Genomic DNA, 72089 nt, shown 5'->3' with positions numbered 1-72089 from the left:
ACGTGGCCTAAGTGGGTGGACTGTCCTTTTGTTCAGCCCTTTGATTCACAGAAGTTGCAATAGGACGAGGAGGTGATTTATCAGCAATTCTGGGACTCTTTGCGAGGCGGGGGAAGAGGGGACTTAATAATATCTTTCATGGCATTTTACTCCCTCAGTGCAGGGGAGGTCAGTAGTCATAACTGCCCTGTCTCGTTTGCTTCCTCCAGCCTGCTGCATCTCCATCTTTTCTTCTCCCCACATCACCAGCGCCTTTGAAGCTGCTATTCCAGTGTCTTCTCTCTTTGTTCATAGTATGCTTCTTGTTTTGAATATGACTGATGCCTGTAAATTCCTAGCAAGCACATGTTTCCACTTGCTTTTCCATGTGCCGGGGCTTCTGCTCACCTCTCCTCATTAATGAAATCAGTTTTCACCACCTGGTTTTAGTTATTGGTCTATTTAAGCTGTTTATTTCATCTTGGTTAAATTTTCTTGGGTCATGAGAATTTTGAAATTCATCCATTTCTTTAATTTTTTTTTTCAGTTTGATGGAAGGTGAAATTTTAAGATGTGTCCTACTGCTTTTTAAGCATTTCATTGGTGTCTGGTAATACCTCCTTTTACATCTCCAGTTTTATTAATTCGTACCTTTTCTTTGGCCAGTTTATCTAAGAGAGAGACCAGATCAAATGAATGAAGTTAGAGATGAAAAGAGGACATAACAATAGACACTGACAAAATTCAGAGAATCATGAGGACACTCTAAAAGTCTATACTCATGAAACTGGAAAGCCTGGAAGAAATGGGATTTATAACCTAGCAAAGTTAAATCAAGATCAAATAAGCAAATTAAATAGACCCATAACCTCTACTGAGATAGAATCAGTTAATTAAAAGTCTCCCAACCAGAAAAGCCCAGGGCTAGATGGAGTCAGCATAGAATTACACCAGAGCCTCAGAGAATTAATTCCACTACTCCTCAAATTATTCTACAAAATGGAAACTGAAAGAACATTTTGTAATTTTTTTAATGAGACCATAGTTACCCTGATAGCTAAACCCACACAGACTTACAAAAAAAAAAAAAAAAAAAAAAAGAATTATAGTCAGTATCTCTATAAATATAGATCCAAAAGTTCTTAATAAAATATTTGCAAACTGAATCCAAGAGTACATAAAAAAGACAATTCACCATGATCAAGTAGACTTTGTCCCAGAGATGCAGGGACAGGTCAGCATACATAAATCAATAAATGTGACCAATAACATAAACAAACTAAAAGACAAAAAAATTTATAAGATTGTCTCATCAGATGCAGAGAAGGACTTTGACAAAATGCAACATTCCTTTATGATAAAAGTCCTGGAAAGATTAGGGATACAAGGAACATGCCTAAATATTATAAAGGAAACATACAGCAAACCTACAGCTAACATCAAACTAAACAGAAACTCCAAGCGTTTCTCCAAGGATATTCAACATAGTATTTAAAGTCTTAGCTATGGCATTAAGACAAGTGGAAGATGACAAGAAAATACAAATAGGAAAAAAAGAAATAAAAGCATCTTTATTTGCAGGTGATATGATTTTATACATAAAAGATTCTAAAAACTCTACAAAGAAATTTTTGCAGCTGATACAAACTTTCAGCAAAGTAGCAGGGCACAAAATCAACACACAAAATCTGCAGCCCTCTTCTATACAAATGAGAGACAGACCAAGAGAGAAGCTGTGAAGCATATTGGTCAAGGACAGACATACATCCACATACCTATTTACAGGTGCTTTTTGACAAAGTAGCCAAAATACACACTGGAGAAAGACAGTGTATTTATTTATTTATTCATTCATTTACTTGTTTATTTTGGTGTGTGGATCTATTAGCCCTCTATTGGATGTGTAGTAGGTAAGTCCCCCCCCCCTTTTCTGTAGGCTGCAGCTTTGAATGATGGTGTCCTTTGCTGTACAGAAGTTTTTTGGCCTTATGAAATTCCATTTATTAATTGGTGTTATTAGTGCCTCTGCTACTAGTGCTCAACTCAGAAAACTTTTCCTATGCCAATGATTTCTAGACTTTTATATACTTTTTTTTTAAAAAAAATATTAGATTCAATTTATCTGGCCTCATGATGAGGTCTTTGATCCATTTGGAGTTGAATTTTATGCAGGGTGATAAGTAGGTATCTATTTGGATTTGGATGCAGCCATTTAGATTGACCAGTACCATTTGTAGAAGATGCTTTATTATTTTCAGTGTGTATTTGTGGATTCTTTTTCAAAAATCAGATATCTGTAGATATGTGGATTTATGTCTGGATCTTCATCTGATTCCATTGATCAGCCTGTCTGTTTTTAATATCAATACCATGCTGTTTTTATTATTATAGCTCTGTATAACAATTTGAAGTAGAGAACAGTGAAGTCTCCAGCAGTTCTTTTAGTATTCAGGATTACCTATCTTGGTTTTGTTGTTGTTGTTGTTGGTGGTGGTGGTGTGTGTATGTGTGTGGCAATGTATGGGTGTATTTCTATAGAAAGCTGAAATTTGTCTTTCAAGATCTATAAAGAATTGCATTGGAATTTTGATGGGGATTATGTTGAATTTGTAGGTTTTGGTAGGATGGCCACTTTTACTGTATTAAGCCTACTAATCCATGAGCATGGGAGATCTTTCCATCTTCTGATCTATTCTTCAATTTTTTTCTTCAGTGTCTTGAATTTCATTATAAAAGTCTTTCACTTGCTTGTTTAGAGATACCCCAAGATATTTATATTATTTGAGGCTATTGTAAAAGCTGTTAGTTCCCTGATTTCTTTCTCAGTCCATTTGTATATGCTGGAGGGCTACTGATTTTTCTGAGTTAATTTTGTATCCAGTTACTTTGCTTTAAATGTTTATCAGCTGTAGGAGTTTTCTGGTGGAAATTTTTAAGTCACTTATGTGTAATATCATTTCACCTACAATTCAAGAGACTTTAACTCCTTAACTTCCAATTTCTGTCCACAATGATCTCATTCAGTTGCCTATTGATCTAGCTAAAACTCCAAGGACTATATTGAATAGATAAGGAGAGAGTAAACAGCGTTGTCTCATTCCTGAGTTTAGTGGAATTTATTTGTCTCTTCATTTAATGTGATTTTGATGAGGCACCAATAGAATAGTAGACATTAAATAAAAGACAGTATCTTTGATAAATGGTGTTGCTCAGACTGGAAGGCTTCATGCGGGAGGACACATTTCAATCTTCATCTCTTACCTCACACGAAAGTCAACTCACCTTGATCAAGGACCTCACCTAAGGCCCAATACCTGATCCTGCAAGGTGGGGATTACACTTGAACTCATTAGCCTAGAAAAGGACTTTTTGAACAGAGCCCCAATTGCAGGAGAATTGAAGCTAATGATTAATAAATGGGACCCCATGAAAACAGAAATGTCTACAGTGAAGGATACTATTACTCAAGTGAAGAAGCAGCCTATAGAATTGGGAATAATTAGCAACAGCACATCTGGTAGATGGTCAGTGTCTAGAATTCAAAAAGTTAAACAAGAAGAAAATAAACAACCCAGTCCAAAAAAAAAAAAAAATGGGGCATAGAACTAAACAGAATTCTCAAAAGATGAAATACAAATATGGCTGAGAGAGTTTTTTTTTTTTTTACAAATGCTCAACCTTTTTCTGACTGTGGGAGATGTGGTCCTGCCCCTCATCTGCTATATGGTGGTGTGAACAAGAGGGATATGCCCCCCTCTCCCCGACCCCTCACCACCTGTGGTTGGTGGGAGAGCTGGCCCTGAGGTCAAGAGAACCAGTGAGCTGGCCCCACAGCTCAGTAACTCAGGCCCTGCACCTCACCTGGGCAGCTCAGTAGAACCCCAAGGGCATAAGTGTGGCAGGGCTAGCCCCTTCTCTTCTGTCGTGCAGTGTGGGCAAGAGAGAGATGCCCCCTCATCCCTTGCTGCATACAGCACTCAGGAGAGCAGACCCTCACCTGGGCACCATAGCAGTGCTGACCCTGCTGGTGAGAGCAAGGTGAGCCTGCCCTGAGGTCATGAGAATGGGAAAGTTGGCCCTGCACTCCTTGTCTGCCATGTGGTGGTGAGCAAGAGGGGAAGATGACCACCTCCTTGCCCCTTGTCATCTGTGGCAGAAGAGAGAGCTAATCCTGCCCCTGACCAGATACAGAACTAGGGAGAGTGGGCCCTTTGTCTGGGCAACACAGTAGCTGACCCCATTGAAGGAGGTGTGGGAGGAGCTGGCCCCCAGAACATTGAGTGTGAGAGACCAGGCCCTGCCTCTTACCTACCATATGGTGGTATAGACAAGAGAGGGAAGGCCCCCATGCCCCTTGAGATCTACTGTAGGTTCCCTGAGATCACCAGAGTGAGAGAGCTGGCCCTGCCTCTTACCAGCTGCAGCACTAGGCAGAGCGGCCCCTACACCTCAACTAGGCAACACAGTAGATCTGGCCCTGGTGGTGTAGGTGTGGGTGAGTTAACCCTGAGGATATGAGAGCAGAAGGATCCACCTCACCCCTTGCTGCTTACTGCATAGGTTGAGCTAGCCAAGGCAGTACTGGAGAGCTCACCCTGGCATTGAGGATGAAGGAGAGCTAGCAGGATGACCAACCCAGCAACCACCCAGATGCCAAACCAGAGCTATGAGTTGGCCCATCCCATCATCCACCCCATCTATGATCTCCTGGAGAATGTGAAAGGGCTGGTCCTACAGATCCAAAGTTACAGGGTCTCCATGACACAGGACAACAACATGCTATCCAAGATGAACCCCCGGTGAAGGCCCAGTATTGATAATGTAGCAAAACCCAAAAACCTCAAATCAGACCAAAAGCTCAATGCAATGAACACTTATAAGTGACAATATATGAACTACAGAACTACATGACTCACTGTGTCATAAATACTATAGTTTCTGCAAAGGAACTTTTCTTTTAAATGTTATCTTGTTTTATCCTGGGGTGGGGATGGGTTGCAAGGGTAGAGGGTGGAGAGGATGGGACAGGGAGATGAGAGTGGGATCTAGATACATGATGTGAAATCCACAAAAAAATCAATAAAAAGTTAATTTTGAAAAGAAAAATGTTCAACATTTTTTAGCCATCAGGGAAATGCAGATGAAAGCTTCTTTGAGATTTTATTTCACTGTCATCAAAATGACTAAAGTTAAAAAAATTATGTGTTGGAGGCCATGGTAGTATACAGCAGGTGACAACTAGTATTTAGTATTTAACAGGTTGACCTACCAGATGAATAACTATCTGGTGGGCAACCCCACTTGGCAAAGACTATGGTGTCACTGACTATAAATGACTGGTTTCTTATGTCTGTAATTTTTCTCATGTGCATACATACCTTCCCTAATAACAGCTATGAGTATTTTTCCCATTGTTTACATATTGTGAAAATATTTCATCTACTGGGCACACATATAGCTGTGAATGGTCAGGAAGATGATTTCTGCTTAACTGTATAATTCTGATGAATATAAATAACATTGATATTTTTTCCTTACTCAGACTGATATAGGAAAGGAATAGCATTCTCAGTCACAAAGACAGCTAATTTTAGACTTCAGAACAAATTCAAAGCAAACTGGTTGCCCCTGGAGATGAATACAAAAGGTCAAGTTCCGGGGTGTTTATTGCTGAATCAAAGTCAGGCACGGAGCAATTTTAGTAGACATAACTTTCCCAGCAATGGCCTTTCTGCACATACTCCTAACTTCAAGGTTTGGCCAACTAACTGTTTACTGTTTCAGTTCTTAATTTCAATGTCACTGTCTGTCTAGGAACCCTGACCTCTAAGAGCTATATGCATGGTCAAACTTTACTCACAGGCTGGTTAGCACCACCTCCCTAGCCTGAGAGAAACTGTGTGACTTATCATGTGTTATGAGACTGGTCAGACCCCGAAAATGTAACATATAATTGTCTAGAGTTTGGCTGGAGAAGAGTGTGTGTGTGTGTTAAAATGGAGATGTAGCTGAATGTGTGAGAGATGTAAGAAGAATGATAGAGAGGAAAATGGGAGATATAGGAGATTAGTGAGTGAGTGAGTGAACTTATGAATGAATGAATGAATGAATGAGAGAATGTGTGTGAATGTAAGAGTGAGTGTGTGATCTAGAAGAGAGATGTGTGTAGAGAGATGTGGAGCTATGTAGAAAAGAGATGTAACTATGTATAGAGATGTGTGGCTGTGTAGAAGGCAGACGTAGTTGGGGAGAGAGATGTAACTGTGTGAACAGAGATGTAACTGAGTGTAGAGATATATGACTATGTAGGAGAGATATGCATGTAAAGAGAGATATGTAACTGTATGTAAAGAGTTGTAACTGTGTAGAGAGATTGTCAAGAAAGAGAGATTATTCAAGATGAAGTAAAAGAGAAAGTTACCATCAGAAAGCATGTGTGTTTCCTTATTTACCCTCAGAGAGAAAGGTCTAGCCCTCAGATAGAGAAGAATTTTTTTTCTAGGTCCCACTGCTCTGAAGGCATTCTTTCTGCTATCCTGGTGCAGTTCTGAGAGCTGGCCTCCCAGGCTGTAGTAATTATGAAAAATGCTGGCCTGGATGTGAAGAAAGAGGAACACTTATTCACGGCTGGTGGAAGTACAGACTGGTGTGGCCCCAGTGAAAATGTGGAATTTCCTCAAACAGCCAAAAATAAGTCTACTACATGATCCAGCTATACACTCTTGGGTAGCTACTCAAAGAATTCCATACACTATTCCAGACATACCCACTCTTCTATGTTTGTTACTCTTCTATTTGCCATAGCCAAGAAATGGAAGCAGCCTAGATATCCATCAACTGATGGATAGATAATGATTTGGCATGTTTACACAATGGAATACTATTCAGTTATTAAGAAAAATAAAATCATGTGACTTGCAGACAAATGGGTGGAGCTAGAAACAAACATTCTGAGTGAAAAAACCCTAATTCAGAAGACAAGCATCATATTTTCTCTCATCTGTGAATCCTAGCATTGATCTTCAGATATATGTGTTTCATTTTGAACATTCACAGATGGCAGGACATTATTAAGGGGCCATTTGGTAGGGGAGATAGAGCATGCTGGTATAAAGGGTTAAAAGGGAATAATGAAATAGGAAGGGTTAAATTTGACTGGAAGAATGGAGGTTTTCCCCGGTAAGGTAAAACCATTTGTAAATACTTAGATTAACAGAAATGGGTTAATACTTAAGACAGAGCTAGCCGATAAGAAACAACTGGCCAACAACTGGCCAACAGCATTATATCAAATACAGAGTCTCAATGTGTTATTTGGGGCTGGAGCGATGGCGGGACAAGACCAGCAGTGGGCAGAAAACCTTACTCCTTACAAGAGTGTCCCTCTATGTGGAAGGCGCTCCTAAAGTCCATTTGTATACTAAGGATAAATACTGATCCACTACCAGAGGCCCCATAGACTGCCCAGTCCTCCTAACTAACACCACATTCAGGGAATCTGGATCTGTCCTATGCTGGTTTCCCAGCTATCAGACTGGGGTTCATAACCTTCTCCTTGTTCAGGTCAGCTGATTCTGTGGGTTTCTCCAGCTTGGTCTTGACCCCATTGTTCATCACTCCTCCCTCTCTGTAACTGGATTCCAGGAGTTTGGCTAGTGTTTAGCTGTGGGTGTCTGCTTCTGTTTCCCTTAGCTACTGGATGAAGGCTCTAGGATGGCATAGAAGATAATCATCAATCTCACTATCAGAGAAGGACATCTAAGGTAGCCTCCCCACTATTGCTTAGATGGCTACTTGGGTTCATCCTTATAGATCTCTGGGCATTGCCCTAGTGCCAGATTTCACCTTAAATCTATAATGGCTACCTCTAATATGGTATCTCTTTTCTTGTTCTCCTCTTCACACCACCAGAAAATCTAGGAAACAAGGAGGACCCTAAGAGAGACATCCATGGTTCCCTGGAGATGGAGAAAGGGACAAGATCTCCAGAGCAAATTGGGAGCATGGAGGGAGGGGAGATGGAGTTAGGAGAAAGAGAAGGGGAGAAGAGGAGGAGAGAGGTAGGCATGGGGGAGCAGGGAGATTGAGACAGGGAAAGAATAGAACACCTTTTATTTTTAATGATTCTCACTATTGCACCTTTGCCTTTGGGAAACTTTGTACATGCTGTAAAGGATGAAAATGTGTAAAACTACAGCATCTTCAAACAAAATAATTCTTAGAAAAAAGTCCCCACCGCCATGAAACTACATAGTATGACAACTCTGCACACAGGAATCCCCAGTGTGCCCTCCTGATTACACCAAGAACAGGAAAACTGGAGATTTACTAACTGGACACACCTAACCCCAAGGATGAAACACCTATAATCCAGACCCAGAGCCTGAGGTCATTAAGGGCAAGAGTTTAATTAATAAACACAGAGAAATAGGACTGGTACAGCCCAGTGGGAAAAGAGTAAGGCATCAGAACTTTTCATTTTGGGAGCATATGTGGGAAACGGACCCATTCAGTAAGACTAAGACACAAAAGAACACAAGTACAGAACAGATCACTGCAAACTCTGCACCATGCCCCTTGAGGAATGAAAACTGCTCTTAATCATAGGGGAGGGTCTAGTCTCCAGAAGAAGTCATTTCCCCAAGGTCAGGAATTTGGATAAGGGCCTCCATTCCCACAAGGGCTTGAGGAAAGTTCTTGCTTGGTAAGCAGTCTTTCTCCTCAGCTCTGACAGGAGGAACATGTGGCCCTTACAGTGGGAGAGCTCCTGGTGGAATGGAGTCACTGAACCTTTGAGAACAATAGGCATTTAGATTCTTGCTGAACTTACTGCTCTTGTCTCAGGAAAAATGTTCCAATGAACCTAATGGCTCTTTTCCATCCTTGAATCGTTGACTCTGCTTTCATTTTAGCCTGTGGCTACATTATTGAGTTACAAAAGGTACATTCTTTTTTCAACAAATATGCTAACAGACATCTCAATTCATCCTCAGATCATGTCCATCACCCCACCCCAATGATTCCACATGTCTTCTTTGGGATCTAAACCCCACTGAAGCAGGTCTCTGGCAATCAATCATACCCTACAAACTACAATCCCGACTGGTCTGACAAGACATGCCCACTGGTACAATGTTGTCACAAAAAATCATGTGAGTAACCAACTAGTTTCTGATTGAATTTTAAGTCCTGTTCCACAATATGATATTTACACCTGGCACCAAGAACTTAGGGCTAGACAGGTTATAGGTCCTAGGGGAGAACCTCCTACTGTTGCTCTGCTATTTGGACATGGTATTCAATCAAGTCATAATTATGTATATCAATTATAATCTGAGAAGCTTCTACCTGCAGTAGATATAATGCAATCCATCAACTGTAGTGAATAATAGACTGGGAAGTGCTCATCCTTACACCTTCATCTCCTAAGACGTAGGAATCACTGTGAATGAGGGGGTGAATGAGTCAGAAATGAATGACTACAAGGAAACACAGGTCTTCTGGATGCAGGACAGCTGCACATACAATTCACAGCAGTTGCAATAGCATGCACAAGACCTGTGAAAGCCCAAACCATACCACAACACATCATGGAGATGGAAGTTAGGCACAAGATCCCACCTGTAACCATGGAGCAATTGTTTATTTCTGGGAGAGGAAGATAGAGAATTCTCTAAGACTGTAGCCCCTGGTAAGTTGCTTACACTACATTAGAAAACCATACATTCATTAATATTTGGGCAACACAGGTTCATTTTCATTTTTTTTTAATGACACAAATTAGAGAGGGTAGAGAAGGGAGGATGGTAGATCTTGGAAGACCTCGGGGGTAAATATGATCTAAATGCATTACATGAAACTCTAAAGAACTAATAATTTAAAAAATAGATAATCTATTATTGGAGGATGGTCTGTGTGAGAACTTGGAAAATATACATATTTCCCCATTGCAGTTCTAGACAGCTACTCTCCTGTAGCTATGTGAAGATTTGAGCCAAGGACATGTCCATTCCTCCAAATTCCAGTGGACACATGCAAAATGTTCTGAGGGATATCTGAGATGTTTGTTTATTAGGAGAAAGGTAAAAACAAGTACACGGGAAACTCTACTTAAAGCTGTTCCTTGATTCCATTCCTTGTCATTTGATAAAGTCTTGGCTTTTCTTATAAAACCCAGATGTGCAAGATGGCTTAACACTGATGACATTAACCTGTTTCACAACTTCATAAATGCCTGTGGTGACACTGTTTAACTTTAATCCCAGGACTCAGGATTAAGAGGTAGATGGATCTCTATTAGTTCAAGACCACCATGGCCTACACAAGAGTGAAGAGAAACAGAGCTCATGCCTTTGATAATAGCACCTGGGATCGCATGCCTTTGATCCCAGCATTATGAAGGTATATAAGACAGGAGCAAGGTCTCAGAGCTCTCAGAGCTGGCATTCAGTCTCAGGATTCTCCAGCCATGTTGAAGAGAGCAGATCAGTTTGTGGTTACAGTTTGAGGTTTGGTAGAGCCAGTCTGAGGTAGAAGTAAGAGCTAGTGGTTGGATGCTTTGCTTTTCTGATCTTCAGCTTGGAGCTTGAACCCCAATATCAATCTCTGGATCGTTTATTTTTCTGTGCTACATATGCCCCCAGGCAAATATTACCTTTCCAGGCTTTGGTGTTTCTTCTCAAACTAAGATTATTTGGAAAACAGTAGTTTTAAGTAAGTAGCTGTTATCAAGGATTTTGTAGTGGTGAGTTGAGAAAGATGAGAGATGTCAAGAGTTTATATTAGCCTCTCTCAATAACATAAACCAAATTAAATCCTATAAAACTTTATCTTCAAAATATCTCTTCTCAACCTCGAAGATGTTGAGTGTTGATTTGCTCTTTAGGATATAAGGCTTCAGTATCTATGCCACCATAGTCTATACAGAAGTGCATTGACATTCTTATTATGCTATTATTGCATGCTGCAAAGGCATGCTTCCAGTGTGGAAGGCAGCTGCTGGGATTTCCAGGTTCTTGTGCCTCTCTGCAGTAAGTTTTCACATGGATAGTTACAGGAAAGTAAGGTAAAGCTATGGGGAGCTTAGAGGTGTGGGTTGCCTTCAGGAGGACAAAATGGGGCTGAGGAGCAGATCTTTTATTAGTCATTATTAGTCATTGGAGAGCACCCACCTCTCCAAATTCTTATGGCTCAAGTGCATGCTGTATTGAGTGAATGAGTTCCGGAGGATAAGGGTTTCCAGGCAATTCACTGCTGCCACCTTTCATATGTTAGTACCTGGACCCTTCTGTTGTACCAGTCCCTATTCGCCTGCCTCAATTCTTTCATTTATAGTCGGATGGAAGTAGCATTACCAAACTTGTTTTATAACACTGTTTACAACTTACTTATATTGGTCAAATGACAAAGATTTTTATTAAAATATTAATATAAAAATTAACCAGTTATAATATTTATTAGTATACAGTTAAATTATTATATTGACCAAATGTTAAGGCTGAATACTATATGAATGAACAAAAGGATACAAAAACAGGATTACAAATAAGAGTGTACCTTAAAATTCTTATGTTTAGATATACATGATGGTGCATGCCTGTAATCCCAGAACTTGGAAAGGTGAGGCAGGAGGATTGCCACATATTTGAAGGTAATTTTCCAGGTAATCCTAGGCCACATAGTGAGTCTCTGTCTCAATACAACAACCAAAGAATCCTTGTTTATATGCTGGCGTTAAGCCTTTTATTATGATATGTCTTGAAAAAATGTTATTAGAATTCAGATAGAAAGATAGTGGACATTAGGGTAGCATAGGAAGGGAAAGAAGGCCTTGCTCAGACTCTGGCTGAACCCTCCTGACGCTGACAGTTGAGAATTTCAGCACAATTAACATCTGCTGTGAAGGACAACTACATGGAAATACTATTTCCCTTTATGGTGATGTTTCAGGTAAAATGATCAAATAACAATGAACCATGATTAAACTCTGAGTATTAATTACCTTTGAGTATGGCCTTTCTCCTATCCAGGTCAAATCTTCAAATTTCTAGATATATCACCAGAAACCTCATTTATAGTAAAATAAATAAACTAAACAAAAATTAAACAGGTTTTAACTGCCTTGTGCAACTCCTGTGCCCTGTTGCAATCCTATCCAAATACCTCCAGAAGGTAGCCACCCTGGAATTTCTTTTATTTACAAAACAGGCAGGAAAAAGAGTCTCTTGACAAACTTTTGAGATATAACTTAAGAGCAACCAAAATTGTTCAATGGCTACAGCTAAAATATTTAAACATGGCTTCCTAAAGACCCCGCAGCAAAACTCTTGGTTGCGTCTTATTCCCCCCCCCCCCATAATTCCCTCTCTTCCCGCTAGCTCAATGCATAAATCTATATTAAAATTATTCTTAATAAGCTCCAACTCCTCCTCACAATTGTTTATCCCAAAATATTTTCTGTGGTAACGCCAAGAATCCCATCTTGATCCCCGAGTAGAATTCCTTGAAAAGAATTCCTCAGGCTGCATTGAGATGGACTCGCTGATTTTAATAAACCCACCTGTAACTGTCCTTTTTCTACAGGGGCGAGTCAGTAAGAGCTCCCCAGCAGGGGGTGATGATGAGACATAGTATTTCAGGAAAGTGAGAGCCACAGTAAGAATGAATGCTTTTCTACACACTAGTGCCACCTCTGCATCTCCACCCTTTTGCCGAGCGAAGGCAGCATGTTCCAGTTAAAGCTCTGACGGAAAGGACAGTCTCCTTCCGCTTAGACCATGTGCAGCAGGGATGCTGAAGATGCCAAGAAGAGGTGTGGGGCTTAGGGAAAACAGGCAGCCTTCTTGCTCACAGGGGTCAAAGCTAACCACCCCTCTTTAGTGAGGAAGACTGAGATTTCCCAGTGAGCCATTCCAAGGCAGGTAAGAAACGCTCAAGACGAAACTGCACATGTGACTCCAGAGGAACCCTCATTTCCCCATCAGGACATTGTCCTCCACGGATGGCAGCGCAGGCCAATGAGGGCCAGCCACGGTGGGGATGCTTCCCAATGCAGCAGGACACGCCATCCCCCATAGTGCCTCTCTCCTCTTTTCTCATGGACTTATGCTGAGTCGTTTAGTTTAGTCAGCAATCTTCAGGTGAGGGGCTTTTCTCACGAGAGTCAGTCAGTGTCCATCACAAGGCCTAGGTTTGGATCAGCGGTGTCCAGGGAAGCAGCTTTGGGACACAGAGGACTGACTGGCACTGGGAAGGGGCTGGCCTTCCCTCTTGTTGCTTCTCTGAGGAACCATAGGAACTATTTGTCACTGTTGAAATCCCACTGAAAAGAGGAACAGGAATATGGGTTAATCAAGATAAAATTATATAAATTCTCATTACCTAATGAATGGAGAAATAAAAACTGATCATGCCAGCAAAAAGCAGGGAAAATACGAGCCAACAAAACCACTCCCAAGGGGCTATAGTATCTCTTGCTCACGAGGCTGAGATGTGGCTAAAGGGAAGTGGACTGGGGTCTCCTGGTCAGCAAAGGCAGGCTCTTAGCCTCTCAGCTACAATGCTTCATTTTAGGGAAAGTTCCCAGTGAGTCCAGAAAAGCTGAGGCAGAGCCCAGTGGGGACATAAAAACACTGGGGACAGTTTTGGGGTCAGGAGGGCACAGTCAGTCAGTAGATGCAGCCTAGGCAGCCAGGCTAGCAGGCTTCCTTCTGTGGACTCTACTCGGGCCACCATCTCATGTCTGCCTTGAGCCTGGACCCCTCTCTCATGTGCCTGCAGAAAGGAGACTGCTGTGGCTTTGATGTGAGTCCAGTGGAGGCCACAGCCTCCATGTCCTGTGTATTGCTCAGCTGCCACCGTGGCCCAGACTGACAGGGCCACTGCTGGGGTTTAAAGCCCTTGAGTCTCTTTCCTGTGAGTGATTAGAAAATTTTCAACCAATGTACAAACTGATGCATTTCTGGTCTCAATTCCTTAAATATTTTAACAGGTTCCCTCCATTTAACCCTTTCTCACAGATATCCAGAATTTGCATAAATTTGCCTCTATTTCTAGTTTTTAAAGTCTTGTTTATTATGCATACAGTGTTCTGCCTGCATGTATGACAACTTGCCAGAAAAGGAACCAGATCTCAGTACAGATGCTTGCATGCTACCATTTGGTTGCTGGGAACTGAACTCAGGGTCTTCAGAAGGGCACCCTGTGCTCTTAACCTCTGAGCCATTTCTAGTTTTTATCAGCCCATTTCCTGGTTTTCTATAAATCCGGGTCAATTGTGAGCAACCTAAGTAGCTGTATCAACTCAGTCTTACATTATTGGACATTCAGTTATGTCGTGTTGTTTTCATTTTTATAGCATTTTATTCATCAATTTTGTCCTTTGACAGTTTAATAGGCATATGCAATGCATTCTGGTTTCTCTCCCCACAGCTTCTCTTATTTCTTTCCTTCCCTGGCCAGTCTGCCTTCTTTTTTACATACACTTTTCACATATTCATTACCATTTCCTTTGCCCTGCTTCTCAGTGAATTTAACCAGGGCTATCTGTGTGACCTTGGGCCTACAACTGTCTGCAAGTTTTGCCAGCTGTCTGATGTCAAACTCTCAGAGCAAGTTTCTGAGTGGTTTCCTCATCCCCCCTTCATTTGTATGAGCCCCTTCTCTCAGGCCCCCTCCCATCTCTCTCCCTGTTTGAGCCTTTCTATCTCTAATATCACCCCTCTCTACTCTCGTTCTACCTATGAACCGTCATACCTCCTCCTAAGGCCGCCTTGCTCCATTCACACCCCTGCCTTTCAATGTCCCCTCTCAAGTTTCCTGGCTTCTGGAGGTACTTCAAGTTAGACACATGAAATTAAAGACATGAGGCCAGGATCTAAAGAGAGAAAATATGCACATTTGTCTTTCTGTGACTGCGTTACCTTGATCAGCATAATCTTTCAATTCCATCCATTTTCCTGAGAATTTCATAGTTTCGAGTTTCTTTATAGCTTAATAAAATTCCATTGTGTTTATGTACTACATAATATCAGTAACAGCAATATCCACTCTTCAGTTGGTGGACGCCTAGGCTGATTCCATTCCCTAACTGACATGAAGAGAGCTACAATGAACATGGAAGTACATGTATCACTATAGTAGGATTTAGGTCCTCTGTCGGTGCTGTTTTGTCAAGGTGACACAAGCTATAGTCATTTGGGAAGAGGGGACTTCAACTGAGAAAATGTCACCACCAGACTGTCCTGTGGTCAAACCTATGGGGCATGATACATTTTCTAGGTTAATGATTGATGTGGGAGGGCCCAGCTCACTGTGGGTGGTGTGATCGATCCTGGGGTGGGTTGTCCTAGACAGTATAAGAAAGCAGTCTGAACAAGTGATGAGGAACAGTCAGGAAGCAGAACCCCTCCAGCTCCCTGCTTTGAGTTCCTGCCTGAATGCCCTGGATGATGAACTTCAAGCTGTAAGATGAAATAAGTCCCCTCCTCCCTAATTTGCTTTTGGTCATGGTGTTTATCGCAGCAATAGAAACCCTATGAAGAGATGGCTCAGTGGTTAAGAGCAATGACTGCTTTTCCAGAGGACCTGGATTCAACTCCCAACACCCTTTTGGCAGCTCACAACTGCCTGTAATTCCAGTTTCAGGGTGTCTAACACCCTCTTACAGACATACATACATACAAAACAAATAAACTTAAAAAAAATAGACTAAGACAGATCTTTAGGGAGTGCTATGGCTAGTTCATATTGTAGATCTACTCCTAGTGATTTAAGGAACCTCCAGACTGATTTCCAAAGTACCAGAATGTGAACTGGTACAGTTCTGAGTATCAGTGCAAAGGGTGTCCTTTCCCAACATCCATGCCAGAAGATCTTTTATTTGTATTTTTGATGATGACAATTTTAAGTGGGCTGAGGGGAGAACCTTACAGTAATTAATTTCTTTTTTCTTATTTTTTGATTTTAACTAAAATATAATTATATTATTCCCCCCTTCCCTTTCCTCCCTAAAACCATCTCATATTCTCCCCTTCTCCATTCAACCCTTCTATCCTCCCAACTACTCCCTCTCAAATTCATGGTTTCTTTTTCTTTTATTATCATTACATATACATATTAAAATAACTTAGTTTTGCTTGTAACTACATGAGGCAATGAGAATTATCTAGATGAACTCCAGAACTTAAAAAACAATCATAAATTTCATCGAAGAAGTCAAGGAGTTTAAAGAAGACACAAAGAACAGCTCAAGGAACTTAAAGAGAATTCACATCTGCGTGATGCCTAAGAGTGATGGAAATAACTGAAACACTAAGCATACAGAACAAAGGAAGTATATTGAAAACTGTAAGAGAAAAAATGTAAACCACACAAAAAAGAAAATCTGACAGAATAACGGCCGATTTCTCAATGAAAACTGAAATCCAGGGAGCTGGAGCAACAATTTTACATCCTAAAAGACCACTACTGCCAACCTAGACTAATGTACCCAGCAAAACTCTCAAAACCGAAGGAGAAAGACAAACTTCCCATTGTATAAACACCATAGATAGATTTATACTCAACAGACAAAGCCAAAAGAAAATACATAAAGCAATATTGCAGGTTGAAGAAAGAAATGAACACAGCCAATGGACTGTAGAAAGATAGGCACTGTCTTAGAGTAAAAGGGAAGGACAAGGCACATAAACAAATGGAACTTGGGTAGTGAGTAGACATCAATATCCTAACACCTGACAAAAAAGACTTCACACTAAAATTAATCAGAAGAGACAAAGAAGGATACTTAATTCCAATAGATGGAACAGTTAACCAAGAAGATATTATTATCCTAGTCATATGTGTACTAAACTCTGATGTACCCAATTTCATAAAAAAAAATGTACTACTGGAATTAGAGACACAGATTAACATCAAACATCCATAGTAGATTATTTCAATATTCCACTTTCTATAATAGGTCACTGGGACAAAGAATAAGCACAGGAACATCAAAATTAAATGACATTATACATTAAATGAGACTTAAGAGATAAGAATATTCCACCCAAATGCCAAAGAATATGTATTCTACTTAGCAGCACAGGGAAGCTTCTCTAAAATAGAAAACACCTTAGAACAAAAACAAAACAAAATTCAGAAAGACTGAAATAACTCTATATCTGATCTGACCATAATGCCATATGCAATAAAACAACAGCAAACAAATCTCTAGAAAATACACAAATCATGGAGATTAAGCAGCACACTATTAAGTGATGAAACATTAAAAAAGAAATCAAGAATTAAATGGAACCCAGGTATCAGTTGTGTTTGCTAGTTTTACAACAACTTGACATAAGTTAGAGTCACTGGAAAGGAGGGTGTCTCAACTGAGAAAATGAGTCAATAAGACGAGACTATAAGCATGTGTAGGACATTTTCTTAATTAGTGATTGGTGCGGTAGAGCCAATCCCATTTTGGGTGTGACCATTTCACTGCATGTGGTCCTGGGTTCTATAAGAAAACAGGCTGAGCAAACCATGGAGAACAATCTGGTAAGCAATACCCACCCATGACTTCTATATCAGCTCCTGCCTACAGGTTCCTGCCCTGTTTGAGTTTCTGTCCTAACTTCCTTCAATGACAAAAGGTGTGATAGAAAGTTTCATATCTACTTGACATAAGCTAAAGTCATCTGAGAGGAGGTAATGTCAATCAAGAAAATACTTCTATAAGATCAGGCTGTGGGCAAGCCTATAAAGCGTTTCCTTAATTACTGATTGATAGAGGAGGGCCCAGCCATTGTAGGTGGTGTCATCTCTGGGCTGGTGGTCCTGGGTTCTAAGAAGCAGACTGAGAAATCCATGTGAAGCAAAATAGTAAGCAGCACCTTACACGGCCTCTACATCAACTCCTGCCTCCAGGTTCCTGCCCTGAGTTCCTGTCCTGATTTCCTTCAGTGACGGGTTACAGTGTGGAAGTGTGAGCCAAATAGACCCTTTCCTCCCCAAGTTGCTTTTGTCATGGTGTTTCATTGCAGCAATAGTAACCCAAAACAGAAACTATAGTCATTCATAAGATCTCACCAGCATGACTACCCGAAGTGAGCTGAACTAGGACAATTGTCAGCTCAGCCCCATGCAAACAATTATGGGCAAATAAGGAATGCTGAGAGTGGGTGATATAATCATAGCCAAGAAAAAGCACACAGTTGGCTACCCAATACTAATGGCCAGCCATATATATATATATATATATATATATATATGTGTGTGTGTGTGTGTGTGTGTGTGTGTGTGTGTGTGTGTGTGTGTGTGTACATATACATGTATGCATGCAGCAACAATTAATGGGGATAAAAAGGGGTAGCCATGACTTCGACAGAGAGCAGGGAGGGACTTATGGGAAAGTTTTGGAGGGAGGAAAAAGAGGGAGTAAATGCTATGATTATACTATAATCTCAAAAATAAGAGAAATAACTTAAAAAATTAACACTGAAAAAAATTTGGAAGGAAGCCCATTCAATCACTTAATGGCAGTTAGTCTTCTGAGGAACAGATGATAAACCCAGTAACAGACACTCAATGTCCAATAAAGAAGGGTGGGGAGTTTTGAGAAACAGTACAAGGGCCCATGTTTCTGAGCCTTTCCTTCTCCCCTGCATCAGTTAGCCAATTATGTCAGGTCGAAAGGTTGAGCTCCCACTACTAGGATGAGATGTAGTCACCACATCTGTCAGGGATAAAAGCTAGAGGCCGTTTTGGCAGAGTTTTCTCAGTAGCATGGTTTGGGTTCTAGCACACCTATTTTTCAAAACGAAGGTGCCTTGCTGAGGACAGTTTTGCTTTGTTTGTGTGTTGCTTGTATGACAGCAAGATTATTCTTTCCCAGCAATATACATACACCATTTAGGACCAAAAACTCAACAGGCACTCATTCTCTGCACCAACGACCACCCACTGGGGAAAAACAGCTTCTCTGATCAAAGCTGGAAGCAGCACTAATTTATGCTGCAAACATAAACAAGACAAACTGACAAAATTGCAATAGCCACTCCCCATGGGCATGTGCCGGTCCTAGCCCTGGGCCTTTGACCAGACTCACAGTGTCAGGCATGACTTGGCTTCTGTGGAGTGATCCTCAGGTCCAGTAAGTTGTTGGTTGCCCCTATAATGTTAATGTCACTATTCCGTCACTGATTACATCACTGGGCATAAATTGCCTGGCAGGAGGGAATTGCAGGATCTACAGCCAGGTAAGACATCTTTTAGGTGAAAACAAAAAGAAGAGTCTAAGCTGTCATTACTCCAGATCTCAATAATTAGCAATTAAGCAAATTCCTATTATCTAAAATATATCCAAACATTAAAATTATTTTTAATGGTAAAAAATCTTTGGTTAGGGGAAATAGAAATAAGAAAGGAGTAAGAAGTAAGAAAAATGTGTGTCATTAATATTTTTACCTGTCTAGAAATGATTTTTATATTCTTAATGTTTTGAATAACTGCAATATATTTAAGAATATGTGGCATATTGGAATATTTAACACATTGGTTAAGAAATTCTGGTTCTGTGTAGTAAGTGGGTGATTAAGAACTGTGAGAGGTTTTTAAGTGAAATATTTGAGGTTTGAGAGTTAGTATTTGATTTCTCATGTACATTTTGTACATGAGTCTCTAAAAAATTCCCAATTATGATGATGCTTCCACTATATTCTAAGGAAACACCCCATATTAGTATATTTCTTGAAGGTAGTGGCTTTTTATTTAACATCTTGTAGTTTCAGTCTGTTGATCTCATGCCAATAATTGGTAACAAATGTTGTTTTTCTCTTTAATTGTGGTTCTCAGTTTTCCCTTAATGATTTATCTAAGTGTTACAGCACAAGTAACCAACCCCAATAATAACATAAACCTCATCTCTCTTTATAAAAGTATTGACAATATGCGCGGCAACCAGCTGCTCTAAAAGCCAAAAGCCCAGGCACACTGAGGAATACCCTGCACACAGAGCCAGAACTGCCTAGCTCTGGCAGGAAACCGAGTAATCACAGGGGCTGGTCTAGCGAATGGCAGCAGTACAGTCCTCTCCAAACTCACATTGATGCTGCTCGGGATAGGTTCCTCACCATTAAGTTGGAGGAATCTAAATCACGGATTTAAATAGAAAAGCCATCAATTCCTTTAGTTAGGTAAACAAAACCACTAAGCAGTTAAGGTGATGTGTGTCCAAAAGCTGTGATTTTAGATGAAATGGAGTATCTTACTGTCTGAAAACATAAAGTTTATAACTTTCATTAAGAAACACTTAAGTCACTGCATACATAAATGGAATTAATTTGCTTTGTAGTTAAGTAGAAAGATGTTAGACAATTGGCCAAAAGACTCAAATATGATGTGTTACCTTTACTAAAAGGCATTTGAAAATATCTAGGGTATTTAGTTAACTAAACAATAAAAGTACCACTGTTTAAAAATACTTCCTGGGGCTGGAGAGAGAATTCAGTGGTTGAGAGTGCTTGCTGCTCTTGCAGAGGACCTGAGTTTAGATCTCACAGACACCTGAGGGTCTGATACCCACTTCTGTTCTTCAAGGGCTCCTGCACTCGAATGTGCATGCCAACACCACACACACACACACACACACACACACACACACACACATTTTAGTTGTGGGCCTAACCTTTAATGGCTGGGCCATCTCTCCAGCCCATAAACATGTTTTTTAATCTTAAAAAACCTTACAATTCTAAATTCTGTTTTTTATGTTCTGTTGTTATACAGGGCATTGGAAATATTGAAATTAAGAGCATCTGAGAAGTTCTGTAGTGTTCCCTAGCCCAAGTCATGCTCAGATATGCTACATAAGTCTCACTGGCACTATCCTTAGGTAATTTTAATTTCTTAATTAGTCAGTTTAATGAATGCATCTAATGATAGGGGTTACAGTATGATTTTTGTCCCCATTGACTATTCACACACTAAAACTAATGAAAAATTTCAAAGGTTTTCAAAATCTAATTGAGGCAAAAGTCTATATTAATGTACTTTTAAAGTCTTTATTTCCTCCAAAACTGATACAAACTGAGCGTGTCCAGAGGCATTCTTGTCTCTTATCTTTATGATGACAATCTGAGCATGCCCAAAATCATCCTTTTCTGCCATTTTAACCTTTTGAACATTTGTTACATTAACCTTGAGCTGAACATGTCTAGCAATATGTCCTTCTTTATTGAACTGTTCTTAAATGAGGAACACTTGACAATCTAGTCCTTAACCAATAGTAATGAGCAGTGTGCCTGCTTCTAAAGTAGTTTCCTATATGAGCAGGCATAAGTTCTCCAAATAAACCCCTGCACTTGTTCTTGAAGAGGGTGCTTTAGAAACAATCACCATGCTCTCCTTAACTGGTCTATCTTTTTCCATTCTTGTTTCTGTTTCCCTTGTTTGGGCTTCACACACACTCACAGGTTTGTCTCAATACTGACTACTGTTGGCTGTATTGCACTTTTCAAGATGGCATTGCTATAGACCACCAGGTGTCACTATTCTGTTATCTAATTGGGACTAATGCTAGGATATTTCTTGTAAATTCCCAATTTATTACCAAACTTGGAACACCCTGATGGACACTGTAGGTGTACGGTTAGTGACATAAAGCCTCAGGTGGCTCTGAACAGCAACTTGACCTCACTGATAATCCCTGCGGGCTGTTAGACTCTGGGACATTTCTGATAAGAAGACCAATATACCTCTTTGAGTTATATCTACCACTTAAAGTCTGCTGGGGAACTGATTTGCACTTAGACTCTTCCATGGCAACCTTTTTCTGTCCAATGAATCCCCAACACACACGCGCACACACTGACACAAGCACAGTCTCCACTCCCTTGGAGAAACAAACCGAGGCCCTTCAGTTGTTCTGATCAAAGCAATTCTGCTTTTGGAGATGCCTGTCTGCTTTCTATTCTTTCCAAGTCTCCTCCATCAATCCCAGTGTAACAGTGGGATTCAACTGGGATTTGCAGTTTCTATGTGATTTCCAATAATTCTTTACCTCCCAGGTTGACCAATTTGTAGACTTAATTTTGCTATAGTTGTGGATCTGAATCCATATGGCACATACAGGTTTCCAGATTCTTCTGCACCAGAAAAAGAATTGATCTGTGGATTAATAAAAAAAACAAACAAACAAACAAAAAAAAAAAAACAAACTATGTGGTCTATTAAGGAAGAAAAAGGCATTTGGGGGAATGGATGTAGGACTAGAAAGCAAGGACAGAACAACACTCAAAGGCCCTGAGCCATGAACTTCCTGTCCCTTGACAGGTCACTCGTGTAGCATCCTCTTTTCCCCACATGTGTGGGTTCTAGGGTCTTTTTGGTATCCACGTCCTATTTTGTTATATGTAGGCGGCAATGGGAGAGGTTTACAGTCTTCCTTTGCCAACTGGCTTATTTCATGTTAACCTTCATGCTGTGGAATCTCCTTTTCTGCTTTTTTCTCTTCAGTTTCTTCCAGAAATTTCTACTACACTTAACACGACCTTCTCTTATTTATGGAAACACATGTTAAAGAAATGAACCCTTATGACATTTGGTCCAAAAAGGTGCAGGAGAAGGCAAAGGACTCCTGGGTTGAAAGCACAAAGTATCTATTTCCATGACTGTATTACTAACTTTTACTATGTCTGTGACAAAGCATTGATGAGAAGCAGTTTACTGGAGGAAGATATATATTGGCTCACAGCTCAAAGGTTCAGTCTGTTATATGATGAGAACCTAACAGTGTCAGGAGCTTGATGCACGTAGCTGGTTGTATCACATCCACAGTCAGCAAGCAGAGCATACCATGCTTATGCTCAGCTTCTTTTCTCCTACTCATTCTTTAGGGTACCCCAGTTCATGACACGGTATCACCCACATTTAGGATGAGTCTTATCATCTTAACTAACCAAATCTAGATAATGCCTCAAAGAGGTGCTTAGAGGTTTTTTGGGTTTTTTTGTTTTTTTGTTTTTTTTTTTCATAGTAATTCTAAATCTCTCCAGGTTTGCAAGGCATTGATCTGAGTCTGGAAGACAGCTGAATTTCCAGGTTCTCCTGCCTCTTTATAGTGAATCCTAAAGAGACACATAGTTACAGGAAAGAAAACTGTTACTGAAGGAGGATACTAGACCGAGACTGTGCTTCAGCTCCAAGATCTGAACAGATAGATGTGGGCTTGGTGACCTCTTAGGAATCATTTACATAGTATCCACCCCCCCACACACACACACACACTTCTCACAGCTGGGTCTTTTCTGAACATACTCCCTTGGATGAACAAAGCCGGCTCGGAGAATGCAGCTGGTCTTCCTATGCTGTTGCCTTTCCTGTGTTAGCCTCCAGTATGCCCCCTTCTACTTCACACTAATGCAGCTGGTCTTCCTATGCTGTTGCCTTTCCTGTGTTAGCCTCCAGTATGCCCCCTTCCACTTCACACTACCCTCTATTCTCTTACCTATCTCTTCCATCAGTTTCATAGCCATGGATGCCAACTGAGTAGCCTCTAATCTGACCTACTTCTGATACCTTCTTTCTGGAAATAGCATCTGATCTTAGAACTTGAGGCAGGGACTAGAGTTTGAGCTCTCTTGGTTCTGGAACAAGAGAAGAGTTGTGTCTCTCATGGTGTCTCCTGCCCAAAAGCAAGGTTAACTAGTTGCTGCTCAGCCCTCTGAACTAGCAGGTTGGCACCCCAGCCTTTGACTTCTGAGTCTCATTGATGAACAAAACAATAGAGATTTAATTCCAACCTACATATGGTGGCTGCAGCAGATCCAGGACCATGGGGCCAGGCTGCAGACTGTGTGGCTAGCAGGACACTGTCCAAGAGGCTGTGGGATGGCAGCTGATAATTAAAATGTTAGGAGATTCAGGTGCAGCTGCCTGGCAGCAAAACATCCCCATAGTAGGAAGAAAGAAATCCCTCACTCTGGAATCCTTGCACAATGAACAATTTCTTAAAGCCTACTTTCTTAGCCATGAACACACAGCTTTCTAGGAATCTCATCAGAAACTCCATTCACTGAGCCCTTTGTGTAAACCTAGCTTCTGGTTTCACTTCATCATATTTTAATTCTTACCAAGGCATCTCCAGAGACAACTCCTCTAGTCACTCATCAAATGAGAGGGGATGGAGGGGAGGATGGTATGTATGTCTGCATGCCCCGCCCCTTTAAGACAGCAATCATTCTTAGAAACCGAATCTCACAGCCAGGAGAAATCAGACCACTTCCTGGGACTGAGCATTAGGAAGGATCTGACACCAATGCATAGACATATATTCAGATAAAACACACTTGCATATAAAATATAATGAAAAAACAGAAGCTATTCTGTGCTGTGGTTTTATAACTTCTAATTTATAGTCCTTTCTTATCTGGCTCCTTCATATTCCCTTGTCATGTAGGCTATCCCAGACCAAGTCACATAGCATAAAACTTTCCACCAGCCCTGGAAAATAAAAAGCTATATATTTCCTTTGTTCATGGGATTTCTCCAAAGGTTCCTCTGGGATGACCACTCTATCCCCCATCCCTCTTGTATTGGTTGCTCTTTTTGTTGTGGTGATAAAACCATGATCATAATAATAGGGAAAATCTTTATTTGTACATACAGTTCCAGAGTCATAAGAGTCCATTGTGTCAGGCTGGAGGCATGACAGCAAGTGGCAGCCTTGGTGGTAAGATATGGATGCTGAGAGATCACATCTTTAACCACAAACACAAAACAGAGAAAACTTTAAGTAGGGCAAGGTTATATGGTCTCAAAGGCCACCCTAGTGATATTATTTCTCCAGCAAGGCTGTACTTCCTATACTTCCCCAGAGAGCACCACCAAGTGGGGGCCAAGCATTCAAATACCCAAGCCTGTGGGGGACATTCTCATGGCCCGCTCATTCTCACCCTATCTCACATTCACTTTCAGCCAAGCTCCTCTACAGGGTTTAAAGGGAAGCCTGTATCTCTTTCTTTTGACCCCCATTTTTAAGCTTACATTAACATACCCTTATAAAATCACCAACTCTGCTTCACAAAACTGGCTAGTTCTGAAATTTGCTTCCGTGTCAAAGCTATAACCCCTAGTGTATCCTGAGCTAAGAACCCCTAAAAGTCCAGGGGACTTCTCAGGATGGTGAGGGTGGCAGTGTGGATCTGCATCTCTGTCCTACCACTGCTGTCAATTAGATTTTCACAGAAGACAAGTAAAAAGACAAGTTATTTACTTTATCAGTGAACTCACCCAGGACTGGAACTAGATCTCCATAGCAATACTATGGCTAACAAAATTCCATTCTTTCTCCAGTGAATATTATTAATGCCCTAGACTTTCCTCCACAGCATCTCTACAGCTTTGAAAGGGTTTTTAGAAGACTAACAATGTGACAGAGCTATGGTCCTCCTATTTACACATAGGTCAGAGGCCATAATCATCACAGTGAAAAAGATCCCTTTCCTGACTTAACTGATTAAACAGAAATTTTGTTGCATGATGCAAAGCTAAACGTCTTCTGCTGGAAAGTGGTTCTCAGCATCACAGCTGTCGCTTCCAGCACTATCTAAAAGTTCTCCCTTTTCTGGAGCATCCACTGTGTAATCTTTTCTTTCTGGGCAAGATGAGAGGCAGGGTAATTGTGGGGACATGGAAAGGGGCAGGGACTCTGCCCAGAGTGAGGTTGGAGCCTTTCACCAGCAGAGACGCAAGAATCGTAGCACAATGACCACTTTCTCAAGGGTTGCGGGCAGAGAGTATATTCCTTTCACATCTAGATATTTTTATTCTAAAGTAGCAATTAACTCAATCTAATAATTACATATATGTGACCTTGGGTAGGGCCTTATTCCTTTCCCCAGTCTTTGGGAACAGCAAAAACACCCTATCTTTCTATCTTTCTGTATGGCTGTGGTCTAAACTTCACCTCATTGATTGTAATTCTGTCAGGTGCCCCTCAGGTATCATCCAAAAAACTCATTTAAGTATCTTAGCAACCATTTTAAAATAGTAACCTCAAAACTGTGCAAATCTTATATAGCTATTGTGATATAAAAGGAAGTACCTAGAAAGAATTGAATATTCCATAGAACCTTCTGCAAACTTCAGTGATGTAGAGAGCTTTGAATGTTTCAAATCCAGAAGCAAATTATCTTGGAGCATCTTTACCACCCATTTATTGCCCTCTTCTGTGCACAAACTAGCACCCTTGTGACCATTAAGTTAATTCTTTGGTGTGTAGGAATAGATCCCTAGTTTCCAAGTATCCAATGGGCTAAGAGCATTGCCAGACAGCATCCAAGTCTAGTTTTACTAGAACCCACCTACTTGAAGATTCTACCAATGTATTTGAAAGTGTCTTGATTTGTAACTCTTTTGTTCTGTTACTATAAAATCTCCATGAAACTGTTACAAGGTTAGAGCATAGAACTGAAATTAACCTAAACCTGTGTTTCTGAACCATGATTACTCATATTTGGTTGCAGAATAGACTCTCTTTTCTCCTTTTGGAAGTGAGGGTCATATTTTCTCAGTGTAAGAAATAAAAATTGATGCTTCATTTTTCAAAAGTGCCTCAAGCCAGCTTAGGTACTAATACAGATAAATGCTGGACCCCTTAACATCAGCTAGTCTAAATATCCCCCTAACAGACAGACAGACAGACAGACAGACAGACACACACACACACACACACACACACACACACACACACACACACTGCTAGTCATCATCTCATATACCCAAACTAAAGTTTACAGTAGACAATTAGAGTTACAATTCATGCTTGCCTGCAAGGTCATGCACTTAATAAGCTTTAAGATAATTAGGATGTAGAATGTAGAGGTGTGAAGTCATGGATTTGTTGTTGTTGCTGCTGAAAAGAGACACATGTAAGCAACAAATAGAAAGATAAGACCTAGCTGACAGGTAAGAGCACCTCTCTGGTTCCTCAAAAAGAGTGGCAATTTTGCTGGCCTTAGGGTTTAAAAGCTGTTCTCCACATTCACTCAAAGCTGAAATCCCACATTGCAAAGCTGTGAAGTAAACTGCCAGGCTTTTGCCGCTCTGAGTCTCCAGTGATATTAGTACAAAGTAAGGATAGTTAGCATGGGCAGTAAAAACTAGTGAGCTGGGGTTTTGTGATGAGAGATGCCATTATGTATATATGTTTCTCATACTGGTTAATGAATAAAGCACTGTTGGCCAAAAGGAAAGAAAGATAGGAGCATAGGAGACAAAGAGGAAAGAGGAAGTAGGAAGGAGAAGTCAACATGGAGAGACTGGAGAAGGCAGAACCGCCAGCTGCCTCTCGCTGGTAAGTCCACATGGAAATACATAGAAATGGGTTAATAATTAAGACAGAGCTAGCCAATAAGAAACTAGTACCTGGCCAACAGAATTATATCAAATACAGAGTCTCAATGTGTTAATTGGGGCTGGCGCTGCGGCAGGACAAGACCAGCGGCGGGAGGAAAAACCTTACTCCTTACAGTTCTGTCTTTTTTTTTTTAAGACAAGAATTCACAAGAGAGCCACCTGCCTCTTGTCCTAAGTGCTGGGATTAAAGGTATGGGCCAACACAGATTACTCTTTTTTTTTTTTTTTTTTTTGTAATGTGTATGAGTGTATTTATTCCTGTGAAGAGACACCATGACCATGGCAACTCTTATAAAGAAAACATTTAATTGGGGTGTCTCACTTACAGTTTTGGGGGTTCGGTCCACTATCATTATGATGCAGAGCATAGAGGCATACAGGTAGACACAGTGCTAGAGAAATAGCTGAGAATCCTACATCTTGCAGGCAACAGGAAGTCAACTGAGAGACTGGGTGGTATCCTGAGCATAAGAAACCTCAAAACCCACCTCCAAAGTGATGCATTTCCTCCAATGAGGCCATACCCACTCCAACAAAGCCACACCTCTTAACAGTATCACACCCTGTGAGATTATGGGGGCCAACTACATTCAAACTACCACAATGACTATTTTCCCTATACATAAATCTGTGCTCTACTTGCATGCTTGATGACCATGAGGAAAAGGGTGTCAGATCCCTTGGAAGTGGTGTCAGAGGTGATTATGAGTCATCTGATGTGAGTGCTGGAAACCAAACCCAGGTCCTCTGCAAGACCCGTAAGCACTCAGCCTTGAAGCCATCTTCAGCCCCGACAATATAATTTTAGAAATATATCCCAAAGAGAAAAATAAATGCCATAGTATGCAGAGATGTGTCGGGCAGTGCATGTTGAGCTGAACAGAAAGAAACGTAAACACCGGTCCCGATTCACAGCAAAAGTCAGAAAGCTGCACAGTGGACGACGCAACAGAGTGACTCGGCAGTCACTCAAAAGAATCATTTGCTATGGTAAATCTTTGCAGCTCCATTCCCGGCAAGGAGCTTGGAATTTAGTAATGTGACCCAGCTTTCTCCCTCTGATCTCTGATGGGAAGGAAGCATTTGCCCTAATTATCTACAGAAGCTCACGGAACCTCCAGAAGTTTATGTTGATTACCTGAATGAATAGGATATTAAACAAACAAATAGAAATCAGAAGAGCACAAATTAATTTCCCTGAGTGTCCAAGATTTCCATTAGATTTCCATTCTGAAGCCTTCACTTCCTTCACACATTCTGATGAGCGGTTTTCACCACACACCTTTAGATAACGTCACTACCAGTTTTCTTCAGCCTCAGCGAATCACTGCCCTGTTCTAGAACGAACATATGTTTCTCCAGCACCTGCTACCAACAGAAACTGCTTTCCATCCTCGTAGACAATAGCACCCAAGAGTGCCATTCTTCCCCTGCACGTTTCTCACATCAAGCTTATGTAGCAGGTCCTTTACTCCACTCCTAAACACTTTAAACATTTTAGTGCTTGGATGCAGCACGCTGAGGACATGTGGAATCACATAGACTCTTCATTCCTTCTAGGTCACATGGATTGTTCTGAAGAATAATGTCATTGAAACATCCCCAGGAAGTCTTGCCAACTCATCTATTTGATGGCCTTGTTTTTCTTCCCGGCAGCAAGAGAATGCTTTACATCACAGTTCCCTTTGATACTCCACATCACAGCTCCTCCTATCCCAGCTCCTCCAATCACAGCTCCTCCTATCCCAGTTCCTCCAATCACAGCTCCTCCTATCCCAGCTCCTCCAATCCCAGCTCCTCCTATCCCAGCTCCTCCTATCACAGCTCCTCCAATCATAGCTCCTCCTATCCCAGCTCCTCCTATCACAGCTCCTCCTATCCCAGCTCCTCCTATCCCAGCTCCTCCTATCCCAGCTCCTCCAATCACAGCTCCTCCTATCCCAGCTCCTCCAATCACAGCTCCTCCTATCACAGCTCCTTCTATCACAGCTCCTCCTATCACAGCTCCTCCTATCACAGCTCCTCCAATCCCAGCTCCTCCTATCCCAGCTCCTCCTATCACAGCTCCTCCAATCATAGCTCCTCCTATCCCAGCTCCTCCTATCACAGCTCCTCCTATCCCAGCTCCTCCTATCCCAGCTCCTCCTATCCCAGCTCCTCCAATCACAGCTCCTCCTATCACAGCTCCTTCTATCACAGCTCCTCCTCTCTATTCTTCTCTAACTCCCTCCCCCTCGCCTTTGTTGGGCTTATACTTCCCAAATAAATTGTCAACAATTTAGCTCCTGTTCCAGGCCCTGATTTCTAGAAAATCCAGAGTATTATAGTCCTACTTGTGCTTGTTTTTTTTTAACCTAAATTTGAGTTTCTGTCACTCACAATTAAGAATCATAACTACATAAAGCCAAATATAAATGTCTCTACCTCATTTTTCTGCTCATAGCATTTTATGAATTTCTTTGAGGCATGTATCACAGCTCTTAATAGCTGTAACTCTAGGAATAAGGATTTTACATAGTTTTGTATGCCATTTAAGAATCAGCCTCTACCACTGGATCCAGCAAAACACAGGTAAACAATAAATAAATGTTTGAATTACTAAATGAATGAAAGAATGGTTTCTAATTCCTGTATTAATAATAAAAGAATATTGTTTATGGTTAACCAATGGTTTTGAGACCTAAGAAACAAATGTAGAGAATGAAACTTTTAAATTAAAGTTAATAATCTTTATCTCTGAGTTTATAAATGAGTCTTCAGTGCATCTGAGTGAATAATTAGTTCAATAGTGTGGGTTCAGCCATGATTCTGTGGAAACTGAGTTGCTAAGTCTAAAATACAGATTAATAGTCTATAGTAATTACGTGTTTGGAGATTTGGATTATGCCAATGCAGGTCTATTATATGATTTTTCATTTACCCACTTATATTTAGAGTGTTTCAGGCTGGAGTGATGGCTTAGTGGTTAAAAGCACTGACTGCTTTTCTAGAGGACCATGGTTCAATTCCCAGCACTCACATAACAGTTCACAACTCTCTGTAATTCTAGTTCCAGGGGACCAGACACCCATAGCAAAACACCAAGGTACATAAAATAAAAATAATTTTTTTAAAGAGTGTTTCCCTGTGTCTTATTTATTTATTTAGGTGCCAGAAATTGAGCCTAGAGCTAATGCTGAACACATTCCAAACTCCTCCTATTTAGCTTGTGGGTTGTTTTGAGGAGTCACTCTGCAGGTGAGGGGCAGGAGAGGTGCTGAAAGGTTCTTAGGAGGGTTCTGAGTGACAGCCCCAGACAAGGCAGCCCCAGCTGAGTGGAATCTATGACTCCATTCTCTAGCAATGAGAAAAGTAACATTGTAACAGTTTTGGAAATGTTTCCCATATTCTTTAGATTCTTTATTAATCAGAAGAACATTGTCTTACCATTACTGCCTAGGCATGATGATGATGAAGATGGAGATAATGCATTTCTTAATTTGAACATGGAGCATATTCATTTTCTTTAGGAACAAATTGGTTTTCTTCCTGTGATAAATTTTATTTATGTTCTCTAGATTAACTTGTGCAAATTGATGTTGATATTTAAATAGAAAACTTTCGAGACATTTTTGTAAACAGACCTATGAGAATGCCACTTTTTCATTTTAATTTTATTTCCATATATCTTTCAGGCATGGTGTCTGTTCCAGAAACCAAAATAGATAGACCCACTTTCCAACCTACCTGCCTATCATCCAACACACTGCTCATGGAGACCAATAAAAATCCCAGGTAGGTTGCCCATTGTATCACCTGCCAGCCGCACAGACACCCCCTCTACCTCCTCTCCTGGCACACGAGAAGACCAATTAAAACGCTAGGAGGTCACTCAGATCTATTTTCCCAGCCCCTTGCCTATCAGCCACTGCCTCCACTCCCCCACACAGCACTACCACTGCATGAAGTCCAGCCCAGAGTCATCCCTGCTATCTAACGGCCACTAGCAGAACACAGAGAGCCCTCCACAAAATTCATCTTCTAAGCATACAGAGGGTTAGATCCAAGGCTCAGGAGTTGCATCTATGTCTAGCTAGGATGAGACCACTCCTGATACCCCATACACAAGCCACAAACAGAGAGTGGCCCCAAGACTGAATACCAAGTATACTTCTACTGGTTCTCAAGCTAACAAGTTGGGTCATATCAAACAAGGATCCAAACAACCACTTATCAAATATCCACAACAAGAAAACTACCAATAAACTAATTCCAGGTGCCCAGGTCCCATTACAAAATTAATTAATACAAATATTATTTAAAAATTTTGTTTCATGTGTAACTATATAACATTCCATTTTGTGAATGTATTGTAATCTGTTTTCTAAATTGATAATTTTGTTATTTTCAGTGTAATTAATACTTCAATGATGAGCATTCTTTTGCAGATAATTTTGCATAATACATTTTTAAATTTCTTAATGATTTATTTATTTATTTATTTATTTATTTATATTATGTATACAGCATTCTGTCTGCAGGTTTACCTGCAGACCAGAAGAGGGCATCAGATCACATCAAAGATGGTTGTGAGCCACCATGTGGTTTCTGGGAACTGCATTCAGAACCTCTGGGAGAACAGTCAGTTATCTTAACCTCCATCTCTCCAGCACCTTATAAAAAATTTCTAACAATGCCATTTAAGGTTGAATTTCAAACATATAGGTAACTTAGACTTTTAAAGGCTGTGTACAGTATCCAACATTCAAACATTATTTTCTTGTGAAGAGAAAGCAATCATAAATTCCTGAGCAGTTTTCTAGGAAACTCATCCTTGGAAACGATATCCATTCTGCTACTCAGACCTGTCCTAGGTAATATGTTTTTTGCCTGGAAGACAGTTGGAAAGGAAATGTATCAACTGCTCTAAGTTCACAGTGATCATTTTTCTGCTCCAGTGAAGAGGAAGTGAGTAGAAGTGGATGGAAAGCTCTCACAGCTAGAACTGGGCTTCTCCCTTCTGAGACTCCTCGCCAACTGTATTCAGTAACTGTTTTAAACAGGTCCTGTTTCCAGACGTTTGCTTCCTGTGGGAGACAGAAAAGGAAATTATTTCATCCGAGTCTTCTGACATCTGTGAATATAGCCTGGGCACTCTGAGCATGTGATCCTGCTCTTTGCTGTGTATGCTGGGTAACTCTCTTTCCTACATTTTGTCTTTTTTTTTTTTTAAGGCAGGGTTTCTCTGTGTAGCTTTGTGGACTAGGCTGGCCTCAAACTCACAAAACTCACAGAGATCTGCCTGCCTCTGCCTCCCAGATGCTGGGATTAAAGGCGTGCACCACTGCCCAGCTTGATGCTCTCTTCTTTCTACCCCAGTTACTTTCCTACTGCTGTGACAAAACACCATGACCAAGACAACTTTTAAGAGAAAGCATTTAACGGAGGCCTCGTGGCTCCAGGGGATTAGAGTTCATGAGTATCATGGCTGGCGGCAGGCAGGCAGGCACTGGAGCAGTAGCTGAGAGCTCACATCTGGATCAACAAGCAGGGGCAGAGAGAGCTAACTGAGAATGGTGTGAGCGGTTTGAAACTTCAAAGCCTCCTCCTGGTGACACACCTCCTCCAACAAGGCCACGCCTTCTAGTTCTTCCCAAATAGTCCCGCCAGCTGGGGACAGTGTTCAAATAGAAGAGACTATGGGGCCACTCTCATTCAAACCACAGCTTTCCAGGTGGATCTGGTGTTGTTCTTTTGTTACAGTTATAAGTTATAGGTTATAGGATAAAGTTGTTACAGTCATAGGATAAAGCTGGAGAAGGGGGTGGGGGTGGTGTCCCTCATGGGGGTCCCAAGGTAGGGGCCACATGGGAGAGCATAGTAGGTGAAGGTGACTAAGGCGGAGGATAACTCGCCAGGCAGACAGAGCTTAAGTGAGAAGTTTATTTAGGAGGAGGAATGAGGGGGAAGGGAAAAGAGACATGGAAACACCGGGAACAGAAGAGAAGAGAGAAGAGAAAGAGGTGAGAAGAGCAAGAGCGAAAGAGCACAAAGAGATCGTAAGTGGGTGGGGTCTGTCTTTTAAAGGGGTCCTTTGCACCTGTGTGCAGACTAATACTCATGGAACCCTGGGCTGACCAGAGTACTGCCTGAGTGCATTCTGCCAGGTGACAGGGGCAGGCCGGCGTAATGCCTGAGTCCTTACATCTGGAACAACATAAGGAGCCTGACCAAGCTTGAACTGTGATTCCTTTGCAAATCCACGAAGTTAGGTGCAAAACAATGGCACTGCTAAATGTTTTCAGGTCTTCGACACTAAAATACAGATGACAGATCATCCAAGCAGTCTTTGCTTCTGTGTAACTTGCATTCTAGTGAGGAGAGAAAAGACAAAACAAACACATACTTCATATATTGTTCAATACTATGTTAAGTAAAAATAAAGATGATGGCAAATAGAATTGCAACCCTCTATATTGAATTACTTAAAGAAGCCCAGAATGTAGGCAGGATCTTGTAGAGCTACTGTGCTAATGTTTGGATCTTTCGTGTGAAATAGAACATTCATGGAGGAGTTAGAAGGACCAATGTGATTTTTCTCCACTCTTGTTCAATTGCTTGAATGCTGGCATGTAATTGTACAACCATATTGTTAAATAATTTTAAAGTATTGATCAAGTCTTTAAATGGCCAATGCCAACTGGTAATAAAAAATATAATGGAGGCCTGGAGAGATGGCTCAGAGGTTAAGAGCACTGACTGATCTTCCAGAAGTCCTGAGTTCAATTCCCAGCAGCCACATGGTGGCTCACAAACATCTGTAATAAGATCTGGTGCTCTTTTCTGGCATGCAGATATACATGCAGGCAGAACACTGTATACATAATGAATACATAAAATCTTTAAAAATACATAATAAAATAAAAATCTTATTTTCAATATAAAAATATGTAGTTTAGAACACCCAAGCAAACACTGTACAGCTTATTTTAAAAATTCAGCTTCAATAAAAACATATCATGAGATACATAACAGTGTAAATTCTGTTCTCAGAGCACCAATATTACAAGATACTTATGCACATTTTTCATGTGCTCATATAGCTTTTAGTCAGTATTCATGTATAATGTAATCCCATAAATATTTTTAAATGATCTTTTGTACTAGACAAATCCTTTTAAGTTTATAGGAGAAAATAAACTGCCATCAGTTTGAACACATTAATAATAAACTTGCATCACCAATAATGATACATCAGTGTCTCATTAAGGAAAGAGATTCAAGTACTTCTCCTTGGTGTCACTTAACAAGAGTGAGCCCAGAACTGAATTCATTATTTCTCTCTCCCTTTGTCTTCCTTCTCTTGTCTGTCTGTTGTGTGGGTCTGAATCTGTGATTTCTTGTGAATCTGCTTTTATGTCTGTCACTGGTGAAGGACTTAGCTCTGTCTTCATTGAACAGCGTAGAAAGCATCACATGGGGGGAAGGAATGGGATAATTTACAGAAGCCTTTATCAGAGTTTTAAAAGATCAAGTCATCGAGTCCAACTGACACAAATAACAATGAGTATCACAAACATCACTGTTTATTAAGCAATATCCATATGTTGTGTGTAACATTTATGGTGGTTATTCACTTTATAAGATTGCTTTCAAGGTCTATTTTTATGTTTTCAGAAAAATGATACACATGCTTTACTTTGGGCCTGGGGCATGGGAGAGTACATATTTTAAGATTACAGCTATGTACTGGTTTATATTGTAAAGTTGATTATATGTGTAATCCAAGGTAAGTAAGGTTAATTGTTGTGTTACTCTCTTTAAGTCACATTATACAAACAGGAGAAACCCACAGTAGGATAGCAGTCTTGTCTTAAGTGACCTCAGGCTATGCCACTAACTCTGGCTGAAGGACCAGCAAAAGTTCCAGTCTCTTAGAATGTAGGAGAGCTTTCTTACCAGAATGCATTGCTCCAATAAACCAGTAAAGAGAGGCAGGTAAAATATAAGCACTGAAATATACAAGCCCTGTGATACATGGAAGTGTATTAACACCCAAGATGTCTGGCACACCACTCTTCTTCAATAACATGTGTTTCCAAATACCATAATAAGACAAAGAAAAAAATAAGAAACACAAATAAGAAGGAAAAACTATGCACCCTGCCTCTGTCTGCACAGAGCCTCTAAGAATCCATCAGAAAAATATGCTTAGGGCTAGCCAGTTCCAAGGACTAATAAGTAAGATCAAGCAATGTGAGACCAGCACACACACACACACACACACACACACACACACACAATCAGCTGGCCAACAAATGGGTGGAACAATTTAAAAAAAAAAAAGATGTTAAAGGTAACTTCAAACAAATGGAATGCTTAAGGGTTAGTGTATTAAAAATATTCATAACCCATACACTAAAAACTCCAAAATGTTGGTGAGATAAATCAAAGAATAATAGCTTGGCTACTTCTCTTGTCATTGTTATCGAATACCTGACAGGATGTTTCTTAAAGGACTCCAGTTTATTTTGACCTGTAATTTAAGAAGGGATGCAGTCCTCCCTGGCAGATTAGGCATGGAGGTGTGTAAGGAGTAAGGTTTTTCCTCCCGCTGCCTGGTCTTGTCCCGCCGCCGCGCCAGCCCCAATTAACACACAGAGACTCTGTATTTGATATAATGCTGTTGGCCCAGTACTAGTTTCTTATCGGTTAGCTCTGTCTTAAGTATTAATCCATTTCTATGTATTTCCACGTGGTCTTACAGAGAGTGGAGGAACGGCGGTTCTGTTCTCTCCAGACTCTCCATGTTGACTCCTCCTTCCTACTTCTTCTTTCCTCCTTGTCTGCTGGTCCCTCCTATCTTCCTTTCCTATTGGCCAACAGTGCTTTATTCATTAACCAGTATGAGAAACATATGCAGAATGACATCTCCCATCATCTCCTCTTTTCTGTCTAAATAAAAAGAAGGGTTTTAACCTTAACATAGCAGAATATATCACACAACAGTTATCAAATAAGAATCACAGTTAACAATATTTAGTCCGTTAACATTTAGCAAGATTAAAAGAAACTATTCTATCATCTATCCTATATTTGTGAGTCTAAAGTCTATGTAACTTATCTTTAATCCTAACCAAGGAAAACCATAACCATAACTATTTGTCTTCAACTCCCTCAAAGACCACAGAAGGATAATATATAAACTCTAGAAATGACAGAGACATCTTGCCTTGTCAGTCACCTGAAGTTCTTCTGTAATCTTCCATCTTCAGCCCATAGGCCATAGTGTGTCTGGCAGACTCTTCAGCAAAGCAGGAAACTTTAAACTGTCTTCTTGTATTGGCAGTTTGTCAGTCACTTTTCTCTGTGTTCTGCAAACTGTCTGTCAGACTCTTCCATGAAGCAGGAACTCTGTAGCAATGTCCATTTTGAATCAGCAGTCATTTTTCTGTGGGTCCTGCACGTCCAGTTTATACAACATAAAGTCAAACAGTCCAGACAAGAGCAGTATTTTGTCCAAATGGCTAGTCTTGCCATATTGGAAGTAAACTCCATAACAAGTTTCTTCAATGTCCATCTTCCTTTCTGATGCAGGTGGTGTTGCCAGGAGCAGTTATGTCTCACTGTCAAGAAAAACCCTAAACCATTTTAAATTCCATATTCTGTAGGTCTTTGAAAGGTTTGAAGAATGCCTATCCATCTCAAATACATCTTGAAAACCTAAGTAACTTAACTCTTAAGTTTTGACTCTCATAGGTAACTATCTAATATCTGTAATTATACATTACATTTCTAAATGACCTATATAAACACAATACCTAAACAAAATGAGAAATATAGATATCACAAGATTTACCTTAAATTGTATCAATAAATGAAAATCCATTCTAAAACAAAGTATTGATATCTATTGTATAGTTTTGTATCAAGCCTAAACCTTTTCTTTAGACTAAAAGGGGAATTGTAGTGGGATATTCCCTTTGTCTCCTTCTGTGGCACTGACCACACCCATTGGGGGGGTGGAGCCAGGGGCAGAAGTGACCTGTGGAAGGAGGTCTGAGGAGGAACCAGGAACCCTCTCTTGCTGGTGAGAAGTGGAGAGGAGAGCATCGGGTGGAGCCTGCTGGTGTTCATCTGTCTAGGTTGTAAGTTATTTCTCCCTGAATAAACATCTATTGGCCTGTTTGTTTATCCTGATCCTTATTTAACTGCAATAGAGGTGGGACCATGAGGCATTTGGTCACTGCAACTGTAGTCAGGGAGCAGAGGGCAGATAGGAGGTTGGGCCTGATTTCCAAACCTTAAGGTCTGTGTGCAGTGACTCACTTCTTCCTGTAAGGCTTTATCTCTGAAAGGTTCCACAACCTTCCAAAACAGTCTGCTTAGCTGGGGCCAAGTGTTTTAAACACAATCATTATGGAGGACATTTCATATCCCAATCACAAACATTGTACCTATGGCCTCCATGAGTTCATGGCCATCCTGTGATACAAAATATATTCATTCCCATTATTAAATCCCTCAAGTCTTCACAGTGCCAGCAACAAGAAAAGTAAGTCTCTTCTGGATGCAAGGCAGTCTCTTTATTATGGGCATTTGTGAAAATGAAACATGAGATCCAACATTCAATGGCACAGAGCTTATTACAAAAGGGTCAGGCCAAACATGATGTCTTGCATCATCATGTCCAACATCTGTGTTCTGAAGGGTTTAGCTAGCCCTCTCTCTTGAGTCAGATGCACACAGTATCTACAGTTTTCCTTGACTGACATCCCATGGTCCCAGGACCTCCAGCATGGTTTCATGCCATGGCATCCCAGGATCTTCTTGTAAGAAAGGATCCTACCATATATTGTTTGACCTCAGTAGCTTTCTGAAGCTTTGGAATGAGCTTTCATGACCCACTTCTCACCTTGGATCTTTTATGCCTACAAAACAAGTGCCCATAGACAATGCTGCAAAGTTCTTCTGCCAATGTGACATTAACCTGCTCCCTAAAACCAAAGATCTCTGTGTACCCAGCAGCTAGATCTGAGAATACACTTGCTAGAGCAGTTAGTTATTTGTGTAGGGAACCCCTTCTGTACCACTTTTAGGCTCTTTCCTTTCAAAGAAATTTGCATTTTAGTGAGTTGGAATATTCCAGGGTGGGACCTTACCCTTTGGGTACCTTTGTTAAAGACCCAAACTAGCATGAGAATTTCCCCTTAATGAAGCTAATCCTTATAAGCTAATTAACTTCAAATCCATTCACTGTATGTTCCTCACCCAACTCCATACTTTTCCCCTCCTTGTGCCAGATGGCTCTCTTGCACTCCAGCTTTGGATAAGAACAGAGTGCCATTACCACAAACAGAGCCAGAATGCTGGCCATGCTGTGAGTCTTTGGCAAGAGCATCAAGTGCTCTTAACTGTACAACTCTCTCTCTCTCTTACTCTCCTGGTGTACCTAGTTGGGTCAGAAGTTCGATGTCTGTAGCTCTGGGTGGTCCACGCTTTCTAGGTCTCTCCTCACGGTGGGGCACTGTGATGGTGCTCAAAGGTCAGGCTCCAACAGAGGTTGGGTGAAGGGGTCAAAGATTCGGCAGGTAGGGACTCAGGCTGGTCCCTTGTGGAATGTGAATCTATAGCTGGGCGTGGATCTCCAACAGAGGGCCAGACATAGGGTCAGAGATCAGGCAGGCAGGAATTCAGATGGTCCTGCATGTATAAGCAGGTCTAGCGTGCTCAGAGAAGGTCCAGATAATTCCCCAAACATGGCAGCATTGTTGGGTATCCCCTCTGTTCCGGTGCTCAGCCAGAGTGTTGGAACAGTGCGAGGGAATGGCACAGGATATGGGGAAGGCAGGCTCATTGTGGGGGTGTAGGTGTGTATCCGAGTACCAGGAGCACTCTCACTGGGGCCAGTTCACAGAAGGATGCTAGAATCCGGGCCAATCCAGGGAGTTCCCAGGGAAGGGTGGGGGGGGGGTTCAACCAGAACTGCTCCCAGACTCCTGGCGATAGGGGGTCAAAGATCCAGCAGGCAGGGACTGCCGGGAGGAAGTTCTTACACTGGGTTCTCACATCCTGACCAAGGACGCCAGGCTGTAGGAAGAGAACCTGCTATGCAAGTCATCGGCCTCCAGAATGTATCTTCAGTTGGAAACCCTGAGCTGAGGTGAGCCCGTCCTTCCTCAGGTTACCTATTCTTCCTGGAGAACTTCAGGGTGGCACCGTGCACGGATGACTCATGGCTTCAGGTGCATATTGCTGCCTGCATACCTCAAGTCTCAGCTCAAGGAGGCAAGCTCAGCAGCAGTGGCTAACTTATCCACCATCATGGAGCCCTCATCTAGTACCTGTTGGAAACAGAAGCAAACACCCACAACTAAACACTGAGCCGAACTAGAATCCAGATGCAGAGGGAGAGGACAAGCCCAGGTTGCAGAAACACATAGAGACAGCTGACCTGAACAAGGAGGAGCTAATGGCCCCCAGACTGATAGCTGGAAATACAGCATGGGACTGACTCAGACCCCCTGAACATGGGTCTCAGCCAGAAGGACTGAGCAGTCTAAGGGACCTCAGACAGTGGAACCAGGATGTATCCCTGGTGCACAAAAGGACCTTGTGGGCACATCCTCCATGGAGGGATACTCCCTTAACCTAGAGACAGGAGAGAAGTCCTAGTCCCTACTTCAAATGACTTGACAGATTTACATGACCCCTCCTGGATGGCATCACCCTACATGTGGAATGGGGAGGGATGGGAGGAGAGGGTGGTTGGGATGCATGTGAGGGGGGGAGAGAGGGGAAGAGGGAGGAAGGGAGGAAGAGGGAACTGGGATCAATATGTAAAATAAAAATTAAAATAAATATTAAAAGAAAAAACCTGCCTTCAGAATGTCGCACTAAGCTCTGTTCACACCCAGTGAGAAAGAAAGACAGACAAGGGAATGTACAATTCAGCAACAGTACAAGCTTTATCCAGGAAGAATGAAGGTAAATAGACCCAGCCTTTCGTGTAAGAGCCTGTCTAGCTGGGATTGTTATAAGGTCGAAATATGAAAGAGGGAAGGAGGAGTCAGAGTTTTTCCTTTTCAGCCTATGGTTGGTAGTTGCTAAGGAAGAATATTGAGTGATGTGCTAAAGAATGTCAGGTGATGGGTGAACGTCTCCTGTGGTCAGCCATTACTGAGCAAAGGGAGGTATGGAGGGAATCTAGAAAAGCTTATTAAGCTCTGGGAACAAATATTTATCATTTCCTTACTGATGGAAACTTTCTAAATCCTTGCTTCCATTTCTATGAAATGTGTGGTACATTATGTCATCTAATAATTTGTTGCCTTATTATACACCACACTCAATATTATTGCTGAAATCAAGTTCAAGTTATTTTTGTAGATCAAGTTTGTTGTAAATTTTGCATACATGGGGAAAGGATCCAAAATAGAGGAGGGTGTTTGGTAGTTTTTTGCTTGTTTGTTTGTTTTGTTTCTGGTGTGTATGTGGGGTGGGGGGCTTTATTATCTTTATTTTATGTGTTTGAGAATGTATGTCTGTACACCACATACATGTAGTGCCTGTACAGGCCTGAAGATGGCGCTTTATCCATTGAAGATGGTGCTTTGTCTCCTGAAACCAGAGCTACAGAGAGTTATGAGCAGCCATGTGGGTGATGGGAATTAAATCTGAGTCCCCCGGAAGGACAGCCAGTGCTCTTAAGAGCTGAGCCATCTCTCCAGCCCCTAGAGGCAGGTTTTAAAGGGAATAAAATGAAAGGAAATTCTATTCTCGGTGTTAGGTGTTGTGTTGTAGTTCCACTAAAAAGACAGCACTAGCAGAAAGATGGACAAAACACAAATTAGTGGAATAGAACAAAAAACCCAGAAATGGAATGGCACATAGATGTCCAGTTAACAATTTTCACATATTTATTGTGAGGTGGTGTGGGTACACCATCTCACCATGTCCCTTGTGTGAAAGTCAGAGAGCAACCTACAGGGGTTGTTTCTCTCCTTCCACTGTATGCTCCCTAAGGATTGATTTCAAGTCATTAATCCAGCCCTCAATTAATATTCTATAAATAAATAAAATGGTGCAATCATTAGACATAGTCTTTTAAACAAATGAAGTAATCAAACATCCATAGGCAAAAACAAAATTAAAAGTTAAGAGAAAAAAAAAAGAACTTATCTGGCACCTGACAGAATGACTAAGGGGGTTTCCCCAGGGTGCGGCCCATCCATTGCATGCCGGGTATGCTGAGTTCTGTGAGTTCCTAAACACGGGAAACTTGTTTAGGGGATTGCTTTCTCACTTAGCAACAAGAAAGAAAGAAAGAAAAACTTTTATGTATCTTATATAAAGCTAAGTTCAGTGAACCATGGGCTTAAACACAAAAGGCAAAATTACAAAAGTTTTAGAGGTAATCCAAAGAATGAAGTCTTCAGAATCTACACTAGGCAGAGAATTCTTATATTTGGCCATAAAAAAATCCACAAAGAATAAAATTGAAAACTTTGACTTTATAGTCATTTAAAACATTTTACTTTTGGGGCGGCACTATTAGGGGGTGTGGCTTTGTTGGAGTATGTATGGCCTTGTTGGAGGATGTGTGTCACTGTGGGGTGAGCATTGAGGTTTTATGTATGTTCAAGATACTGCCCAGTGAATCATACCACTTCCTGTTGCCTGCATGCCACCATGAAGGTAATGGACTCAACTTTGGAACTGTAAGCAAGATACCTCAATGAAATGTTTTCCTTTGTAAGAGTTACAGGGGTCATGGTGTCTCTTCACAGCAATAGAAACCCTAAGACAACACCCACTAGAATAATTAAACTTTAAACACAGGTATACAGTAAACATTATTGAAAAGGAGAATGACCAAATGATTGTGTACAGGTAGTGGGGTGTAAACTGGTACATTCAGGAAAACAATGTAGCAGTCTTCAAGGCTGGAGCAATCTGTGGAGTGCAGACAGAAGCAGGAGGGTTTAAGAGTTTAAGGCTAGCCTGAGCCGCACAGGGATATTTATCCCCAGAAAGCCAAGGAAAAGTAAAACAAAGGCAAAAGGGATGTATCCTACTTGCATCTTAAGCAAAGAATTGAAAATTTAAACGTCTTTCACACAAATGCTCAGCAGTGCTATGCAAATAATACACAGAGACTCTGTATTTGATACAATGTTGTTGGCCCTGTTACTTTTTTCTTATCGGCTAGCTCTGCCTTAATTATTAACCCATTTCTGTTGATCTATGTATTTTCACATGGCCTTCTCTTACCGGGGAGGCGGCTGACGTCCAGCTCTCTCCAGACCCTGCATCTTGGCTCCTCCTAACTACTTCCTATTTCCTCCTTGTCTCCTAGTCCCTCCTATCTTCCTTTCCTATTGGCCAACAGTGCTTTATTATTAACCAGTATGAGAAACATACAGAATGACCTCTCCCAGCAATGCATAACAAATTAAAACCTGAAAAGCATTTAGATGCCCTCGGTGGGTTAAATAACTGGAGTGTTCCACAATGAAAATGGACAAACTATAGATATGGACAAGTTTACGAAAATTACATAGGATGAGGGAAATGCTTACCATATGACTCTATTTATATGATGTTTGTGAAAAGGCATATGACACAAATAGAAATCAACTTAGTAGCTGCTAGGGGCTAAGGGATGGGTGTGGAGGGTGTGGTAAGATTAGGGAAAAGTAAATACTGGGGATCTTGGATCTTTAGTCTAACAATATGATTGAGACTCCTATTTGTAACTATGCAAATCTACAAAGCTGTACTTGATTCATTAATACAGATAAACACAAACAATAAAAATAAATGCAAGTGTAACTAGAAAAGTCTTAGGAAATTTCTCTGGGTTAGGGTTAGATTTTTAGGGAGGGATAGGAAATAGGGGAGTAGGTTGGAGAGAAAAGAGCTGAGCTGAATCTTCTTTACATATGAGTGGTACAGTGGAGGTCTGAAAGAAGAGGCTTCAGTCTCAACAAACATACCCATTCTTAAAAGTTCCCAGGGGATGGGCAAAGCCTATATCACGAGGCATAAGGCTTAGTTAGTGTGTGATCTATGCTAAGTGCCTGCAGTCCTTGTCACTGAATCCCAGATGGTGTATGTATGTGTGGTGGGAGGGAGGAGCAGGGGGGACTCAGCTCTTTCTGAGAGCAGTGAGTGACATGTAGGTAATTCCTAGCAGTGTCTGGAGGGAAAGGGGGCTTGGAGGGGAGTTCCTAGATCCCTGTGCCCTCTAGAGTGGAACATGGAAGGCCATGGGTCAAATAGTTACATCTATACCAGTATCCTGGATTTGATTTGAACTATAGTCATGTAAAATACTATTTGGCATCCAGAGGGCTGGACAGAAAGTATATGGGACTTCATTGTGCATTTCATTGAAATTTCCCCAGAATCTGTAAGTATGAATTAAAAAATAAAAAAATAAATGTGCAACTATTAAAAGACTGGCAACAAAGTATGAGTAAGCACACCAATGACATTAAATAAGAATTGTAGATGCCTTCATGTCAGGGGACAGTTAATATCTGTCAAAACACGAGAGTTTAATAGAGACAGGGGGATAAATTCATGACCAAATTCAGAACACTCACCTTTACCATAATGGCAGTATGTAAAACTTTCTAATTTCTAGTATGAAGCATAAAAGTCAAAATGTCCAATAATTAATTATAGACACAAGTTGTATAGTAATACACATATAAAAAGATGTAAATATCACATAAAATGATTTGTATGTGGAAAATTCTATAATATTTGAATGAAGCCAAAGCTAAGTTGTGACCAGATTAAACATATACTACAACTACAAAATCTTCAAATGTGAGTTGCACAGTAAAAACAAAGTAATTACAGCAGATAAACAAATGAGAGTGGAAACAGCTTAGCACTTCTCCAGGCCACAAAACCACAGAGACAAGTGGCAGAAGAGGAAGACAGGAAGAAAGGCTGCACAAAGCTATCAAAAAACTATGCACAAAAAAGGCAGTAAAAAGTTCTGAAACTGTCCTCAAAGAAACAAAACCAGCTAAATGGATTAACTACATGGCCAAATCTATATCCTCTAAAGAGGCTAATTTTGTTTGAAAAGACACATAAAATAAAGGTGAAGGCATGAAAAAAAGTGATTCCATGGAGACTTATATATGATGAATCAGACTTTATATTTTACATGTGCTTTATTAAAAGAGCGAGAAGAGGTTATCATGTAACTATGAAGGGTAGAGAATGTAGCATCAATGATAAATATGTATCACTTAGTGTTAAGAGTATTCAAGTACACACAAGAAATGTTAGATATAAAGGAGGACACAGGTGTAACAGTGCAAGTACTGGCCCATCTTTATCTCCAGCTTGACTCACTCTTGGGTCCTCTGAGAAAATGGAATCTTGAATGAGAAAACGTCCTATCTGATTGGTCTGTAGGCAAGCCTATGAGGGTGTTTTCTTGACTGATGATTGATGTAGAAGGGCCTACTCCACAGTGGGTTATGCTGTCGCTGGGCAACACTCCAGGTGGTCCTGGAGTGTATAAGAAAGCAAACTGAGCAGCCATGGGGAGCAAGCTAGTAGATAGTATTCTTCTGTGGCCTCCCTCAGGTTCCTGTCTCCAGGTATCTGTCCCAAGTTCTTACCCTGACTTTTCTTCGTAAGCTATAATGTGAAATAAACCCTTTCCTCTCCCAGTTGCTTTTGGTAGAAGTGTTTTATCTCAGCAATAGAAACCTAAATAAAATACAGAACTTCAGCACCCTACTATCAGCAATAAAAACAGTATCCAGACATAAACAAAGAAATGACAGATGCAGACTATACTCTAACACTATGCACTGAAATATTCTCCAGAGTAGAGCAATGTAAGGCCAAACAGCAGTAGACACATTTAAGGAGATCTAACTCATTTCAAGTATATCTTTGAACCACAAAGATCTAAAATTTGAGAATTGTAGAAAAGAACTTTCAAATGTGCAGAAATCAAGCAACATTCTCCCGAGTGGCCAATAATTTAAAACTTAGAGCTAAGCAGAATAGAAAACAAAATACATTAAATCCTGTAGGAAGCAACAACAAAATAGTTCTGAACTGGACATGGTGACGTAAATCTGTCATCCTAGCCTTGGCAGGCTAAGGCAAAACGATCACATTTTGAATCCAGGCGGAACCACAGTAGTACGACACTGTCTCAAAACCACAGTAAAGAAGTTCTAAGAGGGGGAATTTGTGCCAAAAACACCTGCATCACAAAAGGAAGACAGATGCTGCTGAAGGAGGAAGGAAGACTGCAAGGCTGGGGACTGCCTAGAGTGCACAGTAAGATCTTGTCTCAGGGCAAAAGGGGAAGGGAAGAAGAGGAAGAGGGGAAGGAGAGGGAAGGGAAGAGGAGGGAAACGGAGAAGAGGCAAAAGGGTCACAAGAAAATAACAAAAGACTGAACATCAGGGAAGCAGGATATTAAGAGAAAAAGTACAAAATGCAAACTTTGTAGAGAAACATGAACAATAAATAACAGTAAGCAGCAGCAGAAACTGACAAATTAATGTCTGTGATCAAAGAAACAGAGAGTTGACATTTTGAAAAGATCAATTGCACCTTCAACTAAATATGAACAAAAATCATAAAGAAAACAAAAAAGAAGTCATTTTAACTAGTGACACAATTTCATATTTTAATAAAGATTTTGCTGTGTCTCATATGTTGGCCCATGCTCGCCTTGAACTGTCACTCTTCCTACCCTAGTCTCCCTAGGGCTATGATTAAAAGCCTGCAGCTTCTATTTCTATGTACTAAAATGAACAATCCAGAGATGAAATTAAGAAGCAATTCCCATAGCACTGAAAAGAACCACATGCTTAGGAACAAACTTAACTGGGAAAGCAAATGAAAGACATTGGAAACTGTACAATAACAGTGAAAGAAATTAAACACAAAAGAGTGGAAAGACACCCATGCTTACACTGGAAAACTCATTATCGTTAAGATGTCCATAGTTTATAAAATTAGCCAGAGGCTTGGTACACTCTCATACAACCCCGAAGATGATTATGCAAATGTAAAAATGCCCACCCCCAAATTAATGTGAAATCTCAAGAGTGCCCAAATAGACAAAAATCTTAAGACACAACAGAATTAGAGGTCTTACATATTCAGATTCCAAAAATTTACTACAAAGCTGTAGTAATTAGAGTAATGTGATTCTGGCTTAAAAACAGCCATAATGCTTGATGGAATATTATAGAATCCAGAAATTGCAATGACATCCAACTAAAATGCCAACAATACTCTGTTTAAAAAAAGTCACATGTCTGTGGCAATCACCAACTGCCTAATTGAAATAAAGGCCACCTCAATAGGAAGGAAATCATGTCTGGTCCTGGAAATCTACCTAGGTTCCAGGAGGACTAGTGAGGTCGTGGAAAGAATATACTATTGCCACTTTGTTAGCACATTCCCTTGTATCCTTATACCCACAGAGAAGTGTAGCCACCACTCTTCATTAAAGAAATCTCTCTTTACAGCAAATGGAGACTGCTGCAGAAAGCCATGATTGGATACAATGCAGAGATCAACAGATTGTGGGGAACCTAGCCCCAGTGCATTCATCTCCATCATAGTTCTGCATCTGTGAGTCAGAGGATGTCACTGAAAGGGAGTAGTCAGAACACTAGGATGTCTGCTGTGAAACAGTCTCTCCTAGAAACAGCTGCATAAACCATACCAGAAGAATATCAGTGGACTGTTAACATGAAAGGGGAACGTTTCATGTGGTCTCATCCCTAGGTAAAAAGCTATGGGCAACTATTGACTTCTTGGAGAAAGAGAATTAGCCTCATCCAATGAGCCACCTTATTGGTTGTCCAATAAGGTGAGCCTTGAAACAATGTGTATACAAACTACAAAAAGTATTTCAGTAGTTGTATATATACATGTATTTGTGCATATACTTATATATCTATGTAGGTAACAAATATAATCACAGAAAAAAAGCTGTTTACTTGAAGGGGAATAGGAGGATTTTGGGGAGGGTAGCTGGGAGGGGCTGAAGGCAGGAAAAGGGGGAGGAGAACTAATATAATTCTATTTTAATTTAAAATGTTGCTAGAAAAGCTGGATCTAAACACATAGAGAAAAAAAGACATTATCTCATACAAATACTAATAGTTCAAAATAGTGCAAAGATAAAAATAAAAGATCTAGAACTATTAAATTTTTAGAAAACATAAGAAAAATGCCAATGACACTATATTTTACAATAATTTCCTGGCTCTGACACCAAAAGCATAGACAATAAAAGAAAAATATATTTGACTATACAAAGCATTTAAAGCTTTCTACATCAAAAGGTGTAATTTATCAAATGAAAAGGTAATTTGGGGGAAATATTTACCAAACACATATGAAGCATTAGTATTAAGAATATCTAATGAATCTTTAAAATATAAAAAAGAACCCAATTATAAAAATTAATTTCTAGTAATTCTTTGCAAATTTCATACTCGGTACTTTGATCATATTCAGTCCTTCTCCAAATTTCTCCCAGACCCTCTCTCACCTCCCTACCCAACCAACTTCATCTCTTCTCCTCCTCTTTTCCCTCCTCCCCCTCCTCCTCCTTCTCCATCTTCCATCTCCCTTCTCACAATGATTCCTGAGTCTTGGAAGGAAGAGCGTGATATAGATGTCCCATTTAGACTTAAACATTTCACAGTCTCTTATTCTCTGTATATTGACCAGTTGTGAGTCTGTATTGATCACTATCTCCTGCTTAAAGATGCCTCTCTGGTGAGAGCTAAGAGATGCACTGACCTATGGGTATAATGATGTCATTAGAAGTCAGTTTAACATTACATCCACTTAGCCAAATAATAGTAAGTTCTCCCCCAGGGTCTTGATAGGTCCTTAGATGCCTCCTAAAATATATACACATAAAAATAGTTTAGGGGATTAGAAAGATGGCTCAAGGGTTAAGAGCTCTGACTGCTCTTGCAGAGGACCCAGGTTCAATTCCCAGTACCCACACGGCAGCTCACAACTGTCTGAAACTCCAGTTCCAGGGCATCTGATACCAATGAACATAAAATAAAAGTTAAATAAATTTCTTTTAAAAATAAAAAATAAGTAAAAATAGTTTAAATGGAGTTAACTTTTGACAGGGATACACTATCCCCACTGGACCTTTATAGGCTAGCAAACAAAATGCCATATTTCAGGAATGAGTTGTCTCTTCTGGAGCTGTTAGCCACTGGAGTCCCATAGACACCCCAAGCATTAGAAGAGGAAGAAATAACAGAACTTGACAGTAATAATCAATTGCTGAAGACATCATATATTTGAGTCATAGAACAGAGAAAAATTGAGCTAGTACTAACCCTGAAAGTTCATCCCTAGTGGCTAGCTTACATAGTGTTGGAAGATGTTATACATACCACCAGCAGAGAAGAATAATTATCAGTGATATCCAGCTGTGATTTGTGCAAGGTACAACAGTGACTGGTGGGCAAAGATACGGTCACTGGACTAGAGAGGATACAAACGTTATGGGACTTAACCAACCACTTTCTGATTGGATTTATGTAGTGGGATATTCAATTTGTCTCCTTCTGTGGCACTGACCACGCCCATTGGGGGGTGGAGCCAGGAGCGGAAGTGACCTGTGGAAGGAGGTCTGAGGAGGAGCAAGGGAATGCTCTCTTGCTGGCAGGAGAGGAGTGGAGAGGAGAGCATCCTGTGGAACTTGCTGGTGTACATCGATCTAGGTTGTAAGTTATTTCTCCCTGAATAAACATCTATTCAGCCTGTTTGTTTATCCCGATCTTTATTAAACCGCAATAGATTTAAATTATTTTCCATAAGGAACCAAGTTTATCAGTGAGAAAGGTAATTGAGTAGATAATGCTTCAAATAAGATACAGATGACCAATGGAAAGATAGTCACTATAACTACTCGTTAGGGGGGGAAAAAGCAATTGATGTACCTAGCAATGCATGAATGGACAAAACGAGGCATATATGTATATATATACACACAAAAGAACATTGTTCAGCTTTAAAAGGGAAGAGAATTGTGACATTTCTGCCAATACAGATGAATTCTCAAGATATTATGGTAAGTGAAATAAACCAGGCACACACACACAAAACAAACACTGTACAATTCCATTTGTATGGAAATCTCTACTATTGGTGGTTTATAGGGCCTGGGAGGAGAAGCCACGGAAAGTTAATGTTTAATTGATAGTGTTTCATTTAGGGAAAATGTAACACTCTGGAGATGGATGGTGGTGATGAATGCATCAATGTGCTCAATGCTAAAGAACTATCCACTAAAAATAGTTAAAATTGTAATTTTGTATTATGAATTTTTACTACAGTGTAAATAGCCACTAAATTAAGTTGCCATGCAATAGAAGAAACAAATGGCAGAGAAAAGCCACTTCATTACCATTGGGCAGGAGTGGGAACCCCCAGCTCCTCACACAGCCTCCAAGTAACCAGCCAGCAAGCTCCTCCTCAGCCTTCTCTGACTACACCATTCTAACAGAGAGGGGGCACTCATTGATCCATCATGGAGAAACCTAGACTTCCCTCTCCTCCTGTGATGTTACCTAAAGTAGCAATGAGTGTCTCACTGCACTGTGCATGTCTGTGTTCTCTGACTAAGAGAGTGTTGGCCTTCTTGGGGGCTGCCTCTGAAGATTTCAGCCTTAAAGCTTATTTGTTTCAGATCCAAGTCTAGAATACATGAGTCCAAAAGAAAGTCCACAACACTCCATATTGGTTCCAGACAACTGAGGTCATTAGTTTGTGCACCTTATCTTTCTGTTTCTGATATCCACGCAAGTCCCTTGGAAACATGAAATGTTGTGCTTGACACACACACATTGCTGTAATAAAATTTCTAGTACTATATCAGTTATCAGTCTAAACATTTGTGAGTTCCAAAACAAAATTTTTATCCACATATGTGGTTAGATCGGTCATGGACCCTAAGGGAAAACCTATAAATATTATCTCATTAATGAAATAGTATTAAATCAACTCCCATCGACTTATAATTATGCCTATAGCACATTTCTCAACCCTCAAGAAGGAAGTTTCTTTTAGTAGTAGATGACAATTAACACCACAACCTACAGCAGGTCAATGTGTAGAAAGTAAGAGACTGTGGAGTTCTTAGCCCTAATCTACATCATACTTTTTCCTCCTACAGTGCAGGAATCATCTCAGAAGAGTGTAAGAGTAGTACTTTCTGACAATTTCTAACAATAGGGTAATTGCACATATGAACACATAGAAGTTGTGACAGCATTACTAGATCGTGCCAGATAAAATCCATGCATGGAGCATGGAGGTGGTCATGAAGTTCCACCTGTAGCTCAGGAGCAATTGGCAATTGACAGCCATTAAAAGAGAGAGAATCTGTTTTCTTCAAAGATTATACCCCTCAGGTCCTACACCTATACGCATACACAGCACTGAGTGGACCCAGGGGTTTAAAAGTAAAAAGGAACACATTAAGTTTGGAGGGAATATGTAAACATGTGTTTTCTGGTCTGGCAGGTCCTGCCATCTTCTCAGCCCCAAATAAACACACAGATGCTATATTAGTTATAAAGCTGCTGGCCAATGACTAGGGCTTCTTACTGGCTAGCTCTGTCTTAATTAAGCCATAACTACTAATCAAAGTATTTCCACATGGTCTTTTCTTACCAGAGAATGGTCTGGACCTCTAATTCCTTCGGTGGCTCACATGGCAGCTATGTTTGCCTACCTTTCCCAGAATTCTCCTCTTCTCCTAGTCCCACCTATCTTCCTGCCTTATTGGCCATAGTGTTTTATTCATCAACCAGTAAGAGAAACATATATACACAAGGGCATCTCCCATCAGGAATAAATAGTAGGGGGTTACGTAGGGAAGGGATTGGAGTGCAGGGAAAAGGAAGCTTGCATTTTATCAAATGCATTGTATGTATGTGTGAAAAATATCAAAAGTTGGACACTTTCTTTACTTTGAAAATCTTTTCATAAGGACTCCCATACTCACAGAAATGGAGCTTGAGGCTGAGAGAGCCTTATCACTTAATTCTTAAAGCCCTAAACTCTAGCCTAATTATAGAACCCAGTCAAATGCTAATGGCAGAGGACAGGGCAAGTTATTGTATCTAATTAGCAATATGCATTACCTTGCTTCTTGGAGAGAGAGAGAGCGAGAAAGAGAGAGAGACTGTTGTTATTATTGTTATTAAAATAGAATCGCCCAGCACTTGTGAGGCAGAGGCAGGTGGATTTCTGTGAGTTTGAGGCCAGCCTGGTCTACAGAGCGAGTTCCAGGACAGCCTCCAAAGCTACAAAGAAACCCTGTTTCAAAAAACAAAACAAACAAACAAAAAAGAAAGGTCTCTCACTGAAACCAGAGCTTATTGACTGATTAGATTAGCAGGCCAGCAAGCTTTCGAGACCCATTTGTCTCCACTCCCCCATCCCAGTACTGGAATTACAGGTTCACAATGACACGTTCAGCATTTGAAGTGGGTGCCAATGTTCTGAACTCAGATCCTCATGCTTGTGAGACAAACACTTTCCTACCTATCTTCTGAGCCCATTTCCTGGAATCTTAGTGTCTATGTCTACCCATAGTCCTGCCAAACATGGTGGAGAGAAGTTTCTGTCCTGGTGAGCTGACTTTCCTTTATTTTATTTTGTGATTGGCTGGATTGGCTGACTGGAGTATTACAGGCAGAAACAACTTGCCGACATATTTCCATCTTCCCTCCCTGGTAACAGAAAGACTCACAATTTAGAGCCTTGGGTATCTCCATTCGTGGGAATGGTACTTGGACACTGCTATTTCGAAATGACTTCTACTTTCTTGATAACTCTACATGCCATCTATTTCTAGAATTGAATCAGAGCCTTTGTGTTTGTATATATGTGTTTTCCTGGCTCTTTAGTCCTAGAGGAGTTCCTACCAGTGCAAGAATGCATTGGAACAGTGATCCTTTTGTGTCTGAATCTCTCTCTTCATCTACTTAAGCGAACAGCCAGGCCCAGTATAGGGCCAGAAATTGTTCACTGTGGAATGTCACATATTCCAAGCTTGATTCCACAGCCTTAGACTTAGAGAAGCAGTTTTCAACCTGTGGGTCATACTCTCTTTAGAGGTTAAATTACCCTCTCACAGGGGTGGCTTAAAACCATTGGAAAACACAAATATTTACATCTTTGACCACCCATGGGAAATGGTTACCATGGCTGCAATGCAGAAATACCCAAACCCCATGAACCCGTGTGTGGTCGGCGTTGAAGTGTTGGACAGACTTGTGGATCCCTCTGGGAAACTGCCCAGCCACAGACTCCTCAGTACGGAGTGGGGCTTGCCTTCCATTGTAAAGTCTCTTATAGGTGCAGCGAGGACGAAAACATATGTGCAGGAGCATTCTGTGGTTGATCCGGTAAAGAAGACTATGGAGCTCAAGTCCACCAACATCTCATTTACAAATATGGTCTCAGTACACGAGAGGCTCACATACAAGCCACACCCCCAGGGCCCAGAGGAAACGGTCTTGACCCAGGAAACCATCATCACCGTGAAAGAGGTCAGCCTCAGCAGCTACCTTTAAGGACTCATGGCAAGCACTATATCTTCCAACGCTAACAATGGCTGAGAAGCAATGGAATGGTGATACATAAATGTCGAGATTGAAGAATTGACAGCATCAGCAAGAGGAGGCATATGGACACCAATGGCGGCTGCAGCAGCATTTGTGGAAAAATGACAACAGAAATTGGTGCAGCTACAGGGCCCCCAGGACTCTCCAAGCTGACATCATATGTATTTGTTATTTGAAAGATACAGCTATTTTAGGTAGATTTTATAATTTTTTTTTTTTTGAGCTGGGATAAGGCTGTGGCTTTTGGTCAAAACAAAAGAGGGAGAACTTCTAAATCAAAGCGATCGTCTGAGGTGGAAGGGCTTGAGGGAGCTGGCTGGAAAGGCTTGTGTTCATGTGAACGATTCACGGCTTTGTTCGTGGTTGCTGTTTAAGTACTTAGAAGAAACTGATGTTGATCTTGAGTCTCCTTAGGAAGAATCTTAGCGTCTGTCAGGTACTGGAACACTATTTGGCTGTGGACCAACCAGAACAAAAGCCAGCCACCTTCAAGTCCACACAGTTGCCCACTGCTGTGAACTGGAACCACCTACCTGAGGAATTCACTTTAAAAAGAGAAATTGTATGATTTTAAATGCCTTTAATTTGTATAAAATAACTTGCCCTCTTGGAAACCGGTGTTTGGATTTGGTACTTACATGATATTTTTTGAAGCACAAATTAGTGCTAAGGTAATATATAACTCCAGCAAAAAAATAGTATTTTATTGTATTAACGGGTACTGTATTAATTTGCCAAAGTTTTGTGACTTAGTAAAGGCTCCCCTTCCTTGAATTTGTACTTTGTGATTTTGCATGCTGTACTGTGGGCTGGTTATGTTAACTGAAAAAATAAAGTCATTACCTGAGTGTTGTACCACTCTTAAACAGAGAAAAATATTGTAGAGAGCTGTAGGGTATACCACTGCGGAAATGCAGTCTATGCTAATCTCAAAATCCTACAACCACCCATGCTGTTGTGTGAAGATCTAATGTCTTAGAGTTTCTATTGCCGTGATGAAATTCCATGACCAGAAGCAACCTGGGAAGGAAAGAGTTTATTTCAACTTACAGTTCCATGTAACAATCCATCATGAAGGGAAGCCAGGACAGGAACCTGGAGGCAGGAACTGAAGGAGAAGCCACTGAGGAATACTGCTTAATTGCTTGTTTCTGAGGCTTACCCAGTCTGTTTTCTTAAATAATCTAGTACTACCTGCCCAGGGGTGGTACGCTCCCAGTGATCTCTGCCACCCACATTAATCATTTCAAGAAAATTTACTACTGACTTGCCCATAAGCAACTCTTATGGAAGCATTTCTCAGTCAAGAGTCCCTCTTCCCAGATGACTGTAGTGTGTGTCAGTTGACATGAAACTGACTAGCACAGCTGGTTATACAATCCCCCTCTGCCTCACCACCTACCCCACACATGCACCTATGTCGTTCCATGTTATTCAGAGTGTAAGAAAAATCTTTCAAGTGTGAGTCAAGACCCTTCAGACCACTCTACTGCAGTTCAGAGATAAAGCCACAAGTGGCCATGTTGTGCTCACCCTGCTTCCCATTCCCTAGCTGGATCTGGCTAAAAGATCTCCCAAACAGAGACGATGTAGGAATGGGTCTTTCTGGGACCCTAGAGCATGCATACAGCCCCACAATAACATGTAAAACTTGTCACCATTTCTTTTCTCTGCTGCCTAGTCTGGGTCAACCTCTGGAAAGGGGTCAATGCAAGGCTGGCAATGGTGCCACCTATTAGGAACTGCCTCTTGAGTGGTAAAGGAGATTTAGTTTTGAAAACTGTGTAGAACCAGAGTTGAGTCTCAGTGGGCCCAGAACTCAGTAGTCTCTGTGAAGTCAAATGCACGGAAAAGCGTATCTGTAAAAGGAAGGCATCCTACACACCAGTGCGCACATATCTAAGCAACTTGATAAAGAGGAAGGACATTTGCTTTTGCAGCACCCATTGAGTTGGGCTATGGACTGATTAACAGACAGTTTTGCCACTTCCTTTTCTCTATTTCACAAGATCCCGGCTGAACCAGGGCTCTGTCCTAGATCCATAGTTTGTCTGCTCTAAGGACTTGGGCTGCACCTGTCGCAAAGGGAGCTGTTTGCCTCCAGCCTCATGCTGCTGTGGTCACTGCTGCTGGCCCTTGGTAAGTAGGATGCTGAAAAAGACCTGGGGTGGTGCCAAAGTGGAACCACCCGTGCTTGGGCATTCCCAGTCAGGATTCCTGAGCATATGTCTCTCTGCTGGGTGTGGAAAGCTGGGTTTCTGCTTCTGATCCAGTGCTGACAGGTATAATGCAAATGGGAACTGAGCAAAGCAAGGGTCCCAGAAAAAGGAAAAGACGTGTTCCTGTGTCCTTACTAAAGGCTGGTGGTTTGTCTCTATTATTAGTGTTCTACCTCTAGGAAAACAGTAGATTTTCATTGAAAGGGCTTCAAAAGAGTTCCTGTTAGAGTGAATGCCATGCACAGTCTACATAAGTTTTACACCCCGAGGCTCAGACTCTTACTTCAAGAGTTACCATTTTTGGCTGAACTCTTATCTTCATAAACTTAGACATTGCATAAACCTCAAGCCTGGCTAGCCATAGTGGATCATGGGCTTTGCCTATAAATAAGAGCCTCTTACACAGTCCCACACACAGTGGTAGGTCTAGAATGCAGAAGAAGGAGGACTTGTCAGTGAAATATGAGCAGCCTCTGTGTTTCTTTCGTGGCCCTTCCTGGAATCTAAGATGCTCCTGTGTAGGTGATTTCTCTTAAGAAAATAGTCTGAATGGTTTAAAGATAGCTCTCAGATTGGCTATCCAATTCAAACTGGTCATCCCTGAAATCCTATACATACAGGTAACAGTATATGGGCTGAGTAGGTTGTATTATATATAATTGTACACACACACACACACACACACACACACGACAATTAGAAGCCATACATTTGAAAAAGAGCAGGGGACATATAAGAGGAGTTGGGGGAAGGGAAAGGAAGGGAGAAAAAGATGTAATTATATTTTCATTTAATAAACTAAAAATATTTAAATGAAGAAGATGGAAGAGAAGATAATAAACGAAGTTCTTGAAATTTTGTCTGCAAAACAGAGTCTTCTGGGAATGGCTTCCTAGGAGTGGCATTTGTGAGTGGGAGGAGGGATTAAAGAAAGATGGAGAGAAAATAGAGGGAAAGATGGAGGGAAGAGGAAAGGGAAGGAGGAAGAAAAAGAGGGGGAAGTGCTTGGGAATCCTCAAAGGGCTATAGCCCAAAGTGTGAAGACTGTAGTCCTGTGTAACCTCTCTGACTCTTTTTCCCTCACAGCTCCTGTCGGAGTCCAGTCTGGTAAGCAACTCTTCATTCTTTTAGCTCTCTGGGACCTCACTCTCTTGGGCATGGGAGGTCCTGCCTGGTGAAGTCTTTCAGCAGAAGGTTGCAGGGACCTTAGCCAGCGCTGGGGTGAAGAGAAGGATCAAGTACCTCACTCTCCTCTCCCTTGATCAGCTGTGGCAGGGTGTACCAAGCCTCTGCCACCGTTGTTCGCCAGTTGGTGATAGATGGGTAGAAGACACCATCCTGACCTTCTCAAGACAATGAATTATTTCCCATTTGCTGCCGACCCCTCAGACAGGAAAGGGAGAAACTATGCAGGGAAGTCAATGGGGGGAGGGGGGAATCTCATCCTCACCAGAAGCAGTGACTGATGATATATTTATAGCAGAGAAGCAGCAAGAGACTGAGGAGGTGCTCTGCAGACAACATGAATACCCTTAGGTCTCTACTGGGACTGAAACAATCCAATGTCTAATGTGCTTTTCCTTTTTTATTGGAATTTTAATATAATGAAATTAAGAAAACACTTAGTTTCATGGTAGTCTGGGAAATTAGACTTTTTTCTTTGGTTAAGCCTTTGAGAACACATTCACTCTACAATGTGCAGAGGACATGATGCTTGTGTACCCAGGTTTGTAATTTTAAACAAGAATGTTTTTAAATTACTTAGCAGGTAGAGGTATCTCTAGAGCAACCTTGTGGGATCCAGTAAACTCTCAGAATTAGGATAAAATGTGTACATATTCATAATTGTAGTCGATTAGAGGAACTACAGCTCTAGGGGGAAAAAAAATCTCAGAAATCAAGACCACAAACCCAAGTGTCTTGCAGTTAAATCCTTAGGTTAGTCTCAGGAAATCTGTTACAGTTTTTCTCTGCCTCCTATCCCTTTGGCCTCATAAATCTTCTCAAATATTTCCTTAATCAAACTGATTTTATTACTAAAATATTCACAGGAAAATATTCACTGCCTCACCACATAGAAAGAAGAATATAGGGTGATGCCTTCCAGGAGGGATCATCAAAATCTGTCAAGTCATTTGGAGTAGGGACTGGGGCCTCCTTCCTGTCTTTAGGCTAAGGGAGTATCCCTCTATGGGGAATGTGCTCCCAAAGTCCTTTTGTGCACCAGGCATACATCCTGGTTCCACTGTCAGAGGTCCCTTAGACTGCCCAGGCCTTCTGAGACCCATGTTCAGGGGGTCTGAGTCAGTCCAATGCTGGTTTCCCAGCTATCAGTCTGGGGTCCATGAGGTCTCCCTTGTTGAGATCAGCTGTCTCTGTGGGTTTCTGTAGCCTGGTCTTGACTCCTTTTCTTATTGCTCCTCCCTCTCTGCAACTGGATTCCAAGAGTTCGGCTCAGTGTTTAGCTGTGGGTTTCTGCTTCAGGTTCCATCAGCTACTAGATTAGGGCTCTATGATGGCAAATAAGTTAGTTATCAATCTCATTATCAGGGAAGAGCATTTATGGTAGCCTTTCCACTGTTGCTCAGATTGTTAGTTGGGGTCATTCTTGTAGGTCTCTGGATATTTCTCTAGAGTCAGTTTTCTCTTCCAACCTATAATGGCTCCCTCTATCATAGTCTCTCTCTCTCTCTCTCTCTCTCTCTCTCTCTCTCTCTCTCTCTCTCTCTCTAGTAGTCTATTTGTCCCCCAACTCAATCTTCCTGGTCCCACATGGTCTCCTCTCTTCCCCTTCTCTTTCTCCTAACTCCCTCTCCACTCACTGCCCCCCCCAACTCCCCATATGCTCATGAGATCTTGTTCCTTTCCCCTTCTGTGATGGACCTTATATGAATCTCTTAGGTTCCTCCTTGAATCCTAGTTTCTCTGTTGTGTGAATTATAGGCTAGTGGTCCTTTGCTCTATGTCTAAAATCCATATATGAGTCCTTTGCTCTATGTCTAAAATCCATATATAAAATCCATACCATGTTCCTCTTTTTGTGCCTGGATTACCTCACTCAGGATGGTTTCTTCAAGTTCCATCCATTTACCTGCTTTATCAACCTTTGTTGCCCGGCCGTCTGCCTCTGTTTCCATTGTCTTTCAAAGCCAGTAAAAGGTACACAGAAGTTATCTTTGAGTTTGGTTGGTCACTTTGCCCTATTGAAACCATCTGAATGAACATTTCCAACATGTTATGTAGATACAGAGACATGGACAAAGAGAAATGCATACATAAGCAGAACATTTTGAAGGATGAGACGGGGAACTGGGGATTTCTTACTGTGTTAGACTGCTGGCCTGGGTAGGGTGTGCAAGGTCCTGAGTTTGGTCCCCAGAATCTCTCCAAAGAGAGGGGGAGCAAGGAAGGAAGGAAGGGAATACTATTAATTAAAGAGTATTGCCTTTACAATACATCCTTTTGGAATATATGCTCTGGTGTGACATGTGCTTTAGGAAGTTCCTAGTGTTTTCATCTACCTCCTTATAGGTGTCACTCTAGGGACTAAGAACCTTATCTTTTCCCTCCTGAGTCAGGCCCCTGGGAGTCAGAAGAACAAGCTATGCAGGTGTCTAAACATCTCTTTTGTACTTACCTTTCCCCCTACACTTTGTTCCCTCATGCTGGACAGTGTCTTGTGATGTGGGGCCAATGTTCAGAGCAGGGTCTAGTCTTTTGAGTTTTTTCCTCCTGCTGTAGGCAGACCAAAACACCAAGCTATTCATCAATCCTGATGACCACTGTCCTACTGGGAAAGCAATGGCTCCACTTCTTTACCGGGATCCTACAGGGCTAAGCATGGCAATGATTTGCAGACACTTCTGAAAAAGATTTTAGTAGACTCCAGAGACTTGGAGATTCTGGAGCTTGGGTCTCAGTGCCCTGTTAGCTTCATCTACAGAGGACATGCAAGGGAAGGACTTTGAGTTTATCATGCTACTAAACAGTGTTTCCAAAGTATGAGACAAGCAGAGGGAGTTAATGACAGCTGCCATGGGGGACCTGAGTCCATGTCAGTAGGTGTAAGGAAGGAGCTACAATTGGAGTTTTCTAGTGGGGATAAAAGGAATGCTGAGGCTTGAGTCCAGGGTCTGGGCTCAAGGGACTCTGCCACTAAGCTATTTATACCAACCCTTTTTATTGTTTATCGCAAGCCAGAGTCTTACTAAATCACCCAAGCTCACCCTAAAGTTAATCTGTAGCTTTGAATCTGTGACATACCTGCCTCAACTTCGTGAATAGCATTAATTCCAGACCTGTGCCATCTCTCTTAGCTAGTAGACTCATTTTAAATCTGTATTTAGTCCAGTTGTTGAGAGCTGAGGAAAACAGCATAAAAATCCATTAATATACATCCAAAATGCATGTTTAGAAAAAAAAATGCTCACTTAGCAAAGTAGAGCTCACTCTGCTGAGCCAGAAAGTTAGCAGAGCCAGCAGGTTCCTGGGCACTGTGGGTTCCCAGCTCTAGACATATGGAGAGCCTCTTCCTTCCCAGGTGTGTCCAGGCAGGGTCAGGGTTGTTACTCTCAGCCTCCTTGCTTCCTTTGCAGACTGGTTGAGCATCAGCATGCCACATCGTGCTTATGAAGGAGACCATGTAACAATAAGCTGTACTGGGGAAAAGAATCATAACATAAAGAGACTAAAGTACTTCAAGGATGGATCTCACATAGCTACTTACAGCAGCGCCTCGAGCTATACCATTACGAATGCAAGATTCAGTGACAGTGGCTCCTATTCCTGTTCGGCAGACAGGAAACTTTTCCTCTTTATAGACACAACAGAAAAATCAAGACATTTGCGACTTGATGTCCAAGGTAAGGGATCATTCCTTGAGTGGATGTGTCTAGGAAGGGCAGTGCCTGTGTAGGAAAGACGGGGTACAGGGCATATGACACTAACCAGGGATGGTAAATGGTGGTGGGCTGTCTGTCCTGGAGTATGGATATGTGTGTCTTGCTCATTAGGCACTTCTGGAGGACCAACCACGTAGACCACTACTAACAAATCATCTCTTCCTATTCACTCTTCCCTCCAGAGCTGTTTCCAGCCCCTGGGCTGACAGCCAGCTCACTGCAGCCCATAGAGGGGAGTTCAGTGACCCTGTCCTGCAACACCTGGCTCCCTTCAGATAGGGCAACGACCCAGTTACAATATTCCTTCTTCAAAGATGGCCACACTTTGCAGTCGGGTTGGAGCTCAGCAAAGTTTACAATCTCAGCAATATGGAAAGAAGACTCGGGAAATTACTGGTGTGAGGCAATGACAGCATCTCGCAATGTCTTGAGGCGGAGTTACCGGTCCTATATAGACGTGGAGAGTGAGCATCATTGGGTTGGGGCAATGGGGCTAAGTCAGGCATGGAGAGCAGGGGCACCAGCCAGACTGCAGGCTCCTCCTTATCCCTGAGGGTGGAAGCTACCATGACTCACTGGGGCTCTTGAGCACTAATTTTCCAACGATTTTGTCCTCCCCTTCATAAAAGCAGCAATAGTAACTTTATTCGGCAAACTGAGAGGTCAATGGAGGATAGCCTCTGTCTATGAGGAGCGACCCTCCCCCAGTTAGGAGATGGCCCAAAATACAAATAATAGTATTTGCAATGACAGTAACAGCCAATCACTTGTAAAACAAATTACTATATTCCAGATCCTAGCTAAAGCTATCGTGATGGTCAAGGCTCTCTGACTTTCACAAATAGCTGCAGAAGAAAGGAAGATTTACTACCTGCAGGATGCTGTAGTATCAGCATCAGAGCATTTTGCCCTCACAATGACCTGGGAATTAGTTTTATGAATTGTGCCTGTAAAGTGGGTACTGTGACTCTCTCCACTTTACAGACAAAGAACCCCAAAGCAAAGAGCTGTTCAGAGACTTGCCTAAGGGAACTCAGCATACAGACCTGGGATTTCCTGTGGACGCTCTGGCCCCAGTGCACCCACTGTTAAGTACTTTGCAGCACCTTCCTATCCAGCCAGAGGCTGGCAGCAGCATAGTTGGTGATGCTGAACGGTGCTGGCATGAGAGAGACTGCTTGATGGATGCACCTCAGTCAATCTCCTGAGAACTCCGTGTGGTTACTATGATTATCCAAAAGCTACTGAGAAAACCTGAGGGTCCAAAATAGAGACTGCAGCTATTAAATGGCAGGACTCAGTTGCTACTCAGGTAACAACCTTCTCGTTTATGAGATTCCAGCCTCTCCTGCTGCCTCGGGTTCACAAGGAAGTCAAGAGAGGGCAGAGCGCTGCGGGGTGTGGTCACAAGAGTGTGGAGGGAAAAGTGCAGGAAGTGCGGAATGGGACTATTACTGAGCATCAGATTGCAGAGTGGTCCTGTACAGGAAAGCAGGGTGGATTCTCAATTCCTTGTATCCACCAGCCGTAATTACCAGCAGGTGATACCGGATCCCTCCTGATCCTTATTTAACCGCGTTACTCCCATCCTTAATTTCCCCACCCAGTCATTCACAATTGTCTTCTGTTCACAGGGATCCCTGTGTCTCAAGTCTCCATGGAGATCCAGTCTCCAGGGGGCTGGGCAGTTGAGGGGCAGACGCTGGTCCTTGTCTGTTCTGTGGCTAAAGGCAGTGGACTCATCACATACTCCTGGCACAGAGAGGACACGGAGGAAAGTGTGGGGAGGAAAAGCCAGCGTTCACAGAGAGCAGAGCTGGAGATCGCTCCTGTCAGGGAAAGTCACGCGGGGAGTTACTACTGCACTGCTGACAACAGCTATGGCCTTGTCCAGAGTGCAGTAGTGAATATCACAGTGAAAGGTAAGAAGCACTCCCCACAGCTGGGGATGTTCGAAGGCACAGGGAAGGCTTGGAGAGGCTGGGAGCTGTCCCAACACAACAGGCCTTCTGTTTTTATGGTGGAGGCGAATGTGGTAGAGTGGCCCAGGAGCTGAAAAAGCATGGGGATGGAACATACGAGGCAGATGGTGTGGTATAATCAGAGGCTTGCTCTCCAGAATTCTTCATCAGTGCATCCTGCCCTGGAGGGTTAGGCCAAGCAGTGAGATGTGGGGAGAGAATGCCAGGGGCTGGAGTAGGAGAGCTTGAGGGAAGACGAGGCAGGCGGTGAGTTGCATCACTCCCTCTGACAACGCTCTACTGTGCTCCCTCAGTTCCAGTGCTCCGTCCTCTCCTCTCCATCAGCGTTCCTGGGGTGCTGCCTTTCATTGGGGATGTGGTGGAGCTTCAGTGTGAGGACAAGAGAGCATCTCCTCCCATTCTGTACTGGTTTTATCATGAAAATGTCACTCTGGGCAACACCTCAGCACCTTCTGGAGGGAAAGCATCCTTTAAGCTCACTCTGACTGCAGGGCATTCTGGGAACTACTCCTGCGAGGCTGACAATGGCTGGGGGATGATGCGCAGTGAGGTGGTACTACTCAACGTCACAGGTAGGATAATTTAATGTCTCCTTCTAGAGGGCATTATGCCAAGCCATGCTTTCTTCCTTCTTGTACGCCTATCCTTTGGGGCATCGAGCTCGGTTGGGGGAACCTTCTCTACTCCCAGCTGTGCTTAACAACAGCAGCGCTGCCCAGTGCTTTTCCTTCCTGTCTACTCTTCATTGAATCACATGTGTGTAAAATCGGGGATCAGGTCAGTGTAAGGGGTGGGGTAGGTGAAGCACGGACAGAGAAAGCAGATGTCCACAGGAAAAGGGGGGATGCTCTTGCATCCTGGAGCTCAGTGGGGCTCACCCAGTGTGACTACAGAGCTCCCTCCAGCCTTTGTAGTTAAGAACAAAAGAAAAAACCCATAAACAAAACAGATTCCCTGATTTAAAATTTTTTTTACTAAGATCGTATCACTTAATTTTCATAGCAACATAATTTTATACAAAGAAATAAAATTTAAGTTAAGTTCAAGGTTGCTTAAAAAGAGAGCCATGAGCAGGCATAAAGATGAAACTGAGAAGCTCTGTAAGGCATTGCCACTGTGTGAATAGGTCTGGATGGTTGCGGGATCTTTTCCTTTAATCCATTGGAGAGAATTAATGAATTTCCTAATATGGGACATTACTGAGTTTCCCTAATAAGCCCTTCTTAGTCATCATAGGCAGTAGCTTCATATAACTAGTTAATATTTTACTTCAAATGTTTGCATCTGTTTATTTATTTTATTTATTTAGTGCCTGGCATCAAACTCAGGACTTCAACCATGCTATGTGCTTTGCCCCCTTGCATTCTCTTAATACATGAGGTTATTTTTTTTTTCTTTTCTAGGGATATGTTAGCTTCATAAGAATGGGTTCTTCTTTTTTATTTAATATTTTTTCTTATTTTACATATCGATCCCAGTTCCCTCTCCCTTGCATTCTCCCTTGTCCCCCAGAGATCCCCCCATTCCATCTCCCACCCACTCCCCAGGGAGGGTGAGGCCTTCCATGAGAGATCATCAAAGACTGTCAAATCATTTAGGGTAGGGCCTAGGCTCTCCCCCATGTCTCTAGGCTAAGGGAGTATCTCTCTATGGAGAATGGGCTCCTGAAATCCTTTCCTGCACTAGGGATACAACCTGGTTCCATTGTCAGAGGTACCATAGACTTCCCAGGCCTCCTAACTGGGACCCACGTTCAGGGGGTCTGGGTCAGTCCTATGCTGATTTCCCAGCAATCAGTCTGGGGTCCATGAGCTCCTCCTTGTTCAGGTCAGCTGTTTCTGTGGGTTTCTCCAGCCTGGTCTTGATCCCTTTGTTCATTGCTTCTCCCTCTTTGCAACTGGATTCCAGGAGTTTGGCTCAGTATTTAGCTATGGGTGCCTGTGTCTGCTTCTATCCGCTACTGGATGAGGGCTCTAGGATGGCACATAAGGTAGTCATCAATCTCATTATCAGGGAGTTATCTCCCTGATTATTATCTTCACTATTGCTTAGTTTCTTAGTTGGGGTCATTCTTGTAGGTCTATGCACATTTCCCTAGTGTGAGATTTCTCTTTAAACCTACTATGGCTCCCTCTATTATGGAATCTCTTTTATTGTTCTTTTCTATTCTTTCCCTGACTCAATTTTCCTGCTCCTTCATGTTCTCCTCTCCTTCCTCTTCTCCCCTTCTCTTTCTCCTAACTTTTCCCCCTCTGTCCCCCCCCCCCCCCCCCGCTCTCCCAATTTGCTCAGGCGATCTTGTCCCTTTCCCTTTCTCCAGGAGACCATGTATGTCTCTCTTAGGGCGCTCCTTGTTTCCTAGCTTCTCTGGCAGTGTGGATTGTAGGCTTGTAGGCCAGTGATTCTTTGCTTTATGTCTAAAATCCACATATGAGTGAGTACATACCATGTTTGTCTTTTTGTGACTGGGTTACCTCACTCAGGATGGTTTCTTCTAGTTCCATCCATTTGCCTGTGAATTTCTAGATTCCATTGTGCCCCCCCCCACCACTATGTACTCCATTGTGTAAATGTACCACATTTCCTTTATCCATTCTTCAATTGAGGAATATCTAGGTTGCTTCCAGGTTCTGTTTATTACAAATAATGCTGCTATGAACATAGTTGAACAGATATATTTTTTGCATGAATGTGCATCTTTTGGGTATGTGCCTAAGAGTGGAATTGCTGGATCTTGTGGTAGACTGATTCCGATTTTCCTGAGGAACTGCCATACTGATTTCCAACATGGCTGTACAAGTTTACACTCCCACCAGCAGTGGAGGAGTGTTCCCCTTTCTCCACATCCTCTTCAGCATAAACTGTCAATGATGTCTTTGATTTTTACCATTCTGACAGGAGTAAGATGGTATCTCAGAGTTGTTTTGATTTGTACTTTCGTGATGGCTAAGGATGTTGAGCACTTTGTTAAGTGTCTTTCAGCCTTTTTAGATTCCTCTATTGAGAATTCTCTATTGAGTTCTGTACCCCACTTTTTAATTGGATTACTTGGTGTTTTGGTGACTAGCTTCTTGAGTTCTTTTATACTTTTGGAATCATCCCTCTGTCAGATGTGGGGTTGGTGAAGATCTTTTCCCACTCTGTGGGCTGCTGTTTTGTCTTGTTGACTGTGTTCTTTGCCTTTCAGAAGTGTCTCAGTTTCAGGAGGTCCCATTTATTAATTGTCTATTTCAGTTTCTGTGCTACTGATATTATGCTCAGGAAGTGGTCTCCTGCACCAATTCATTCAAGGGTACTTCCCACATTACCTTCTAAGAGGTTCAGTGTGGTTGGATCTATGTTGAGGTCTTTGATCCATCAGACTTAAGTTATGTGCATGGTGATAGATATGGATCTATCTGTAGTCTTCTACACATCAGCATCCAGTTGTGCATCACCATTTGTTGAAGATGCTTTCTTTTTTCCATTGTATAATTTTAGCTGCTTTTTCAAAAATCAGGTGTCCATAGGTGTGTGTGTGTGTTAACATCAGCGTTTTCAGATCAATTCAGTTGGTCTACCTGTCTATTTTTATGCCAACACCATGCTGTTTTCAGGAATAGAGCTCTGTAGTAGAACTTGAAGTCAGGGATTGTGATGCCCCCGAAGTTCCTTTATTGTACAGGGTTATTTTGGTTATCCTGGGTCTTATGTTTTTACATATAAAGTTGAGTATTATTCTTTCAAGGTCTGTAAAGAATTGTGCTGGGATTTTGATGGGGATTGCATTGAATCTATAGATTGCTTTTGGCAAGATTGACATTTTTACTATGTTGATCCTACCTATCCATGAGCATGGGATATCTTTCCATTTTCTGATATCTTCTTTAATTTATTTCTTGAAAGACGCAAAGTTCTTGCTATACAGGTCTTTCACTTGGTTGGTTAGCGTTATCCCAAGATATTGTATGTTGTTTCTAGCTAATGTAAAGGATGATGTTTCTCTGATTCCTTTCTCAGCCCCTTTGTCATCTCTATATAGTAGGGTAGGGCTACTGATTTTTTTTTTTTTTTTAGTTAATCTTGTATAGTGTCACTTTGCTGAAGGTGTTATCATAGGAGTTCCTTGGTAGAGTTTTTCGGGTCACTTATGTAAACTATCATATCATCTGCAAATAGTGAAAGTTTGACTTCTTCCTTTCAAATTTGTATCCCCCTGATCTCCTTTTGTTGTCTTATTGTCTAGCTAAAACTTCAAGTACAATATTGAAGAGATATGGAGAGAGTAGTAGTTCCTGATCATTTACCTAGCTTTTCTATTTCCAGCATTCCCTCAGTTTGTCTTTTCTTTATTGTACACTCACCTCTAAAAGAGGGTGCAGCAGGGTCAAGGCAGAGAGCATAAGAATGGTTTCAGGGAGGCTCCACAAATTCTGTGTTCAGAAATTTATATCAACATTTAAATGATCTACTACTTGAACTAGCCAAAGATTCTGAGCCAGGTAGACTGTTACCTCCACTGTCAAATCTTTTTTGTTAATTAGCCTTTTTCAAGTTTTTTTTTTTTGTTGTTGTTTTAAAACATATTTATTATAGTGTTATTGTTATAGGCCTGGGAAATGACTGAGTGGTAAGATCCCTTACTGGACATGTCTGAGCACCTGTGTTTGGGTCCTTCCTGCTGCTCACATGGGCTGGCTGTTCCAGGGAATGGAGATAGGACCGCCGTGGGGGGTTGCTGACTACTGGACTAGCTGAAAAATGCCAAGGTGGGGGTCCTGTAGAAGACCCTGTTTCCAACGAAGAAAGCACGGAGCTTTAGTGGAAGGAGCTAAGCTTCCTCCTCTGGCTTCCTCATGTGTACATACACTGTACACACGCACATGCCACATTCAGCTCCCCACACAATAATTTATGGTCTTTGCCCCCCCCAACGATGAGCAAAATAGGAAAGTCTAGACTTTCACATTTATCATAGACTCATGAGCACTATGTCTGGTGTTTAGTCTCCAGTGTGTGACTATGTTCTCTCCTCATTTTTAATGTGCCTGAATGGACCCCTTTTCTCACCAGATTTACCAAAGGCCTTTCTATTGCATTGCTCTTTTTTTTTAAAAAAAAAAATCAGGTTTCCTCTCTATTTTTTACTTTCCAAGTCAATATCATTTTATTATTCCAAAATATTTTTCTAATTCATTTACTTCTCTTTCATCTTGTTTGTTTTCTAACAAATGTATTTAGAATGTTTTCCTCCAAGTACCACTTTTATCTCATTTAAAAATTTTTGACATATGTTGTCTCCGTTTGATTATTGCCTACAATATGTGGAATATGCGTTATTTTATAAAAAGAACTTTTATATAATTTTAAAATACATTTTATATTAATTCTTTATTATTAATTTCTTAGATGTTCCTTTGTTCTTGTATTTAGCATTTATTAAAATATGGCTTATAGAATTTTTACCTCAGAGAAATCACTGAAACTTGGTTGATGGTCTTATATGCTGTCAGCTTATGCATATTTTCTCTGTAAAACAACAAAAAAATGTCATTTTTGTTTGTGCTTTGGGAGTATATGAAGTATATGTCTTTAATTTAAGCTACTTTCTTCATTTAGTCTTAGACTTCAGTCTCTACAGTCGTATATGAGTTTGGTCTCATTACTCTATCAAGTTTTGAAAAATGTGTTTTTTCTTTTAGACAGGCTCTCACTATTCAACCCTGACTGGCCTAGATCTCACTATGTAAACTAGGCTGGACTCAGACTCAGAGATTCTCCTGCCTCTGCCTCCTAAGTGCTGGGATGGAAGGTGATGTGTAGCTTAGAAGAGCATTCTTGTTTTTGCCTATAACTGTCCTGGTCTGCCTGCCTTGTTATTACTGATACTGCATCTGCCTTTTTCATGGATCTAGATGAGATCTGAGTAGTTGTAAGGCAGGGTATGCTGGCTGCCAATGATAGAAATTCCCTCTGAGTTGACCTGCCTCCTCCCCAAAGTGATGCTAACAGGAAATCGGTAGTCGATATAATTTTCTGTGGCTTGCGGTCCATGTGCTCTCTCCTCTTTGTTCCTCCGCCAGCTTTTTTCACAGACAAGCAGAGTTGGCCACTGACAATGTTAAGCTTGTAGCTATATGTATAGCTTATAGCTGGAGATCTCAGGAAAAGAAGAAGGATCCTGAGTTTAAGGCCCCTCTGGACTATGTAAAAGATCCTGTATCCAAAGAATGTAATGATGCATGGCTGTAATCCCAACAGTTGTGGGAGTCTGAGGCAGGAAGAGCACTGTGAGTTCAAGGCAAGAATGGGCTTCATAGGAAGGGCAAAGAGAGGGGGAAGAGAGGAGAGAAAGAGGGGGAAGAGAGGAGGGAGAGGCAGAGAGAGGGGGAAGAGAGGAGGGAGAGGCAGGGAGAGAGAGAGAGAGAGGGAGGGAGGAGAATCCCTTTCTAATTCCTAACTTCTCCATTTATTTAAAGAAGCCTGGGCATGACAGTAACACAAATCAAAGGCAAGAGGATTGCTTGAAGGTCAAGATCAGTCTGGGAAATTCAGTGACATGCTCATCTTAACAAACCAAATAAAATAACAACATAAGCAGAATTTAGAGATTAACAGGCTGTGTGAATATACCAAGTCTACCCTCTGCAGAGAAAGCGTAGGCCTTTGATGGACAAAGTCATCAATGAAGTATGGAGCATTAAAAAAAGCTACAAAACAAACAAAACAGGCCTTTCTCCATTCTTGGTCTCAGCCTCTACCATTGGGGAAGACTTAATTATATCCTTCTGTGCCTTTAAGATTTTTTTTTTTTTTGAAAACAAACCCTAAATCTCTGTGTTTCAGAGCATAAGCAAAAGTTCTTCCCCAGGCCCACTTCATGGGGACACTGGTGATGTGAGATGGCAAAGCCAGGCTCTGAGAGCCCACCTTTAGCAACTCCTTAACGTCTCAGGTCCTTTTCCTGTTGCCGTGACAAAAACAACTGACCAATGTGACTTAAAGGAAAAGTGTTTCCCGTGGCTAGCAGTTCAAGGGTCATGGTGGAGAAGTTGAGGCAGGAAGTGCTTGAAGCATCTGGTCCTATACCGTCTACGATCACCAGAGCCAAGAACGCTTGTGCACAGCCAACCTTCTCCTTTTTATACAGTCATGGATCCAAGACCAGGGAAAACCAGAACCTACAGTGGACAAATCTTCCTAGTTCAATTAACCTAATCAATAGTGTCCCACAAACACAGCCACCAGCCAGTCTAACCCAGATAATTCCTGATAGGTGATGCTTCAAGACTTTTCTCTTTGGTGATTCCAGATACTGTCAATCAACAATTAACATTAACAATAACTATACCCCTGCCTCACTCCCCCACTGCTGTAGAGACTTGTGTACATGGGAGCTGCTTACAGGTATGTGGTTTTTTTTTTTTAATGTAATTTCACCCATTCTGTTTGCAGAACCCCCACCCAAAGTGCGTCTGGTGAATGGTCCCCACCCCTGTGAAGGACGCGTAGAGGTGGAACAGGAAGGTCGCTGGGGCACTGTGTGCGATGATGGTTGGGACATGAAGGATGTGGCTGTGGTGTGCCGAGAGCTGGGCTGTGGAGCGGCCATGCACACACCTATAGCCATGTTGTATCCACCAGTAGTAGATGAAGCTTTGCCCGTGCTCATTCAGGTAGCCCTGTGCAATGGGACAGAAAAGACCCTGGCTGAATGTGACCAGGTGGAGATCTTTGATTGTGGGCATGATGAAGATGCTGGAGCTGTGTGTGAAGGTGGGTGATGATGGAGCTGGTATGGGCTGAGTGAGCCCCTTCCTTAGGCTATCATCTTCTGCTTTCTTTCCTGTACCTATTCTACAGTAGAATGCACCGAGGGCAACACAGTCAGATCACATTGAGTTGGCCCTCAGCTATTAAAAAAACAAAACAAAACAAAACAAAAAAAAAAAAAAAAAAAAAAACTGTCCTGTGTGCTAGTGTTGTTTGCCCTTATTGACCATCTTAAAAGACAAAATGCTAGTAATTCTTATGGTTGTGAGTTGGAGTATAATGTCAAACAATAATTATGAAGCATCGATTTAGTCAGGGTGACACTGCTTACATTATTGTGAAATCTCTTCAGCTCGTCTGAGCTCTTCCCTTAGCAGCTCTATTCATTGGAATGAAGCTCTGGATTCTAATGGCGGAAGACAGGCTGGTAGGTCATGTTGGAAAGACTTTGGTGGCTCAGAAAGCCAGGTTCAGGGATCAGGCCATAAAAGGCAAAGCTTCCAGAGGGTCAGAGCAAATGAAGTCTGAAGAGCCTGTGACTAGAGAGGGAGCCAGGGACACACACGGTTCTCCTCAGCCTCAGCCCACTGAGTGCTAGAGCGACCTTTCATGCGAAGAAAAGTCCTTAGAACGACTGGGCTCATGCCCCTTGCAAGGCACTTGTAAAGGCAGTAGCTCGTTCAAGGTAATGGAATCAGGACTGGGCTCTGTAGATTCGTGGGATCTGGAGCCTACTATACAAAGCCTTTGAGGCCAGCCTCCCCCCCAAGTACCAGCCTAGCAGTAACAAACTTCTCTGTGGCTCATTAGCTTTGTCTGAAAAGTGTGACCTCTAGTCGATTGCACACATTCATGGGGACATTTGGGGAAAGTCCATGGTTAGGCAGAAACCTGGGGGCTGATTTGGGATGGATGGGACAGGATGTGGGATTGATGCTGTGGTTCAGGCTGGCTTTCGTCCTTGTTCTGCATCACACATCTTTTTAGAAAACACAGTGAATGTGTCTGCACAGTCCTTTGCTGGGCCTCTGCGTTCTGACCTCCTCTCATTCCCTCTACACAGCAGCCTTGCCTAACACCTCCTGAAGAACTAGAGACTAGACACCGTCACACTTCCTGCTTTCTGCATTTGGGCTTCAGCAGCCTAGTAGTTCATAATTCACACTGGACTTCAAGACTTCATCATGGCTCATCCTCCAACAGGACTCAAAATGATTCTGCTCTGAGCTAAAGTTCTAACAGCACTAAAGAAAACCCAAGTCCCCTAGTCTCTGGAAGCCAAGCTTGGAAACAATGTCCCTTTCTAGTTTCTTCTGGCTGTCTCCTTGGGCAGATGAGATGGGCACAAGTTAGGATCACATATGTCTGGGCCTTCCATCTGGTAGAATGTGATCAAATAAAGCACATACAATAAAAGAAACTGTGAGTGCTTAATTTTGTTTCTTGATTTGGGAAGAAACTAGCTTTGAAAAATATTTATAAACAATTTGCTTAAGTTATAGATGTAAATAAAGTTTAGATATGATATATAGAAAAGAAAATAAAAACTAGACAAAAGTCATGTAGTCAGATGTAACTGATACTTACCAAAAAGGATTATGAATAATAAATATATGCAGATGGATGAATTAATAATTAAATTGTTTGTTCTATAAATTCCACATTATTTTAGTGTCTAATTAAATTCAACAACTTAATTTTAAAGAATTTTGTGGTAAAACACATGAACACAAGTCACACATACATGTGTACATGCCTTTTTGGAATTTATTGTAAACTTTTTTACATTAGTATTTTCTCATTCTAAAATCATCTTCCATTGTTTTTGCTTTTGTCTTCAGATGGGCTGTCACTGTAGCCTACAATGTCCTTAAACTTGGGATATAGGCAAGGATAACCTTAATCTTCTGATCCTCCACCTCCACTTTCTGAGTGCTTGGATGATGGGTATGTGGTATTGTGCCTGGTTTTGTATGGTGCTAGGGTTAGAACTTAGGATCTTTTGTGTGTTAGGCAAGCACACAGCTAAATTGCATACCTGTCCCTAATATGGCCTTCTCAAGAAAGGAGATCTGATTTGGAAAAGACCATTTATTTATTTATTTGGTTTTTCGAAAAGGGTTTCTCTGTGTAGCCTGGTTGTCCTGAAACTCATTCTGTGGACCAGGCTGGCCTTGAACTCGGATCCACCTACCT

At 41.5% G+C, this 72089-nt stretch overlaps 1 protein-coding gene and 1 pseudogene across 2 annotated transcripts; both read left to right on the top strand.

Moving 5' to 3' along the window:
• The first annotated feature begins 28226 nt into the window (after positions 1-28226).
• Positions 28227-53253, top strand: LOC127232916 (PRELI domain containing protein 3B-like; annotated as a pseudogene).
• A 6199-nt stretch (positions 53254-59452) lies between these two features.
• On the top strand, positions 59453-71259 carry LOC127232834 (Fc receptor-like protein 2). 2 transcript variants are annotated; one of them, XM_051199132.1, is made up of 6 exons: positions 59453-60120; positions 60342-60623; positions 61794-62081; positions 62435-62713; positions 69576-69896; positions 70960-71259. In XM_051199132.1, the coding sequence occupies exons 1-6, from the start codon at positions 59871-59873 to the stop codon at positions 70977-70979; spliced, it is 1440 nt and encodes a 479-aa protein (XP_051055089.1). In that variant the 5' UTR covers positions 59453-59870; the 3' UTR covers positions 70980-71259. The 2 variants fall into 2 exon arrangements, with proteins under 2 accessions (XP_051055089.1, XP_051055088.1); XM_051199131.1 differs by having other exon boundaries at positions 59458-60120; positions 70957-71258.
• The last annotated feature ends 830 nt before the right edge of the window (positions 71260-72089 follow it).

The sequence above is a fragment of the Phodopus roborovskii genome, unplaced genomic scaffold (assembly GCF_943737965.1).
Source record: "Phodopus roborovskii unplaced genomic scaffold, PHOROB, whole genome shotgun sequence".
NCBI classification, from domain to species: domain Eukaryota; kingdom Metazoa; phylum Chordata; class Mammalia; order Rodentia; family Cricetidae; genus Phodopus; species Phodopus roborovskii.
Note: the sequence above shows the minus strand (reverse complement) of the source record. Positions and strands in the feature narration are given on the sequence as shown.

Coding starts and splice junctions, on each gene's coding strand:
- LOC127232834 (XM_051199131.1), top strand. CDS start 59,871: ATGCCACATCGTGCTTATGAAGGAGACCATGTAACAATAAGCTGTACT. Junction 60,624..61,793: donor GTCCTATATAGACGTGGAGA/GTGAGCATCATT, acceptor TTCTGTTCACAG/GGATCCCTGTGTCTCAAGTC. Junction 62,714..69,575: donor GGTACTACTCAACGTCACAG/GTAGGATAATTT, acceptor TTCTGTTTGCAG/AACCCCCACCCAAAGTGCGT.